Below are 69517 nucleotides of genomic sequence, written 5' to 3' on the forward strand. Positions count from 1 at the left end.
AGAGTGCAACTAGAATCCCTTACCCTAACCACTTTGCCATCTGTACACCCTGGCCAACGCCTGCATTTCCCTTCATGTATTAACCTTGCCCTAAGGTTTTCAATAGATTTTTAGTTGCTAAATTTGACACTCAGTTCCATTAACTTCTCCATCACTTTTTTGGCATTGGCAGTGAGTGAGGGACAGGTGGGGCTAGGTAGGTAGAGATAGACAGGGGTCTATGTGATCAGCTTCACAGAAATCCCAAAAATGCAGAGGTGTAAGGAAACCAGAGATAAGGGAACACACCAGACCACCCTGCCCTAGGTGTCCGAGGTGGGGGTTCTTATTTATGACAGTCTCCTGTGGTCAAGAGAAAACAACCAGACCCTAAAAAAGAAGTAAGCCATTAAAGATGTTAAATCACTAGTCCCTAATCAATGGTGGTGCTGCCAGTGGAGAAGTTAAAAAAGATTTGAGTTCCCTGGTTAGCTTTCAATAAAAGACCAACCCTACAAGCCCTCAGTGGCAACCCTGTCGAGACCCCTCACTCCTGAGAGCTTTTTCTGTATCCTTGCTTAATAAAACTGTCGCTTTACTCACTCCCTTTGGTCTGCGACGTTCATTCTTCGACTCCATGAGACAAGAACCTTGCTCTCCCGCTTCATTTTGGTGCCGAAACCTGGGATCACTCCCACAGAAAGGTGAGTAAAAGCAGCCTCTTTTCTTCTTTCTGGGGAGACATCTCTCCCTTAGATAAATTCTTCTTTCAATAAACAGCAAAACCGGGTACCTGCAGGCCATTTAAAGGTGAATAGCGGGGATGCTGGTCTTAAGTCTCAGGTGACGGGCTTCTGGACAAAGGTTTGATCAATCCCCCTTCCTCAAAAGAAGGGAATGTTGGCCTAACCCTACCCAATTCTGCTTTCTGTTCATTGGCTTTTCTTAAATGGCCTTCTCCCACCTCAGGGACTTTGCCTATGGTAGGGCCCTTCCAACCCCTGAGGATCGGTATGCCCTTTTAATCAGGGACTCATGTCAGGATTTAGAATCGCTTCTTATCCTCCACAGTTCCTTTTCAAAGCACCTGGGAATTTTATGGGTTCAACAGTTCTGAAAGTGGTCCTGCCGACTTTGTTATCTGGGGGAAAAATGTTGCCTATGTAGATAAGATTTTTTTCATTTAAAAGTGTCTTTGGTGAAAACTTAGTTCAGGAGGAAAATCTTTTCCTCATTTTTGTTGCCTGGTAAGGCATGTTTTTCTGTTAGGTATAATTTAGGTTTAATCACGGCCAGAAATTAAAATCCAAGTTATCAGCAAGCAGGATTAGAGCTATCTCTTTATATGATAAATTGGAGGGAGCCCAGTATTTCCTGGGCATTTACTTCCCTTGGAATACTTTGGGCAGTAAGGAGGAATTACAAACCCCTAGCCAATGCTTTGATTGGTTGCATTAGCAGCTGGTACTTTAATGGGTCATAGAGATGAGTCTTTCTTGTTCCAACCACAAAAATATGAAATTATGATGATGCTAAATCTCAGTGTCTGCACCCCTCAACAGGGCCATGCTTACAAATGGGAGCTCAGGTATATGGACAGGAAATGTACTCAAGGGGTAAGGCAAGGACATAATTGAAATTGGCTTATAATTGGCCTGACTGATGAGGCACCATGGGGCTAGGAATGCAAGCGAATTTACATGACCAAACAATGAGAGCTCAATCAAGAGAGCTCTTAAGAATAAGGTCATTAAAAGGATTCCCTGCTTTGTTTAAGGTTCATGGGGGAGCACCCAGAAAGACTGGCTATCCAGCGCTCTTGAACCTGCCCTTTGGTTACCATTGGTGGCCTTGGAGTCTAGGAGACACGTAAAAGGATAGAGACCGGCTGGGGGGGGGGGTCACACCCCGGGGAAGCCTCATCCATGAGCAGCACATGCCTCCCACTGAGAGACCCTAGCTGTTTTGTTTGCTTTCTTAGCCTTCTAAAGAGATATTAAAGTTTAAACTGTTCATCACACTAAGCCCCTTATGATTAGGCCAGATTTTTTTTGGGGGGGGGCGGGGGGAATCCAGAGGAGACAAGAAGGATCAGCTGTCTGATGGGTAAGAGTGGCTACTCCCGCCGGTCTGATCCCTCCTCAACGCAAGATGTTAGGCCATCCTTTCACCTTGGGTTGGCAAGCCAGGGGATGCCTTGGTTCACAGGGGAGAGCTAATATGTGGGGACACCTTCATAGTCACCTCTCTATAACAAGTAGTGGGTAACTGACTCCTACCGGGATCGCAAGATGAGAAACAAACCATTCTCCGCGGAGACGCCTCTAGATTGGGTACGGCAAAATTGGGTAATTTCCCCCTTGTAAAACTTTTCTAGTGTTTTTTATGAGTTAAACACGGTGGGTTCTTCAAGGCAAGGTAAAATAAGGTGTGGCCTTCGCGCGGCAGGGCATGGTCTCTTCTTCAGTTCCCAAGGACTCTCCCTTGGGGTGCCTTTCAACCCACTGGAAATAATTTGGACTGCCAACTTTAGGAAAGGACTGAGTTCCTATAATACTCACTGCACCGCCTCAGTGGGATCTATCAGTTTCCTGCAGGAAACAGTGTGAGTAGATGGAGATACCCTAGATCCATCCAGGCTTTCAGGGCTCCAAATCAGGACAGAGACCTAGGGGCCTCTTGCAGAACTTGTTTGGCCATAACCAGACCAGTAAGCTCCCTCCTGATAATATTGGATGATAATTATCTAAACAGGCCTTCTCTGAATAAACCCAGGTTGCTGGAGGAAACACAGGCCCTCCCTAGCAAAGGGGATGCTGACTCTCACTCTCACTGATCCTCCTAATAGGTGTGGGGGCTTCTCCCTCATTCATTTCCCAGGTTGATGGCTATAATTGGAGCCAACTGTGGTTAGGCTACTTCAGGATGGGGACTTTAAGGAATATTTCCAAGCAGTTGTCGAAACTCTCTTTGTTTCGGGGAAGTCCCCTGTCTTCTCTGGCCTGACATGGACTGCCTAATTCCACTTGTTGGTGAAAAAACATGGTGTTTGCTCATCTGTCCAACTGGATGAGCTTTAGAACAGGGAACCATTTTTCTCTGCCTTCTGGCTGCACTTTGCCTCTTCTGTCTCCCCCACCCCCTCCTGTTTCTGCACCACCTTGGATATTGCCTGCATACACCACTCACTTCAGATTTTCCCACCAGTGTTTCAGGTAAAAATTGACAATGGGGAACAAACTGATTTAAAAGTGGTATTCAGTATTTAAATTAAGTTTGTTGGTTTAATTATAATTAGGCATGTCTTTAAAGTTATCAGCATTAAATATGAAATTTTTATTCTATCGATGTTTGCGAAAGGTCAAATAAGCAATATCTGTTGCAATGTGTTAGCAAAAAGATGACTTAAAATGATGGTTAATTGTCTGTCTCAAAGTTTTCACGGGTAATTGTTAAGATAGTTTTAAAAGTCTTTAGTAACCTGAAACTTAAAAGTTTTGTTTGGATGATAAGTGGGATTAAATTCACTGGACATCTAGGTTTTTTCCAAAGAGGATAAAGTGCTAAAGCATTGATTACTGGATGTAGGTTTGTGCTTTTGACTTCTTTTTGCAGAGAAACTAAGGATATTTGAGTCTGTTGGTAAACATGCTTTCTGCTTAACTGAATAAATTTGCCATTTAAAGAATTCTGGTGTTAACAGTTCACAATTGGTTACTACTTAGTCTTCACTGGAGACTAAGGTTTTGAAGAGTGAAAATTCTGCTAAATGAAATTAAGACTGAAGGAAATAAGCAACGCTACATGTAAGGAAGATCTAAGGAATGGGAATGCCTTTTTGTTAAAGGTAAAAGAAAGTAATTTTGTCCTAAAGACTGGTTGTTTGGAAAAGAAATGGCTTGGGACAAAATCTTAATGTAAAGGAAAGTTGTAGAAGGTTTGTTGTAGGGAAATCAAGGAATTTTACATGCAGTCAGGACAAACTAAGATTAAAATGTAGGGATTTTAAAAGGATACGGGTATAAGATTGAACTTTCAGTCAAAAAGACAAAGTTTTCTTAAATTGTTGGTCTGTTTGGTCTGCTCTTGATAAGAAAATGTAAACACTTGTTTTCTCTTTGTCTGCCCAGAAAACCCAGTTTCTGTGTTTTGCCTTTATCAGGTCTTTAATGATCCCAATGCTATTTAGGCATGTACTTTAAAACTTTCTAAGGTTTTGAACAAACTTCCCAAGATTTAAATTGTAAATGAAGTCTCTTTGACTCATTAGGCCTTTTATTTGGTATGGTTATTTAAACAACTAGAAAAATGGGATTGATTCCCCAACAATTGTATAACTCAAGGAGCACCTTGACCAATTCTATGTGGCTGGAATGACAAAATCGTCCCTTTAAAGCCAGAGCATACCCCACTGCATGGGGTTGACTACAGACTTACGGAGATAATGGATGATCCCACTTCCTTTATGATTAGATTGGATGGTGCACTTGGGGATGCCCTTATCTCTTGAGACAAGTTTTCTCCCACTTGCCAGTGATTCCTTGTAATTAGGATATTGTTAAGGCTAGACCTCAAACAGAGAAGGCTTCTGGATGGTTTTATCCCTTAGTCATATTTATCCTAGAAGCCATTTCTACTGAGGTACAATTATAAACAAAGGCTTTAGCCAAGCATACAACAGCCCTCCTGGATAAAAAATAAAAAGGAGCCTCAAAACTCACTATGGGACTTCCAGGACCTACGATAGGACTGCAACATAAAATAAGCAAAACAGTATGCTTGCTCAGCAGGACTCTAAATGATACTTCCCAGGCACTAGATACACTCAGCCAAGAATTAAGTGAAGTCAAGGAACTTCTCAAGAACTGTGCCACTATTGACTATCTACTATTGCTACACCATTTGGGGTGTGAGGAGTTTCCTCACATGTGTTGTTTTAACATTACAGTTAACTCCTGCAAGGTGTCCCCATTAATATGGGACATTTGTGATTAATTACATAAGATCAAGATATCCACCAGTCTATTGGTAATTGGGGATGTTATCTGAGGGATATCATAATTTTGGGCCTAATACTTGTTTTATGTTTATCCCTTTGCATGTGCTGATGCATGCACCATTTGTTGTCCATCATGACCCCCTGAAGCCATACCACAGGCCCTTGGACTGACCCCTGGATAGATTCTAACTGCCACACAGCCCGCCACCCCATTTCAGCAGGAAGCAGCCAGAGCAGTCATCGTTCCATTCCCTAACAGCAGTTAGGGTTACTATTCCAGGGGGGAGGAATGAGTAAGGGACAGGTGGGGCTAGGTAGGGAGAGATGATAGGGCACTATGTGATCAGGCTCACAGAAATCCTTAAAATGCAGAAGTATAAGGAAACCAGAGACAAGGAAACACACCAGACCACCCTGCCCTAGGTGTCCGAGGTGGGGGGTCTTATTTATGACAGTATCCTGTGGTCAACAGAAAACAACCAGACCCTAAAAAAGAAGTAAGCCATTAAAAATGTTATCACTAGTCCTTAATCAATGGTGCTGCCAGTGGAGGAGTTAAAAAGATTTGGGTTCTCTGGTTAGCTTTCAATAAAAGACCAACCCTCAGTGGCAACCCTGTCAGGACCGCTCTCACTCCTGAGAGCTTTTTCTGTATCCTTGCTTAATAAAACTCTATTGCTTTACTCACTCCCTTTGGTCCGCGAGATTCATTCAACTCCATGGGACAAGAACCTAGCTCTCCCGCTTCAGCAGGGGCGAAGGTGGAGGAGGGATCCATATATGATAACTCAGTTTGCCATATATGACAACTATCCCTCAAGGTTGGTTTCATGGGCATGCAACTTATGCACTCATAAGCAGGCCCAGCTCTTAGAAGGGCCCTGTGCTTGGTTTAATGTTCTGCTGTCACCATCGTGAAATTCTTAGTAATTGTAAAAGTGGAAACCTGTATTTTCATTTTATATTAGGCCCCACACATTATATAGCTACTCTTGCTATTCCTAAATAATTTTCTATTTGAATTTCACCTCCTTCTGCTTTTTCTACCCTGAAGTTATAACCCACGTACAGCTACATTTTTTTGCCTGAGTTCTGGGACAGGGAGCAGCTAACCCACATATTACAGCTTGGTCTGAGGCTTTAAATACAGCCTGGCAATCCTATAGTAGGTATTATCAGTTTTCTTAGTCCTCCCAAGGGAAAGTTCTACATCACTTAGACCATAAATAGACAAGAAATATTTACAAAATGCCATAATGAATAAAATGTGTCTTCTTATACTAAAGAGAAGCCCTTATTTTATGGAACATTTCCATTGTCCATGATGCTGATCTCTAAGACAGATCTTGTCCTCATTTTCTAAACAACTGAAATTTACATCTATCCAGATTCTCTACCAATGTCTGGTTGGCCATGGCTTTGTTTTTGACCATTTGGTAATTCTTGGTTTATTTTTCTTTAAAGATTTTTATTTATTTGAGAGAGAGAGAGCACAGGTGGGGAGAAGAGGCAGAGGGAGAGGGAGAAGCAGACTCCTTGCTGAGCAGGGAGCCTGAAGTATGTGGGACTCAATCCCAGGACCCCAGGATCATGATCTTAGCCAAAGGCAGATGTTTAACTGACTGAGCCACCCAGGTGCCCTAGTCATTCTTGGTTTAAAGTCTCAATGTCTATGTAGTTGGGGAGAATGTTCATCACCTCTAGTTTTAAAGCAGTCACCCTAATCAGTTTAAGTTCAGGCTCTGTATCAGAGGTACTTCTTGTTTAGTGTATTTTTATTTGGAACAGATATAGTAATGGCTTGAGGGAAATGACTCTGACTGTTAAAGTTTGCATGTTTAGTGACCCATTCATGATCCACCAATTTATCTCTTGCAGGACTCGGTCAGCCATGTCAGACATGATTTGGTAGTGTATTAGGCACTGGTGTTGGGGACAGCTCTCTGAAAAACTTATTTCCTTCCCACTCTTGTGAGGGTCCCTTTGGCCTTTAATCTTTAATAATAACAACCCTCAATTGCTTCAACTTTTCATCTCTGGCCCAACATTTATTCTGCATCTCTAGTTGTTCAACTGCCACTCTAAACTCACATTCTTTCCCCTCACATTACCACTTAATGGTAATCTCTGTCAGTGTCCTCTGCAACTTAGTTTCTAATCTGTTAGAGAACCGATTGCAGATGTCCCTATGTATTGCTTTCAAAGTACTGCATCAGACTATGTTTATATCTGTAGATTGCCACTGCTTTTGCTAAAATTTCAATTTTATACTCTAAAGTATCTGTTTCCTTATGTAGTTGTTTTATTACTTATTTCTACCCAGAGAACTTTTTTGTTTGCTCTTTTTCATTTAGTTTTCCCTGAATGCAGCTCTTAAAATTTAGAGCAGCAGTATCAGATTCTTGGGGGATTAGCTTTGAAAGCAACCATTTGTTTACTAAACTCTGGTGATCATTTGTTGTACAGTTTGGCTTTTTTCTAAGAATTCAGTTTGCCTTGGCAGCACCCATTAATCATAGCAAAAGTGAAGAATACTACAAAATGTCTTTGTTTCCAATCCAATCATCCAATAGGTATTTTATTTGTTGAGCACCTACTGTGTGCCAGGCACTGTCCTAGGCACTTGGGATGTATCCCTGAACTGAACACATAAAACTCCCTCTGCCCTAGGAGAGCTTATATTCTGGCAGGAGAAGGCAAATAATAAACAATAAGCATAATATATAACTAAATTATATGGTATGTTCACAGGTGATAAATGCTATGGAATAAACAGAACAGGTTAAGTTGGGGATCAGTAGGGCAAGTTGAAACTTTCCCACACCTCCAGCCTTTACACTCAATGCTCCTTCTACTCCCTATCTTGAAAAAATTCTCCCCATCCTAAACTACCAATCAATAACCATACCACGGTTTCTCTGATTCCCTTCACAGCCAAACTTCTTCAATAAGCTGTCCACACTGCTTTCACTTTCTCACTTCCAAGTCACTCTGCAACTCAAGTTATCTAGTTTCTGCTCCCACCTCATCACTGAAACTGCTATTGCCAAAGTCACCAATGACTTCCATGTTTCCAAATCCAGTGGAAATGAATCAGAATTTTGATGCTGTTAATCATTCCCTCCTCTTTGAAACATGCCATCCTCTTGGATTTCATTATACACTCTGTAGGGGAGCAAAATTTGCCACCTCAAAATGTGTCTCTTTGGCATGTGGATTATTTTAGGTTGATTCTTTTTAAGAAACAGAAAGCTCAAGAAGATTTGTTTTGTTTTGTTTTGTTTTTGCCTTCCTGCTAACTGCATAAAGAATTTAGATAGAGGACCTACTCCAGGAAGGGAGCTATTAGCATAGATAACTACAGTATAATATGGACTAGGTGTGGCAGACAGGGAGGAACCTAGCAAAGTTTGTTTGTTAAAATTTCTGTCTGTATCCCATTGTTTCTGTATGGCCCAGCAAACATTTGTTTACCAAAAATTTACTTTTTCATCTACCTGTGAATTTTCATCCTTTGAAGTCCCAGACCCCTATCCCCTTTCTCCTTAGCTCTGAATGGCATATAAGCCTCAATTGCCTGACTGCCTATAGGCCTTAAATTCTTTACGGAGCCTCTGTATGTACATAATTAAATTTGATTTTCTCCTGTTAGTTTGTCTTATGTCAATTTAATTCTTAGACCAGCCAAAAGAATCTTGAAAGGTATAGAAAAAATTTTCCTCCCCAACAACTCTCTCCTGCTTATCCTTATGCTTCTCAGTCTCCACTAACAGCTACACCATTTCCGACCATCCCTTAAATGCTTGTGTTCTTCTGGATTCTATTCCAGTCTCTTCTTCTTTTCTTATTCTTCCTGGTTGATATCAATCATTCACTAGGACTTCAATTATCATCTATATATTGATGATTCCTAAACTTTTATACCCAGCCAGACCTTTCTCCTGAGCTCCAAACCCATATATCTAACTGCCTACTAGTCATTTCTCCCTGGATGTTCCACAGGCACTTCAAACAGCCTATCCAAAAATGACTCCTCTTCACCTGCCACACCTGTCCTCCTTCTCATTGCCCCATCTCATTGAATAGGAATAGGACCACTATCTTTCCAGTTGGTTCATCATTTAGAAACCTGAAATTTATACTCTCCTTTCAACCTCCTCATTCCTTCCCCACACAAACTAATAACCAAGCCCTATTAATGCTACATGTCAAACAGCTCTTAGATCTATTTACTTTTATTAACAGCGCCACTACCCTTGCCCAGGACACCATGTTTTCACATCTATATTAATACAACAACCACATAACTGATTCTCTTGATCCCAGTGCTGCTCACTTCCAATTCTCCACACAATAGTTAGAGTGACCTCTAAGGATATAGATCTAACCATACCATTCTTGTGTTTAAAACCCTTCATTGGTTCCCTTCTGTCTACAAGATAAAACCCATTTTTAAAATGTGGGTCATAACCAAAAAAGGAAACCAACCAAAAACCAGACTCTTAATTATAGAGAACAAACTAGTGGTTATCAGAAGGGATGGGTGAAACAGGTGAAGGGGATTAAGTGTACACTTACCTTGTGGAGCACAGAGTAATATATAGAAATGTTGAATCACTATATTGTACACCTGAAACTAATTTAACACTGTATATTAACTATACTGGAATTAAAAATTTTTTAATGGCCTAAAAAATAAACAAATGTGGGTAATAAAGTTCTAATCAGGGGCACCTGTGTGGCTCAGTTGGTTAAGCGTCCTACTCTTGATTTTGGCTCAGGTCATGATCTCTGGCTCTGCACTCAGCACAGAGTCTGCTTGTCCCTCTCCCTCTGTTCCTCCCCCCACTTGTGTGTGCTCTCTCTCTCTCAAATAAAATAAATCTTAAAACAATTAAGTTCTTTTAATCTAACATCTAAGTTGAAGTTGCTGCCATCCTGAACTATTTGCCGTATTCCAAATATTCCATGTATTGGGCCTTCATATCTGAAACACTCCTCCCACCACACAGTGACTGCATGGGAAACACCTGTTGGTCCTACTTACCTTCAATTTTATGCCTCCTCCTGAAATCTGGGCTAAGTGCCCCTGCTAAATGCTCCCATAGAACTTGGTACTCCTTCTATCATAGCCTTGTCATTACTTCTTTACCTGACTTCCTCTCCAGCTGGACTGTGAGCTCCATGAGGGAAAGGCCAACTACATCTTGCTTGTGACTACATCCCCAGCACACAGAAACTGCATTGCCCATAACAGGGGCTTAATCAATGCTTGTTGAATGAATGAGAAAGAAGCCCAGGTAAGCTTGAGCCCCATACATTTCAAAAGAGGAAAGTGAATAATAAAGAAAAGACAACTTTTTAAAAATCAATTAATGTATGTTACAGAACACAATTGTTTTAAAAAAAGACATAAGCTAACAACAGTGTTCAGCTCTTGGTAGTAGGATTATGGATGATTTTTTTCTTTCTTCTACAGAACTTTACCAAATTTTCTATACTGAGTGTGCTTTTTATGGTAGAAAAAATAATGTTACAAATTATAAAATAAAAAGAAGAACCCTACTACAAAATATTGTTACCTCTTTTCTTCAAAATAAACACAGTATCATATATAGTAAAATATGATCACTGGGTTTCCCCCAACCAACCCCTTTGCTGGAAGGTGAGTAACAACATGAAATCTCTGCCTTATTTAAACCCAACAGAAGTATATGTTGGTAACATAACCGCAGTTGCAAAAGTCACATTACTACCTAGGACCTGAAATGCCACCAGTGCTTTTCATGTTTTTTTTTTAATTCTGTAGAAACTATTTTTAATAAGAAGAATTCAGATCCTGGTTTGATGCACAGAAACAGAACTATCAACTTTATTTTATATTTGGAAGTAAACATGACAAAAATGACAACTAATTTTTGTCCTAAAATGCTCCATCAGGCTTAGATGACTGGGACAGTCACCTCTCCTCTGAATGGTTTGTGTTCTTCTCAGTGGGAAAATAATGCTATAGGAGAAAAGTAAAGTCGAATTAAACAACTTGAAAGGACTAGTATACATACATTACACTTTGTTAGAAAAGAAAATGACTGCAACGAAGTTCTCAAACTCTGTATGTTCAATGCCATGTTTAACTTTATTTTCAGTTTGCCAGTGTACCATCTTATGTTACTGTGAGGCATAAAGACAAAATACACTGTGGCAAATACAATGACAATTTCTGAATAACAAGGTGAACATCCATGCCCCAGTAAATGGCCCACAGAAACTGTACTGTTAGTCTATTTATAATGTCATATATGTGTGTCTGTGTGTGCATACATATGCACATGTATGTATTGCATTAAACTTATACAAAGCAATAATATATAGGTATGTATATACATGTATGATTATATATATATATATACTTATGTATTACCTTATATAGACAGTTATATACATACATATATATATAATACCTTATATAAAGATTTTGTTTCTTCTGAAATAAGTCACATTTCCTGTTCATCTAGTCCAAACTTCTCATTTTGCAGCTTGGTGAACTGAAGCCCAGGAAAGTTAAGGGAATTGCCCAAGCTCCCACTGTACATAATGGCAGAACTGAGACTAAGGCCAGAGTCTCCTGACACCAAGATCAGTGGTCTGTTATTCCACTCCTCTGCTTCTCTGTAACTGGGGCTAGAAATTAACAATTTAAATTTGAGTATTACATTGCAATTTTCAAAGCATTTTCATATACATATTGTTTAAGCTACACAAAAAATTTCAGCTGATGGTATCAAGTTGCTGAAAGATTAACTTAACTTGTCCATGAAAATGCCACAAGTTAATGGCCTGAGTCTCCTGACTGCCCCCCAGTCCAATACTCTATTCCCTGATACCTCTTTTCTCACCAACCATTTTATTCTTAGTTGGCTCTTTGTAATTATTATGGGAGGAGGAAACTCAGGCCAAGGCTAGGAGATCTGTAAGCCTGAGGGCCAGGTAGTCCCTGCTGTATGATTCTGGGATCCCTCAACCACTTATCATACTGAATTATTTAAGTTTGGGGAACAGGTAGCTGAAACTAACAGCTAGGATCCAGGATTTGATTGCAGGTCTGTCAGATTCCTGAAGCTACTCTCCTTCCCCTGGATATTTGGCATGGTCGATACATATGGGGAACTATAGCCATTATTATTTAGCAAGGGTGTCTTTCATGGAGCTGCAGAGTCAGAGCAGGCAGATTCCACTCATTTCTTCTAAAGGGCTGAACTATGTATACCAAACAATGTGGTATCCAAACAACTTGGCACACTTCTTGTCCACCTTCCTAGATTCCAAATATCCCTAGTGATAATACTGTTTCAGAAGCTGAACTCCTGTGGTCCAAGCATTTGTGGGGTTAAAAAAAAAAATGAATTGAACCAAGATGGTGGTAACAAGAATCAAATATTAAATACTTCAATTTTATATCCTACTGCTAATTACCTTTGGTCTCTTGCTCTTTTTCATCACCTAAACCTTCCTCCTCTTCTACTGCTGTCCTTAACATTTCAGCATCCCTCTTTATTTTCTTTCTTTGTTTCTTCAAACCCTTTAAAATTCTGTTGAGTCTCCTTCGTAAAGGATTGGCCCATTTACTGTAATATTAAAAGTTCAAAGTGAAACCTTATTTCTCAACAGTGATACAACAATAACAATTATGGATTATAAAAAATGATGGGTTATAAGGAAAAGGCTATTTACCTACGTAACTCTTTACACATTCCCACCTGATTGTTTAACTCACCATATTTAACAAATCTGATAGAAAATATTGCACTTGGCTCATTCATATTTATCATTGTAACCATTACTATTACTCTACATATTGTCATTTTGATCACTTGATCCTCTTCTATGATAGGAATGCTGTCGTACTCCCCTCTGCTGACATCAATGTTACTCACACTTCAAAACCCAGCTTATATATTATTTGCCTAGGAAACCTTCCCTTTTACTCCTAGCCTATAGAGATTCTTCTCTCCTATTAATTTCAAAACTAAATGGTAATAGTTCACATTACATTATCAACTATAATTTTACAAGCTTGCACTTTCACTGTCTATTGCTATCATTTGGTATTCAATCTTGTACTTCCTGGCATTCATGTGGATAGTCAGGGTTAGGGGTGCCTGAGAGCCCATCACAGGCTAAGAACTTAGCCAGGTGCTTTACATACTTTATCTCACTTAATCCTCACAACAACCCTATATGGTGGATATTGTGTTTCCTGTTCTGCAAATAATTAAGCTGGGGTTTAGAGAAGTTAACTCACCCAAGGTCATACATAGATAGTAAATGGAGATGCTAGCATTTGAACCAAGGTCTGTTTGACTCTAAAATACAGCATCTTTCCCTTAGACCACACTGCAGCATTAGCAAATAATGACTAATAACAAGTATGACAGACTTCCCATGTGCCAAGGCCTGTACATAAGCACTTCATGTGCATGATCTTATTTAATTTTCATGATGACTTGATGAGGCAGGTTCTTTTCCTATCATTTCCATTTTTCAGATGGGGAAACTGAGGCACCGAGGAGGAAAGTAATTTGTCTGATGTCACCACACTACTCAGTAATGGTGCCAGGTTTCAAATCCAGACCTGCCTAAATCTAAAGAGCAATGTCTCACTCACTATGCAAACTTGTCCCCTTTTCCTCTCAGAGCTTGGAAATAACTTCAGGCTAGAGCCTTACCTTGTAACTTCATATATCCCACAGAGCCTTGTACCCAATGAGGGTTCAGGAAATGTTAGTTGGTATTTATTTTTATAAGAGCTTTCGCTTTCTTTTTTTTAAAGATTTTATTTTTAAGTAATCTCTACACCCACTATGGGGCTCGAACTTACAATCCCAAGATCAAGAGTTGAATGCTCCAACACCTGAGCCAGCCAGGTGCCCCAAGATCTTTCACTTTCTAAAGATCTAAGCACAAGCCAAGGAGAAAAACTAGAAATGCTCAAAGCAAAGGTAAGGACGGAAACCCAAAAGAGAAAGGAAGATTTCCATATGATATTATGAAAGACATAATGACAGATAACATAGTCCTATCCTTAGCTCAAAGCTAGGTAGTATACAGAAGAGGACACCTGGCTCCTGACAGTGCTACTTAGCTATACCGAGCAACCAGGTTCTTAGCATGTGAGGCCCAGAGATTGATAAGCCTGCCTTTGAAATGATGACTTTGAAGGTAATACTCACTTTTCTCCCCTCTAACTGCATTACTGGGTTGTCACTGAGCTCCACTAGGTAAGACATATATGGAGCAAATAAATACTTTTTCCTCAATTAATCATAAAAAAAGTCTCCAGGCATAAATGAAATAGTGGGTGAAGGCCAAAAATATATTTATGATTTACCTATGGCCTCTTTATGTTTTAGTGTTATTAACTTCAGTCTCAAAAAAATAATAACTGAAATAACTACATAGTTCTCAGTCTCTTGGGGCCAGATGTGATTCAGAATGCAGAATGTTTTGGGTTTTAGAAAGGCAATATGACATGATATACTGAATATTACATGACACTCCCATAAGGTCTGGAGCAACATCTCATGATCAAATGCAATAATACTTCTACAACAAAATATATGATTATCCGTTCTAAGCATTAAATAATAACTAGAAAATGTCTCAGGTCAGGTCAGCTCAGGTTTTGCTGCCAAATGAGTTAGGAAAAAAGCTTTAGGTTTGTAGAACTTTTTGAACTTCAGAATTTTAGATAAGAAATTGGGGACTTATATTTTTTTCTGATGTTGTGACTTCAATATATTTTATTTCACATAACTAAAATAACTATGTTTTCTTTATCCATAGCTTCTACTCTAAATTTAATGGAGTACATTTCACCTTAATTGACAAAGAAGAATGTAACACGGCCTTATTTTGAAATGCACTGCACTAGTCTAGGTTGCAGAGAACTAGGTTTTAGGTTCAGACTTAACATTCATTACTGAGATCCAAAGTTAGATAATTCTACCCAATATCTAATGAGAATGCCCAAGAGGGAAAGTAGGGGTGAAATGATTTGTCCAGAGTCCCAGAGGTGATTTTCTTCTTTTTTCTTCTTTTTATGTAAAATCTCATATCGTGACCAGCATCCTCACACTTGAAATGTACAGATCAACATATCTCATATTCATTCACTCACTGACACATTTGCTCATTTATGAAATAAACACCATTCTAAATACTAGAGACATAAAGATGAATAATATACGTGTCCTATCCTCAAGAAGCTTAAAATTTAGAAGGGAAGACAGATCTATAAGCTGATAATTATATCACATTGAGATAATCCAAACAGAGGTAAGCAGAAATTGGTAGGAGACAAAAAGGAAGAAGCCTGACCCAGTCTGGGCCAGAGGTTTGGGGTAAGCTTCCTAGAGGAGGTAACATCTAAGCTGAGGCCTGCATCCAGAATGGGGTGAGCCAGATAAAGAAGAGTACATATGGGAGGATGTATAAGAGCATTTCAATCAGTGGGTGGTACATTGTGTGAAAAGATCAGAGTGGCAAAGAAGTATGTTGTTTGTAAACATCAAGTAGAGTGGTGTGGCTGGAAACACTAATTGGCTCACTAGGAATTTCTTGTGATACAGATCTATACAGTTGTGAGATTTTTTTTCTCTAAGAATTCCCAGGAACCTATAGATCTAGGAGCAGAGAAGTAGTGTGGATTCAATTTCAATGAAACAAAGGAGCTGGAAAGAATGGATTCATGTATCAGACAATAGGATCCAGGCTGGATAAAGAAATCAGATAATATTAAAAGACAGAAAACAGAAGATAGGGGAAAACAGAGTTAAAGAGCCTAGAGGTCCTAATAAGGACAGGTGCAGCAAGAGTAAAAGAAAGGAAAAACCTAGAGGACAAAGCACCTATGGTCAAAGAGTAGTCTGAGATTTGAAGTTTAAGATTTCAGAGATTCAGAGGTTCAATTTTTGATGAATGACAAGATTCAGGATATGGGCATGAAAGTGGGTGGCCAATACAGAATGCAGGAGAGATTCCTCAGAATTGAGTGCATCAGGGAACTCTGAAGCTATGGGCTTAGATGGCTCATAACACAGACAATGAGGCTGCCCAGGGAGATGACCAGATGGAGAAGAACACAACACCTAGCAAGTGCCCAGACCAAAGTAGGAGCTCAATAAATATTTGCAGAAAGAAGAAGAATGTATAAAGGATTGAACTGGAGAGTCTAGTCCAAATGTACTATGTACCAGATTCATTTGGGGTGCTTTAGAAAATACACATTTCAGGTCCAAATCCCAGACTTACTAAATCAGAATCTCTTGGGTACAGTCTGGGAATCTATATTATTAAATATTCCCAAGGTTACTTCCATAAAAGTCATCTACAGACTAGAGCATGATAATTACTGGTCTAGTAGGTTGATTTTTCCATGTTTCTTAACAAACTCTAATTCATTAATATAAATATAAATCCTTTATGATAGCTAAAGAATATAACATCAGTCTTAAAGATAAAAAACTTATTAATTCAACTTACCATTTGCAACATCAAAAAGATAGAGAATCCACCAAAATGACTGACTAGATTATTTCAATCATTATTTACTGAGTTGCCTACCACATGGTCTAGAGACCTGTGGTTCTCAAACCTGAGTATACATGAGAATGACTTCTTTGTGGAGTGTGACTTTTTACTTTGAGTATTTGTGTGTGTGTGTGTGTATAAATATATATCCCTTATTAGACTATTTATTTTGGGTATTTGTGTATATATATATATATATGTATATATCCCTTATTAGACTATGGTGTCCCTTGAGAGCAGAGCATGATCTGAATCATGTTTTTGTCCTTCACACTACCTAACACACAGTCTGGAATTCAGATATTCTTGAATGCATTAGAAGTTCTTGAATAATATAATGAAATGAAATAATACTAACTTTGGAAGATTAATCTGGCAGGACACTACAGGAAGGATTATTAGGAGCATAGATTAGGAATCCAGGTATATGTCCAAACTGGCTCGGTAATGCATCCTTACTACTTCTTAAGGGCACAGGCATATATTCCTATCAAAGTGCCAGGAACCTTTTCCAGGACTCAACTCCTAGCCATCTTCCAAACCCCACTTGCCATCCCAACCTAGTTACAGTCTCTCTTGTATAAACTCTTTGGATTAAACACCTCATTCCAATGCCCTCTACAGTTCTCAATTCTTTCTTTGCCTTTGGATGCCAGCTAGCCTTGTGTTGTTACAGGACTGAATGCTTGTGACCTTAAAACTCATATATTTAAGCCCTAACTTCCAGTGTATTTATTTGCAGATTGGGGGCTCTAAGGAAATAGTTAGGTTTAAATGAGGTCATAAGGGTCGGGCCCCAATCAGTAAAATGAATGTCATTATAAAAACTAATTTTTCAGTTTTTTTTTAAGATTTTATTTTATTTATTTGAGAGAGTGAGAGAGAGAGAGAGAGAGCACAAGAGGGGGTAGGGTCAGAGGGAGAAGCAGACTCCCCACTGAGCAGGGAGCCTGATGCAGGACTCAATCCCAGGACTCTGGGATCATGACCTGAGCCAAAGGTAGTCGCTTAACCAACTGAGCCACCCAGGCGCCCTAATTTTTCAGTTATTTACTTATTTATTTATTTATTTTTAAAGAATTTTATTTATTTGAGAGAGAGAAAGAGAGAGCATACAAGCAGGGGGAGGGGCGGACAGTGAGGGAGAAGCAGGCTGCCCCCTGAGCAGGGAGCCTGACCAGGGCTTGATCCCAGGACCCTGAGATCATGACCTGAGCCACAGGCAGACGCTTAACCGACTGAGCCACCCAGGTGCCCCAATTTTTCAGTTTTTTAACTAAAACCCAGAGATTTTGCTCTTTCTCTCTCCCCCTTCTCTCATGCATCAAGGAAAGGCCAAGTGAATATGCAGTGAGAAGACGGCCATCTGCAGGAAGAGAGCCCTCACCAGAAACCAAATTAGCTGGCATCATCACAATGGACTACTAGCCTGCAGAAGTGAGAGAAAATAATGTCTGTTGTTTAAATCCCCTGGTCTCTGGTGTTTTGTTATGGCAGCCCTAGAAGACTAATACACCTTGGCTCCTTTTTGCTCCTCTCCTGAAATCACTTACCCAGGACAGAAATTGACAGCATACAAGACTTGGACCAAGCGGTAACAATAAATAAATTGGAGAAGAGGCAAACCTCAGACTCATTCCAAAGGAAAGCAAAAAATGACAGTGGACTAAGAGAATAGATTACATACTGAAAATAAAGGAAAATAAATAGTCACAGATGACTCCAAGGTTTCTAGTCCGGGAGACTAAAGAAATCACTGATAGAAATGGACAAGTGTCAAGGGGAGATGATTTGAGAGAAAAAAAGTTAAGTTCCGTTCTTCCACATGTTGCATTTAAGGTGCTAACAGAACGTCTAATTCATGAGGGCAATTGGTAATATGGAAGAGGTAGAGATAAGGATTTCAGGGTTCAGATTTAAAAAAAAAAGATTTATTTATTTATTTATTTATTTATTTGAGAGAGAGAGAGAGAGAGAGAGAGCACACAAGCAGGGGGAGGGGTAGAGGGAGAGGGGGAAGCAGACTCCCTGCTGAGCAGGGAGCCGGATGCAGGGGGTGGGGCTATATCCCAGGACCCTGGGTTTAGGACCTGAGCCAAAGGTAGATGCTTAATTGACTGAACCACTCAGGCGCCCCCCAGGATTCAAATTTAAAAGAGAAACCCAGAATATTATGATCAGAAAGGACCTTAGAAATTATCTAACTCAATTCTCCACTCTAATTTTAAGAGAAAACCAGTACCAAAAGAAGTTAAGCTCACTATAAAACTGGTAGAAAGGCAGAACTAGAACACAGATCTTTTCAAATGTTCTTTCTGATACATACTTGTAATATTCTCTGGTAGATGAGAATAAGACTTTGGGAAACAACCACAGTTGGGAGAACAAAGAAAAGCAAACAGATGGATCAGAATGGTAAGGGGAACAATGAAATCCAAGGAAGGAAAGTTTTAAGAAAGGAGCAGTCAACAGTGTACTACTATGGAACTAAAAGGTCAAGTTGAATGGGAATTGAGAAAAGGCCACTGCATTTTGCAATGAGGTAATTAGTTACTTGGCAACAAAATGTTCTTTTTAATAGTACCTACTATTCCAGAATTCTCTAAAATGCTGCCCTTGGAGTCCTTGCAATGGGAACACCTCAGACATATAATCTGCATATAATGAGATTCTCTTATTATTTCAGTAACTAAATTACCTTGAACAGGGTCCAAGAAGAACTGGTTTTATGTGAGTTTCAAATCTACAGTGACTCATGTTAGAGCAGGGTTCCAGTTTGCTCATATTCTCATCTGATCATATTTTATCAAAGTTCTTAGAGACTAGCCACACTTTTAAAATTTATAGATTTTATTTCCTTTCTCTGAATTCGTATGTATATAATCCAGGAACTTCAAACCTTTCAGCAGTTGGCTAATTGCAGCATAAAGCTTTTCAAAATAACATTACTAATTATATTGTACAGTATAATGGAAACACAAACATGGGGATTTGAAAATGTAAATGCCTATTTTTAAAATTCAATGGGTGGTGATTTTTAGGCAATTTTTGACACATTTATTCCCAATTCTTTACCTCCCATTCTAAGAAACTAAGTGGTATTAAGACTATCTGCATAATGAAAACCACATTATAATACAGAGAATCACGCAGCAGGATTTGTCTAAATGTAGGAATTTTCAGTAACAGCCATCTGGCAAGTAGCTACATTGAAATTGTATGGGGGATGTGCTATTTACATCATCTGTGTATCAGATGATCTACAATCTTAAAAAAAATGGCTTTTTATTAGTTGAAAGAAAACATAGTTTTGTCATTTGCAGACTGAGTTCTGAATTTTTTCTTAATTCAAAGTTGCAAATTCAATCTGATAGGAGGAAAAAAAAAACAAGAAAATGCACTCCATCTGAGTTTAATAGGCATGGCATTATAATGTTTGAATTTTCCGCCTTACCAAAGCTATGTACATACTCAAGTATCTTATCACTATATAATACACAGATGTTTAACTGGCCTATGCATAGAGATTAAACTTTATCTAAAAACAGATAAAGATTAGAAACTCAATTTGGCACTTGAGACTACTGTTATTGGCACTCTATTACTGTAACGGGAACAATTCAGCCACCACTCTTCTCCTCTCTTCACTAGAGCCCCCCCACCGCCCTGCTTCCTTTGTCTTCATCCACCTGATCTTTTCCTTCCTTCATCTCTCTATAAGTCTTAAGCCTGTCAGTGACACTTAAACCTAATGAGGCTCTGATCCCTATTAATGAGAATAAAAATAGATCTTATATAACCTTGAAGATGTAATGAATTTCAAAACTCATCTTATATGCAAGTTTAATAAGGCTATTAGTAGCAAATTCTTAGAAAGCTTTTCACTAATGCTCTCTGCTCCCTTTTGTATATGTGCAACCAGCTCAAGCTGTCTTGAGTTCTCTGTGTAACTGGTTCATACCACACATGAACTCAAGTCAAGTAGAAGTAAACTAGAGATTCCATTATAGATTACTTCAGGAGCAAAGTTCAGACACCTCTGCTTACAAATGATGAGCAGTTCAAGGGTTTATCGTGAGGAGACTCCATCTGGATGTAATGAATTCTGTGGGAGCCCCCACCAACCTAAATCTTGTCCTCCCTTTAAAACTCAGCTCAAACAGCACCTCCACTGTAGAGCCCACTCTGCTCTCTCCCACTCATCCTGATCCCTGCTGCCTCAGAACTTTGACAAGTTACTGCCACCACTCTTTTAGTCCTTAATTGTACCCCATCTTTATACTGTTATCTAACATGTCATGCTTGGGACTTATTTTAAGGTAGATTTAAGCTCCTTGAAAATAGGGCCTATGTCTTGGACATTTCTGTGTCCTCCCTAGCACAAGCAGTGACTAAATATGGTCAACTATGGAAAGCATGAATTAGGCACCAAAAGAATGAAATACATTTGGCTCTGGAAAGTGATTATCCTCTTCCTCTAAACTGCTTTCATTTCTCCCACCTGCTCATATTACTTCTCATTTTTACTCCCTCCAGTTCTTGCCAGTCGTTAGCTCCTGAGGCAATCTGTAAATAAAACTCACTGTCCAAATTGCAGGAGCTGGGGAATGTCAAACATCACTTGTTTTGGCTTACAACAAAAGGCCAAGAGGGGAGAGGTACAACATCTGAAGGTATGTATATTTAATGTATAGGACAGGATCCAGCAGGAGGAGGAGCTTAAGAGTATCTTCCAATGCCTCAAGAGTTCTTCCAACAAATAGATCCAGATCATGTTACCGCAGATCTGCTTTTGGCTTTTAGCCCCTCTGATTTAGACAAACACCTGTGTTTAGCTACTTTCTTTTCTTTTAAAAACCACTACATATTGATTTTACTGCTGCATCTATTTCCCTTTTATGTGGTCATTTATTTTACCTACTGTAATATTTTATCTATCTCGTTATTCTTTGAAATGAAGAACAGGAAGTGAGTTAAGGAGATAGTTCTAAAGAGATATTTTGACCCCCAAAATGCAGAGGGGTGGTTAGCAGGCTTTGGCTTCCATTTAAGCTCCTTGTTTGGTATCAAGGATAGGCTCTTTATTCTAACACAATTATTCCCCTTGCCTCTAAAATCAGCTTACCAGGAAAAGCCTGACAGTGCCACAACCACCCTCAGACATCCATTGTTCCTGGAAATTAAGCTAAGCAGCCAGCTGCCAATAAGCACATACTCTGAGGTTGCAACAAACAACCCAGGATGTCTGAAGAAACATACCACTCTTACACAAAATCGTAAAATAAATTTAAAAAATAAACAAATAAATAAATAAATCATAGTAAACCAAAAGTTTTGGTGTTCAATAAGTATACTATTCACATTGTTCAAGTCTCTCAAGCAGTTTATACTATGTAGAAAGAAGAAAACATATTCTTATCAAGGAATAATTCTTTGAAATTCATTTTTTTTAATTTCATTTTAAAGAAAAATCCAGTGTACCTGAATAGCCCATTAAACTCCTTGGCAGAGACATAACAGAGGGGCCGTAATGAAATTATTATACCAGGCCTATTATACCAGACATTCTAAATTGCATGGCATAATCCTAGCCACCTTTTTCTAGCAAATAGTATTTCATTTTTATTCATGGGTTATTTTTTATCTGAAATCAAACTTTGAAGAAGGAAGGGTCAAAAATTCCACTCCTATTCCCAATCATCTGTGGAAAGAAAGAAAATGATAGAGGCCTAGGGATTACACACTCTGTATAGGAAACTAAATGAAAACTGAGAGAACTGACCAGCAGAAAACTGGAGGAGTTGAAAGGCTGTGACTCCACTGTGTCTTCAAAATAGTCTGAGAAAATGATGTAATGATGAGAAAGTCTAAATTACTGTAAGACTGCCTTCCAGGCTAGCCAATGCCATCTACTATATTTCTTTATTCATTCAACCATTCATCTGTTCAACAAAAATATATTAAGCACCTTAAAAATATATTAAACACCCTGCTATGGACTGAAAATACAGTGATGAATATGACACATTCATCAAACTCAAGGAAAAGATACAAAAAAGAAGAAAAAAGACTTAATGATCTTCATGGAAAATAAGGTAACTCGTGTATAGTGTCAATCTTTCAGTGAAATCTAAACCATTTTTTGGTACCTCAAATACCGCCTTCTCATTAACTCAAATAAAAACATCAAAGATGCTTAATTTTCAACAGGTGTCTTTTTTTTTAAGATTTATCCATTCATTTGAGAGAGAGCGTGCGTGAGCGTGCACGAGCAGGGGTGGGATGAGGCGGTGGTGAGGGACAGAGGGAGAGAAGCAGACGCCCCACTGAGCATGGAGCCCGACACGGGACTCTATCTCAGGACCCTGAGATCATGACCTGAGCCGAAATCAAGAGTTGGACAACCGGCTGAGCCACCCAGGCACCCCAGGTACCTTTTCTTTCCCAGAGAACTGAAGTGCCGACCCTGCACTTGCACAAATCTGAGAGTGAGTGCTTCCTTAAATTTTGTGCTCCAACTGCCTCACTCCCCCTGGCCCTGCTCTCTATCTCCACATCCACTGTTCCAGTAGGTAGGGAGCCATTTTCTTTAAAACCTTAGAAGCATTGTGCCAATAGGCCACTGGAATTTTTTATAAGATGCTAAGAAGAAATCTGATACAAATTGGCTTGAAGACAGACCAAGGCTTTTAAGACCCAATAGTAGATGACTGGCTACTAGATGGAGACAACACTTCTGGGAACTCTTCTGACTTGCAGTTAATAACCACTTCCACTCATACACTCCCAGTTCACTGATGTATTTTTCCTTCCAATTCTCTGATGAGGGAATATACAGACTATGCAAGAGAATGTCTAAATTTATGGAAAAATAAAATAACATGCATTTAAGAATATTATGGTAACTCTATTTTAGGTTTTTCCTAAGCTACCTTCTTTTAAACAAAAGGGACCCAAACACAATCCCTGTGTTTCTAGTGCATATGAATAAATGTGTCTACACAGAAATATCCAAATACACTCAGCAATCAGCAAATAAAAGTTTATGTTTCCCTACCTCCTCCGGCAAAAAGAGCAGCAATAAATGGGCAGACATCCCAGGATGATCATGCTGATCACACCAAGCCCAAACATCCGGAACATCTGTGCAGGCTCTGTTGGTTTAATTATATCCTGTTACTTTTATGACAAGCAAGAGAAGCAAATCTGAGCTCTTTCATAAAGTTTTTATTAAAAAACTACCAGTGAATAAAGCAAAATAAGGAGGTATTCTTATATGTCAGGTAAATATCTTTGCTACTCTATCAGGAGCAGGAGTTTAAGAAATGTTCTTGAAATACAACTAAACACTACACTTGAATACATGCCTCCCAAAGGAAGCCTTAACAAAATGATTCTACTGTTTTTGTTAACAGACTATTATGACTCATACTATATATTTCTTCCTGTGGCCTAAGTGTTTTTTTTTCCCTTGGCCATATGTTATACATCCTCGAGCACTCAAGGAGTGAATTAATCTATGAATAGTTAACTTGTTAAAGGAATGGCTTCTTAAATGTTTACTTCCAAATTACAAAACATTAAACAAGAAATCAAGAATTTGCAGGTGAATAAGCATATTATTTATTTATTTATTTTAGAGAGAGAGAGAGAGAGAGTAGGGGGAGGGGCAGAGGGAGCGGGACAAGCAGACTCCACACTGAGTGCAGAGTTTGCAGCTGGGCTCAATCTCACAACCCTGAGATCAGGACCTGAGCCGAAACCAAGAGTTGGATGCTCAACCAACTGAGCCACCTAGGTGCCCCAAGCATATTTTATTCTTATATTCATTTGGAAATGCATTCTAATATGATTGGGAATTTTAAGTCACGGTTCAAGTTTTCCCTCTACAAAGACCAAATGTCTCTTCACACATAATAAAAAGACTAAACTGATGAATGAATTATAAACACCATGTGACAGTATTGAAATTGTAATACTATATTCATGATCAGGTTTCAGTTTCCATTATTAATACTAGATGTTCAACAAAGAGCTGTAAATTGAATAGGGACTATATTAACCTAAGACATTGTTTTGCATGCACGTATCCTTTTTGTAGTATTTGTTAGTGTTTAATCATAACTAATATGTCCATCATGGGACCAACTGGTAATATGTCTCCACTATCCAAATGCAGGAGCAAAAACAGATGTTCTAGTTCTTAAAACTTTGTAAAGAAAAAAAAAATCTTAAGAACCTGATTCAAAAAAAATAGAACAAAGAGAAACTAATAAACAAACCTTAACAAGGAACATTTGAGTCTACTGTTACGTACTGAGATGTTGAAGACAAGATAAATGGGAAGAATTCTACTCAAGTAGGAAGAGAAAGTGAGAAGAGAAAAATAAGCTAAGGCATGCCTGATTCGTATTTTCTCCCAGGCACTGAAGGTTACATATCATAGAGTCTGGAATCTTTGGAAGAAGACAGAGAGTGACTAAAGCAAAAGAAAAGATGAGACTAATTTTGAACTGCCAAAGTCACATCTAAGGGCTAAGCAGAAACTGTTCATGAATAGAGGCCTGACCACCTCAGGACTTTTACAGACAGTCTTGCTTTAGGGCTGGGAGCCCCCTTTAAGTGTTAAGCTGGAAGATCCAAATTTAAATTTATGCCATTGTGACCTATTTATTTGATTTTTAAAAATAGAAATATAATAAATGTAAGAGGATGAACTTACTATCTTTTAATGGGGCAAAGCAGCTGAAGTTATTGGTCCTGAATGATGAATAACAGCATTTGTATTCCAAACATTCAATCTTGTTATAATCTTGCAGCTTATTGCAAGCCTTCACAACCTGATTCTCCTTTGGAATGCATGCTTTTAGAAACAAAATCCAAGAAAAAGAATTCACTATGGTTAATAAGCACTTTCCCTAATTAAATAATGACTGCAAAACAAAATAAAATGCAAACTGGTACATTTAAATACTGAATGACATCTACAAATAGTGATGAATGCTAAAAAAATAAGAGTTAAGCTAAAAATTACCACAAAGTTACTAACATCACATTTTCAATTCTAGATGAACTGCAAAAAAATATAAATTATTAACAGGTCATTGGTAAGGTAGTTTTTTTTTAATTGTTATGTTAATCACCATACATTACATCATTAGTTTTTGATGTAGGGTTCCATGATTCATTGTTTGTGCATAACACCCAGTGCTCCACGCAGAATGTGCCCTCTTTAATACCCATCACCAGGCTAACCCATCCACCCACCCTCTCCCCTCTAGAACCCTCAGTTTCTTTTTCAGAGTCCATCATCTCTCATGGTTCGTCTCCCCCTCTGATGTACTCCCCTTCATTCTTCCCCTCCTGCTATCTTCTTCTTCTTTTTTCTTAACATATGTTGCATTATTTGTTTCAGAAGTACAGATCTGTGATTCAACAGTCTTGCACAATTCACAGAGCTCACCATAGCACATACCCTACCCACTGTCTATCACCCAGCCACCCCATCCCTCCCACTGCCCACCACTCCAGCAACACTCAGTTTGTTTCCTCAGATTAAGAATTCCTCATGTCAGTGAGGTCATATGATACATGTCTTTCTCTGATTGACTCATTTCACTCAGCATAACACCCTCCAGTTCCACCCACGTCGTTGCAAATGGCAAGATCTCATTCCTTTTGATGGCTGCATAATATTCCATGGTGTATATATACCACCTCTTCTTTATCCATTCATCTGTCGATGGACATCTTGGCTCTTTCCACAGTTTGGCTATTGTGGACATTGCTGCTATAAACATTGGGGAGCACATACTCCTTCGGATCCCTACATTTGTATCTTTGGGGTAAATACACAGTAGTGCAGTTGCTGGATCGTAGGGTAGCTCTACTTTCAACTGTTTGAGGAACCTCCATACTGTTTTCCAGAGGGGTTGCACCAGCTAGCATTCCCTCCAACAGTGTAGGAGGGTTCCCCTTTCTCCGCATCCCCGCCAACATCTGTCGTTTCCTGACTTGTTAATTTTAGCCATTCTGACTGGTGTCAGGTGGTATCTCATTGAGGTTTTGATTTGGATTTCCCTGATGCCGAGCGATGTTGAGCACTTTTTCATATATCTGTTGGCCATTTGGATGTCTTCTTTGGAAAAATGTCTGTTCATGTCTTCTGCCCATTTCTTGATTGGATTATTTGTTCTTTGGGTGTTGAGTTTGATAAGTTCTTTATAGATTTTGGATACTAGCCCTTTATCATTTGCAAATATTTTCTCCCATTCTGTCAGTTGTCTTTTCGTTTTGTGGACTGTTTCTTTTGCTGTGCAAAAGCTTTTTATCTTGATGAAATCCCAATAGTTCATTTTTGCCCTTGCTTCCCTTGCCTTTGGTGATGTTTCTAGAAGGAGTTGCTGCGGCTGAGGTCGAAGATGTTGCTACCTGTGTTCTCCTTTAGGATTTTGATGGACTCCTGTCTCACGTTTAGGTTTTTCAACCATTTGGAGTCTATTTTTGTGTGTGGTGTAAGGAAATGGTCCAGTTTCGTTCTTCTGCATGTGGCTGTCCAATTTTCCCAACACCATTTGTTGAAGAGACTGTCTTTTTTCCACTGGACATTCTTTCCTGCTTTGTCAAAGATTAGTTGACCATAGAGTTGAGGATCCATTTCTGGGCTCTCTATTCTGTTCCATTGATCGATGTGTCTGTTTTTGTGCCAGTAGATACTATCTTGATGATGACAGCTTTGTAATAGAGCTGGAAGTAGGGAATTGTGATGCCGCCAGCTTTGCTCTTCTTTTTCAACATTCCTTTGGCTATTTGGGGTCTCTTCTGTTTCCATACAAATTTTAGGATTATTTGTTCCATTTCTTTGAAAAAAGTGGATGGTATTTTGATGGGGATTGCATTGAATGTGTACATTACTCTAGGTAGCATTGACATCTTCACAATGTTTGTTCTTCCAATCCATGACCATGGAACGTTTTTCCATTTATTTGTGTCTTCTTCAATTTCTTTCATGAGTATTTTATAGTTTTCTGAGTACAGATCCTTTGCCTCTTCGGTTAGATTTATTCCTAGGTATCTTATGGTTTTGGGTGCAGTTGTAAATGGGAATGACTCCTTGATTTGTCTCTCTTCTGTCTTGTTGGTGTATAGGAATGCCACTGATTTCTGTGCATTGATTTTATATCCTGCTACTTTACTGAATTCCTGTATGAGTTCTAGCAGTTTTGGGGTGGAGTCTTTTGGGTTTTCCACATACAGTATCATGTCATCTGCAAAGAGTGAGAGTTTGACTTCTTCTTTGCCGATTTGGATGCCTTTGATTTCTTTTTCATGTCTGATTGCTGTGGCTAGGACTTCTAATACTATGTTGAATAGCAGTGGTGACAGTGGTCATCCCTGCCGCGTTCCTGACCTTAGGGGAAAAGCTCTCAGCTTTTCCCCATTGAGAATGATATTCGCTGTAGGTTTTTCATAGAAGGCTTTTATGATATTGAGGTAGGTACCCTCTATCGCTATATTCTGAATAGTTTTGATCAAGAAAGGATGCTGTACTTTGTCAAATGCTTTTTCTGCATCTATTGAGAGGATCATATGATTCTTGTTCTTTCTTTTGTTAATGTATTGTATCACGCTGATTGATTTGCGGATGTTGAACCAACCTTGCAGCCCAGGGATAAATCCCACTTGGTCATGGTGAATAATCCTTTTAATGTACTGTTGGATCCTATTGGCTAGTATTTTGGTGAGAATTTTGCATCCATGTTCATCAAGGATATTGGTCCATAATTCTTTTTGATGGGGTCTTTCTCTGGTTTTGGGATCAAGGTAATGGTGGCCTCATAAAATGAGTTTGGAAGTTTTCCTTCCATTTCTATTTTTTGGAACAGTTTCAGGAGAATAGGTATCAATTCTTCTTTAAATGTCTGATAGAATTCCCCTGGGAAGCCATCTGGCCCTGGGCTTTTGTTTCTTGGGAGATTTTTGATGACTGCTTCAATTTCCTTAGTGGTTATAGGTCTGTTCAGGTTTTCTATTTCTTCCTGGTTCAATTTTGGTAGTTGATACATCTCTAGGAATGCACCCATTTCTTCCAGGTTATCTAATTTGCAGGCATAGAGTTGCTCATAATATGTTCTTATAATTGTTTGTATTTCTTTGGTGTTGGTTGTGATCGCTCCTCTTTCATTCATGATTTTGTTGAGTTGGGTCATTTCTCTTTTCTTTTTGATCAGTCTGGCCAGGGGTTTATCAGTCTTGTTAATTCTTTCAAAGAACCAGCTCCTAGTTTCTTTGATCTATTCTACTGTTCTTTTCGTTTCTATTTCATTGACTTATGCTCTGATCTTTATGATTTCTCTTCTCCTGCTGGGTTTAGGCTTTATTGCCTGTTCTTTCTCCAGCTCCTTTAGGTGTAGGGTTAGGTTGTGTATTTGAGACCTTTCTTGTTTCTTGAGAAAGGCTTGTATTGCTATATACTTTCCTCTCAGGACTGCCTTTGCTGTATCCCAAAGATTTTGAACAGTTGTGTTTTCATTTTCATTGGTTTCCATGAATTTTTTTAATTCTTCTTTAATTTCCTGGTTGACCCATTCATTCTTTAGTAGGATGCTCTTTAGCCTCCATGTATTTGAGTTCTTTCTAACTTTCCTCTTGTGATTGAGTTCTAGCTTGAAAGCATTGTGGTCTGAAAATATGCAGGGAATAATCCCAATCTTTTGGTACCGGTTGAGACCTGATTTGTGACCTAGGATGTGATCAATTCTGGAGAATGTTCCATGGGCACTAGAGAAGAATGTGTATGCTGTTGCTTTGGGATGGAATGTTCTGAATATGTCTGTGAAGTCCATTTGGTCCAGTGTGTCATTTAAAGTCTTTATTTCCTTGTTGATCTTTTGCTTAGATGATCTGTCCATTTCAGTCAGGGGGCTGTTAAAGTCCCCCACTATTATTGTATTGTTGGCAATGTGTTTCTTTGCTTTTGTTATCAATTGCCTTATAAAATTGGCTGCTCCCATGTTAGGGGCATAGATATTTACAATTGTTAGATCTTCTTGTTGGATAGACCCTTTAAGTAGGATATGGTGTCCTTCTTCATCTCTTATTACAGTCTTTGTTTTAAAATCTAATTTGTGTGATATAAGGATTGCCACCCCAGCTTTCTTTTGGTGTCCATTAGCATGGTAAAGTGTTTTCTACCCCCTCACTTTCAGTCTGGGGGTGTCTTTGGGTCTAAAATGAGTCTCTTGCAGAGAGCATATCAATGGGTCTTGTTTTTTAATCCAATCTGATAGCCTGTGTCTTTTGATTGGGGCATTTAGCCCATTTACATTCAGGGTAACTATTGAAAGGTATGAATTTAGTGCCATTGTATTGCCTGTAGGTGACTGTTACTGTATTTTGTCTGTGTTCCTTTCTGATCTATGTTGCTTTTAGGCTCTCTCTTTGCTTAGAGGACCCCTTTCAATATTTCTTGGAGGGCTGGTTTTGTGTTTGCAATTTCCTTTAGTTTTTGTTTGTTCTGGAAGCTTTTGATCTCTCCTTCAATTTTCAATGAGAGCCTAGCTGGATAGGGTATTCTTGGCTGCATATTTTTCTCGTTTAGTGCTCTGAAGATCTCATGCCAGTCCTTTCTGGCCTGCCAGGTCTCTGTGGATAGGTCTGTTGCCAATCTAATGTTTCTACCATTGCAGGTTACATATCTCTTCTCCCAAGCTGATTTCAGGATTTTCTCTTTGTCTCTGAGACTCGTAAGTTTTACTATTAGATGTCGGGGTGTTGACCTATTTTTATTGATTTTGAGAGGGGTTCTCTGTGCCTCCTGGATTTTGATGCCTGTTTCCTTCCTCACAGTAGGGAAGTTCTCTGCTATTATTTGCTCCAATATACCTTCTGCCCCTCTCTCTCTTTCTTCTTCTTCTGGGATCCCAATTATTCTAATGTTGTTTCATCTTATCGTATCGCTTTTCTCTCGAATTCTGCCCTCATGATCCTGTACTTGTTTCTCTTTTTCTCAGCCTCTTTATTTTCCATCATTTGGTCTTCTATATCGCTGATTCTCTCTTCTGCCTCATTTATCCTAGCAGTTAGTGCCCCCATTTTTGATTGCACCTCATTAATAGCTTTTTTGATTTCGACTTGGTTAGATTTTAGTTCTTTTATTTCTCCAGAAAGGGTTTCTCTAATAACTTCCACGCTTTTTTCAAGCCTAGCTAGTATCTTTAAAGTCATGATTCTGAACTCTAGGTCCAACATCGTACTAATGTCCGTATTGAGTAGGTCCTTGGCTGACGGTACTACCTCTTGTTCTTTTTGGTAAGGTGATTTTTTTTCGTCTTGTCATTTTGTCCAGAGGAGAACAGATGAATGAGAGAACAAAATGCTAACAGGTTAACAACGTCCCCAGCAAATATACTCTATACAAATCAGAAAAGACCTGAAACCAGGGGAAAAGAAAGGAAAAGAAAGAAAAAAGAAAGAGAAAAAAAAAACACAAAAAGAAAAAGATAAAAACAAATACAGAACAATACAAAAAAAACAGAATATGATCAAATATGATCAGGCTAGTGCATAGATCAGTGCCACACACTAGATTTTGGGCGTATTTTGGTCTGTTAGAAAAAAGTGCCTCCTAAAATTTTAAAGGAAGAAAGACATATATGTACAAAATAAGGGTTGATACAATGAAGGGATGGAAGATGACTGTAAAGATAAAAATTATAAAAGATTTTATAAAAGGAATTGATAAGTTAAGAAGTTGTTTGAATAAAGAAAGAAGATTTAAAAAAGAAAAAAGAAAAAAAAGGGAGAGAATGTGATCAGGCAGGAGACTAGAACAAAGCCATACACTAGTGATTTAGGGTATATTTTGATCTGTTAGAAGAAACTGTATCTTAAAATTTTAAAGAGAGAACAACTTATATATATATGCCAAAAATAAGGGTAACTACTATGAAGGGATAAAACATGACTCTAAAAATGAAAAATAAAAAATGTTTTTTTAAAAAAGGGATTGATAAGATGTTGTTTGAAAAAGGGAAAAAGAAAAAAAAAAAAAAACAGTTCAAAAATTAACTTTGAAAAACTAATGAATCATAGTAAAAAAAGCCATGAATTCTATGTGCAATATTCCCCTAGCGCTGGAGTTCTCCCGTTCTCTTTGATCGGTAAACTTGGTCTTGACTCGCTGGCTGTTCTTGCTGATCTTCTGGGGGAGGGGCCTGTTGCCGTGGTTCCCAAATGTCTTTGCCGGAGGCGGAATTGCCCCACCCTTGTGAGTCCGGGCTAAGCAAGCTGCTCGGGTTTGCTCTCAGGAGCTTTTGTTCCCTGCAAGCTCTTGGTACAGCTTTGGAGGACCAGGGTGAAAATGGTGGCCTCCCAATCTCCACCCGGAGGAGCTGAGAACTCGGGGCCCCGCTCCTCAGTGCGCCCCCAGAGAAAAGCAGTCACTCCCGTCTCCCTGGTCTCCGGCCGCATTCTGTGCTCACCCGGCCTGTGACCTAGTGTTTCTATCTCTGGCACCCGACCCCGTGTGGAGTCTCCAAACCCAGCAGATCCCTGCGGTGCGCTCTGGCGCCGTTCCTCCCCGGGGAGGAAGGGGAGTCTCCCCAGCTCTGCCGCTTGTTGGGTCCCTGCTGGAGGAGCAGTGGCCCGATTGGGCCGCGGATCACAGTTTGTGGCCACCCCGAGCTGAGAGCCCACACCTCGGCTCCGTCTCTGCAGCCGGCTTCCCCGCTCCAATACCTGGGAGCTCTGCTGCACTCAGGCACCCCCGGTCTTTCTGTGACCCCGAGGGTCCTGAGACCCCACTGTCCCCGAGGGTTCCACCCCCCGCTTAGCCACTGGAGCGACGTCCCTAAGCGGAGCCTGCTTCTAAAAGTTCCGATTTTGTGCTCCGCGGCTCTAGCACTTGCCAGAAGCGGCTGACGGAGGCCCCCTCCCCCGCCGTCTATCCTCCTGAATATCGCCTCGGATTCACTTCTCCGCACGTCCTACCTTCCAGAAAGTGGTCGCTTCTCTGTTCAGAGAGTTGTTGCTACTCTCTTCTTTGGTCTCCTGTTGAGTTCGTAGGTGTTCAGAATGGTTTGATCCCTATCCAGCTGAATTCCTGAGACCAGACGAAGTCCAGGTCTCCCACTCCTCCGCCATCTTGCTCCGCCCCCCGGTAAGGTAGTTTTAAAAGGACTATAGATCATAAGCTGAGTAGTAGTGATACAAATATAACACAGAAGGAGCTAAATAACAAGAAATATCAAATATCCTTAAAACTAACACCTTGTTAAAATAACACCATAGATATCCTCTCACTCAATTTTTCTAACCTACAGAAACTCACTGAATATGTCAATGAAAATGAATGTAAGTAAAAGTCACAGTTTATTGCTAGACTGTAAGATAAGTGGATACTATTGATATTGATCTACTTTCTGTGAACACTTACCATATTGGCACTACAGTATGTTTTAAGATCCTTCCTTTTGGCCTTAAGTTATGACTCTATAACTTTGAATAGGCAATGATTTATAGCATCAACACCAAGGTTCATGCAACTGCAATAAATCCATACATATCTGAATCTGTAAGACTTGCAAGCTCACAAATAAATAAATAAATAAATAGAGACATGCAAGCTCAAATAGTTGATTTTTTAAAAAAAAAACATTCTGCTTTACAACAGAAACAAATGACAACCAAAAAGGCAGATATATTTTTATTCAAAAAGAAAACTTCCACAGTATGGCTTAAGGCCACCATAGATTCAGTTCAACTTCCAATACTACCAACAACTCCAGACTTAGAAAAGTAATAACTGATGTTTCATGATCACTCCAAAGAACTTTAACGTCAGCAAAAAACAATATCATGGTTACAGGCATATTTTTTATCTCTTGGTATATTTTATTATATTCTCCTTTTTAAAGATTGGCAATTCCTAGGGGTGCCTGGGTGGCTCAGTCGTTGGGCATCTGCCTTCGGGTCAGGTCATGATCCCAGGGTTCTGGGATCGAGCCCCACATCAGGCTCCCTGCTCAGCGGGAAGCCTGCTTCTCCTTCTCCCACTCCCCCTGCTTGTGTTCCCTCTCTTGCTGTGTCTCTCTCTGTCAAATAAATAATTAAAATCTTTAAAAGATTGGCAATTCCTAAAACTAAGGTAAAAGTAATAATAGCTACCATTCACGAGGCACCTATTTGGACCAGGTTCCTTGCTTTACACACATTATTCCTAATTTTCACAACAAACTCTCAAAATGAGTTTTAAAACTCCCATTCTAGAAATAAAGAAATGAAGGATCAAACGCCTGTGCAAGGCCACAAATTTAATGCATTTCCAGCTGGCCTGGAGATTCGTTTCCCAAACATTTCAGGCATGTGAGAGTTTGGTCTACTTTGTTGTTATATACACTGGGCAATCTATTCTCCATTTCTGCCAGGCTCACAGTGACTTTCCTCCCCAGGCTGGACTGCACTGGGAATACCATGTTCAGTCCTAGGCATCACACACTCAAAAAAGGGTGACTATAGTCAGGGCCTGGTCAGAGATGGTACGGACTTACTGCATGTTGAATTCTTCACTATTGGCATTGTTCAAAATCGTTCCAGGAATGGAAATCAAAGAAGAGATTATAAATCACAGAAAATACTGGACTGGATGATCTCTAAGATCCCATCTAATGCTGAGCTTCTGTTATTTTATACTGAAATTGCATCTGATGGACTTTATGCCAGATACTAAAATTAACTTTCAGACTTAAATTACTGAGACACCTGTATTTTGAAGAATAAAAAGGGTAGAATAATTTTTATCAGGTTTAAGTATATAATTTTGTCCAAAGAGAGAAGGATCGTGTGACCTCTCAAGCTTCCCTGCCAGTCTGTCTCAAGGTTACCACTTTAATGCGCAAGAGATAAATCTCTTATGAACAACAGCCTGATGACAAAACGGCGGGCTTTTTTTTAGTCCCTAAGTGGGAAGAGTGTTCCTTTTCAATTATACAGGGGAGGAAATAAATTGGTTAAAAGTATTTCACATTTTATGAACTTGTAGTTATTCTTTTCAAAGAGATAGCATATACATTTTGTAAATATTTAATCACTGTTTTTGAAAGATGTGAATCAACCTGGGTCCAATGTTTCTCTTAAAATGGAACAGTCTGATTTTGTTGGGCATCTCATACAATTGATTTTGACTCAACGTACTGTGCCAGGTTGAAGGAATATTTTGGAAATGCAGATATTCTTATTTAGACTATTTTTAAAGGTGACTTCAGTGTTTGTATAATGCTATTAGAGGTAATTATGGGACAGTTTATGTCTGTTATCTTCATAAGCTCTAAAGTTTAAATCATCATTTGTTGTTGTTTATGACCAACTTTGGCACTCACTAAACCCATTCTTTTAGTTTCACAACATACCACCTTCTCAAATTTCTTTCTTTTTTCTTAAAGATTTTATTATTTTTATTTTTATTATTTTTTTAAAGATTTATTTGTTTGTTTTAGAGAGTGTGTGTGTGTGTGTGTGTGTGTGTGTGAGCAAGGGTGGGGGGCAGAGGGAGAGGGAGAGAAACAAACTCCCCGCTGAGTGTAGAGCCCCATGCAAGGCTCGATCTCACAACCCTGAGATCATGACCTGAGCCAAAATGAAGAGTTGGACGCTTAACCGACTGAGCCACCCAGGCACCCCCATTTTTATTTTTATTTTTATTTTTTACAGTAAACTCTATGCCCAACATGGGGCTTGAACCTGCAACCCCAAGATCAAGAGTCATATGATCTACCAACTGAGCCAGCCAGGCAACCCCTCAAATTTCTCTTTCTTCACTCAACTTGACCATGACAGTTTTTAAAATTTATTTAAGGGCCTCATTTATTTTGCTCTTCTCATTAGTAGTAGGTGTTATAATGCCTGTTTCGTACTTGATGAAACCAATATAGAGAAATGTGGAGATTTATGCAAGATCACAGAAAAATTAAGTGGTAGAATCTGAAATTAAACAATGGATATAATTTTGTGCTTATATACGTACATCAAATTTTGTTAGAATAAATTCTCATGATTTTTAATAAAAGCTTCATCTTTGTAATTCACATGTCAATTTACTTGAAGATTCTCCTTGAAACGGTACCACATGCTATAGAAAATGAAACATTTATTTGTGGCTAATAATTCTCAGGGGTCCTCATGTGCTTGATAAACACATTATATACAGAATCACAAAAAGATGATGTGACTTGAAACCTGAACTTTTTATCATTAAAACAGGTGGGAAAACATCTGGTATATTCCATAACATCAGAGCCACATAGTTCCCTGATTAATGCTAAAGACATTGATTTCACAATACTGGGTCAGTGACTAAATTTCAGGCAATGCCATTAAGATAAATTGTGAAAGGTTTAGATATTTGTGAAGGAAAAGTATTTCCATAAAGAGTAACAAACGTTTATGAAGGTCTTAAAAGTACAGTCTCAGGTCATCCTCACAATTCTTCGTGGTAAATATTTTCATTTTAAAGATGAGGACACTGAGGTTCAGAGATATTACCTTGCCTAAGGCAAAGGGCAGAGTCAGGATTAAAACTCAGGTCCGTCTCACCCCAATGCCAATAGACGACACTGCCTCCTAAACATTTAACTAATCTTTTCAAAATGAGGACATTGGGAGGAAAAAAATCAAATAACTTACTTGTTGGAAAGAAAAAATTTAACAGAGCTTCCCTAAGGGACTTTTTTCCCAGAGATTGTCCATTAGCATTTTCACTGCTCCACAGAATACGTTCACTTGGAGATGCAGAATTCGAGAACCCTTAAGAGAAACTGAAATTATTAATCCCAACATATAAAGCATTGATCACTTTTTATGACCCTTTAATAGCAATTACCCTTTGCTTAATTTAATTAATTATGGAATGTCTAAGAGCTAACAGATATTATACTTACATCTCATAACAGCTTAGGTACTATTAATAATCAGAATGTGATTCTGCTGTGAAACTGAAAAACTAAGTATTAAATTTTTAAAAATTTTTAATTAAAAAAATTTTTTTTAAATGCTTAAGCCATAATAGGCTAACACATCTCATCGTTGTGCTGTAAACTGAATTACAATACTGAACTTGCCTCTGACAAACAGCATTAACATTCACAGGCCCAATCAATTAACAACTTGGAAACAGTATGTATCCCAACAAAATTGGACCCCATCACAGAAACTCTTGGCATATACTGATGGCTTATTTATTTACTGATAAAAATCAAGACCTTAGACATTGTAAAACTCTCCTTATCCTTCTTCCTCAATACTTCAAACAAACTGCTTTTAGTTTTATTTGCATCATTCCCTCTTATACAAGAGGAAATTATATCCATCTTTGTTCCTGTAGCATGATTTGTCCATATCATTCAATATTTTTCAACACTATCTTTAATAATTTCACAGTATTCCATTATAAGGCTCTTTTACAACTGAGTTAACCATTCACCCATAGAAAGACATTTAAGTTATTGACAAGATATTGGTATTATAAAGAACACTGCATAGAACTCACAGATACAAAAACCAAAACAAAACAAAACTCATAGACAAAGAAGAGATTGGTGGTTGCCAGAGGCAGGCAGTAGGGGTAGGTGAAATGGGTTAAAGGAATCAAAAGGTACAAACTTCCAGGTATAAAATAAATAAGTTCTGGGGATGTAATGTACAGCATGCGACTATAGTTAATAATACTGTATTGCATATTTAAAGTTGCTAAGAGAGTAAATCTTAAAAGTTTCCATCACAAGAAAAAACATTTTGTAACTATCTATGATGACAGATGTTAACTACAGTTACTGTGATCATTTTGCAATATATACAAAAATCTAGTCATTATGTTGTACACCTGCAACTAATATAATGTTATATGTCAATTATACCTCAATAAAAAAAGATATAAAGAAATAAAGAACACTGTAATGATTACCACTGGGACTATATATTTGCAAATAGCTATGAAAAATACCTTGGGATAAATTATTAAGGAATGGCTCTTGATTTTGGCCACATTACCCTCCAGCAAGGCTGCCCGAAAGTACACTTCTACCAGTAGTGCAGACAAATAGCAGTTTTCTTGCACCCTAGACTTTTTGTTGTTGTTTGCCAGTTTGATGACCAAAATAATGGTATTTCTTTTGTTTTAATTGCACCTTTAATCATCAGTGAGCTTACATATTTCATACATTTGTTGTATAGTAGAGAACTTAAGCTTTAGTCTGTCACATATGTTACAAATATTTTTCAAGGTAGTCAGCTAACTATATTTTTTATGATGTTTTGGGAAGTTCAAAAGTTTTAAGTGTTTTATGTAATCAAACGCTATCAATCTCTTCCTTTACTATTTCTGCCTTTTGGGTCATGTTTAGAAAGACATTCTAAATTCCAATATTTCCTTCTAACACTTTTTTTAAAGATTTTATTTATTTATTTGAAAGAGAGTGAGTGAGAGAGAGCACAAGCTGGGGGAGGGGCAGAGGGAGAGGGAGGAGCAGACTCCCCACTGAGCAGGGAGCCAGATGTGGGACTCCATCCCAGGACCCTGGGATCATGACCTGAGTTGAAGGCAGACACTTAACCAGCTGAGCCACCCAGGCATCCTCCTTCTAACACTTTTATAATTTCACTTTTGGAATTTAAATCTTTAATTCACCTGGAGTATATTATGAAGTAGGGATGCTTTTTTTCTAGTTGTCCAAATACATTAAATCCATCCTTTCCTACTTATGATACCACCATCATATTCTAGGTCATTAAACAGTTATAAATCTGATTCTTGACTTTTCTACTCTGTTCCACAAATCTATGTGTTCATGCACCAATACCACCACTATCATAATTTATCTTACATTGTTATATGTTTTAATAACTGAGCTGGCAATCCTTTCATTAGTCTTCATTATAAAAATTTTATTCTTAACTCTGAAGAATTTTTTTAGATGAAGCTTAGAATCATTTTATCAAGTCAAAAAATCTAATAATATTTTTATTGTAATTATGTTCACTTATTTGACATTCGTTAAAAAACATTCATTGTGTGTCTCATGTGCTAGGCATGACTCCAGTTATATGTCAACTCATTTGGAGAGAAGTGATAACTGTACAAAATTTTCTCACCCAATAATAGGTTTGTTTTCTCCACTCATTCAACTCTCTTCTTCTTTCCCTGAGTAAGGTTTATAGTTTTAGTCATACAGGTCCCATACCTTTCTTACTACGGTTACTCCCTTATATCATATATATTTTGCTATGCAGATGTAATCTATTTCATCACATTTTCTAGCTGATTTACTGTTGGTATGTAAGAGAGCTACTGATTTTGGTTCATGTATATTCAGATTTACTACCTTATTTGACTCTCATTAGCTCTCCACTGTTCTTCAGTTTTCATTCCAGATCTATACAATCATATTATCACTAAATATAGGTGGTTTTGCCTCCTTTCTTTCTCATACTAAGAGCTCATTTCTTTTTCTTCTCTCACTGCATTGCTAGAACTTCTGAAGCTATGGTGAAAAACAGCTATGATAATGGGCATACTACAGTCGATCCTGACTTTAATGGGAATGCACTAGTGTTCCATCATTAAGTATAACTTTGGCTGCTAGCTTAGGATAGATACTTTTTATTTTAAATTAAGGATGCATTCCTCTAGTCCTGGTTTACTACAAATTTTCTGTTATTATTTTGTTTCATTTTTTTTTTGTGGTTAAAGGTCAAATTTATTAGATTAAGAGATGTATTATACATGGATTATAAATGCTGCACAGCTGACTTTATTCACCATCAAGCACAGAGATATATTTAGTGCCAAGGTATTTTGTGGATACTCCTGCTCTTTTGTTCCAAGAGAAATTTGCACCATAAGACTTGGACTTGGGTTTTGGAACCTTCCTCTCTTCAATGTCATAGCTCCACCCATTTTTTTTCTGCAAAGGCAGCTGCATCTTCTTTAGTACTGAAGGTTAGAACCATGTTGGACAAGGGATCAGCCGTTGATGCCCAACCCATCAAAGGATTTTCCCATCGCTCCCTGGTATCAAACTTCATCTTCCATTTCCTTGTGTTATTTACTCCAGACTGCACGTTATTGCGAGCAGGAACAAAGATCCTGACTTTTCTAGTTTTGATATGCTCTTCTGGAACACCAGTTAAAGTAGTGATATCCAATTTTTCATCAACTGTTATGAGTTGCGTGTCCCGAGCTTGGTCCTGTGCCAGCCTCCATGTGGAAGTGCTTAACGACCTGATAGGAACCCTGGAAACGGAAATGGCAGCTACAGCCACTGCTCTTTTCCCCCACAACATTTGCCTCAGCACCCTATTTTGTTTCATTTTTAGTCAAGAATGGAAGCGGGATTTTATCAAGTGCTTTTAATATTTACTGACACAAGCATACTTCCCTCTGCCTATTAACTGTTGAATATTAATATATTTTCTAATATTAAAATATTCCTGCAGTCCTGAAGCCCACAAGGGCTAACACTTTATGTAGGATTTGTGGATCAACATTCCTAAGTAAAGTGTGCCTGCATTTCCTTTTCTGCCATCTCTGTAGGGTTTGGTGTGGGGTTTATATTTGCTTCAAAAAATAATCTGGAAGCTTTCCATCTTTTTTTTTATACTGAAACAATTTAAACAGCATAGGAAATATTTGATCCATTAAAAGTTTGGGAAAATTCATAAATAGTCTGACTCTGTATTTTGTAGAGAGAATAATTCCTTAACAACATTTCACTTCTTCATGTTCATGAGCCAATTTTAATTTTAATTTTCCTAGAAAATCATCCACTTACAAAATAATTATTAGGATGGAGTCATAATAATATTCGCTTATAATTTTTAAATCTCCTTTATATCAATGAAAATATTGTTTCTTATTTTAATGAGACCAATTTCCATACACATACACTTGAATGTGTGTTGTCAGCCTGCAGGGTACTTTCTTATGATACGAAATTTATTATATGAATATTAACTTTATTATACATGTTAAATCAAGCTAAAGTATGTTATTCAAATGCTCAATATCTTTATATTATCTATCAAGGACTTAAAGATAGGTATTAGAGTCTTCCACAATGACTATGGTTTTGTCCATTTCTACTTGAATTTCTAAACCATCTGTTTTATGTATTTTAACACTATGCATGAACATTCATTCATTACAGTTTTCCCTTCACTGTATATTACATATCTTGACAATATTTAAAATAACCCATTTTGTTCTGTTTGTTTTTCCTAACTCCTATTCATTCAATAGATATGTATTTAATGCCTAGTATATTTTAGATTTGGGGGGATACATCACTGAACAAATCAGATAAGAACCCTGCCCTCATGGGGCTTAAAATATTGTGGATAAAACAGACAAAAATAAGTAAACTAACAAATTAAATAATTACAAATTGTAATGAGTGCTGTGAAGAAAGTGGATACCAATACAGTTTAAGGTTAGGGACCTACTTCAACTAGAAGATGGCCTATCTGAGATGATATTTAAGCCTAAAAAAAGGATTAGAAGAAGTTGGGCACACAAAGGGCTTGGAAGAGTGCTTCCAGGACAGGGTTCAAAAAATGAGATTATATTGCCAGGCACACTTCATTAGAGTAGAGGGCTCACTGCTCTACACCATACAGGAAAGGAACTACAATTAGAAGTGGCTTTGACAGCACCAGAAACTGCCATTTGTTCACTTGGTGCCCCCCTTCCCAATTGACTGTCCTTGTCAGTGCACCATATGATGGAAGTATTGGCTGGCAGTAGCATACTGTGGCCTAAGTCTCCACTCTAGGTTATCTTCTACGGTGGTGTGCTTCCTGGAGTCCCTCCAGGACAGAGATTGATCCCCAACTCAAAGTACCCTAGCCTCCAGCCCCTGCCAGATAGGCTTGGCCTAAGCCTGAGGTAAAACACATGTTGCTGTAACTTTTCTCAGTAGTGTCTGGCCTGGCCTCCTCTCTATCTTTCAGAAATCCCTCCAAATTTCTGGCATGTTGATGGCAGATGGAACTCTTCCTGGTTCTCTTGGTTTTCAACCATTATAGATCTTTTAGTCATTTCAATGGGCATTTGAAATAGAGGAGGCAATTAAACATTTTACTCAGATAGGCACCATGAGTGGCAGCCTCAATCAAAATTCTCCAGTATATTTAACCCGCACTCTACCACTGGTTTCTTCCCTACAATGAAAGACAATTCTTTACAAATTACCTTGAGCAGTATTTCCCAAAGTGTGATATGAGTACCAACAGCATTACATGAGTTGATTTTAGGAGGAACACAGTTGAATATTTATGGATTTATTTAGTTTTTGCTATTTATGTATTTACTTTAAAATTGTAGAAAGAAATATTTTTGATTGTTTATCTCTCTTTTCCTCTCTCTCTCCATATATATATATGTATATGTATATGTGTGTGTGTGTGTGTGTGTGTGTGTATATATATATATATATATATATATATATATATATATATATATGACTAGGTTATCAAAACTACCATGACACCAAACAAGGTTGACATAACTCACCATACGGCAAACCTTTATAAAATCCCCTTAACATCTCTGTTCTTTCATCACTGGGTGTAATTCAACTGTCCTTTCCTCTCTCCAAAATCTCCCATCAGCCCTCACCCAAGTCTTCTCAGTCTTCTTCACTCTATTAGGTTCCAGACTCTTTCCCCTCCCACATTGCCCTTTTCATAGGCAGAATAACTCCATTCTCTGCCTCTAATTTGCATCTGTACATTCATTAACATGCTCAGCAAACAAAAGATTAGGAGCCAGCTTCCTTAAAAGGCAGCAAGAAATGGTAAAGAACCAATTATGTTTCCCTGTCACAAAGAATTTTATTTTTTAATTTCCCTGTTACAAAAAAAGACTGAAAATCTAACTACATTTCAGGAAAAAAACAACAAGACTCAAAGCTACAGGCTCTATCGGTATGAGACCTGTGCAATCTACAGAGTCTGGCTCTTAGAAGGACCCTACTCTTGCTATCATCTTGAAATGTGTAATAAATTTTGAACAAGGGACCTTGCATTTTCATTATGTGAATTATGTTGCCAGCCCTGCTCTGCAGGGAGGTCTCTCAGATGAGGAACTGGATTAAAGGGTGAGGAGACAGAATGGGAGCAGTGGCTAATGGTAACATGTTGGAGAAGATTCTGCTGGGACTTTCATAGTTGAGGGTCAGTCCTTCTGGGCTTTGGCCTCAAATAGACCTGAATTTGCATTCTGGCTCTGCTACATAGTAGTTGGTGAACTTCAAGTCAGTAAACTTCTCTTTGCCTCAGTTTATTCAGCTGCAAAATGGGCATAATATTTATTTTGAAGGACTGTAAGGATTAAATGAAGCCATAAATTAAGTGCTTAGTACAATGTAAAATGAGTATTTTGTCATACGTCCTTCATTGTTTATTTTTATTGCTTATAACTTTAAATTTAATAACATTACTTTGTTTTCAGGATATTTATTTTTATAAATAATTCTCTTAATAGCAATTATGATGAGTTTTCAATTTATAATTGTGCTACAGTTCCCTTTTAAAATAAACACATTTATGTAAAAAAAGTGGGGCAGTTTAACAGAATATGAAGAACATTAAGATAATCAAGAACTGTGCAGGTGTTACAAATGACTGAGGCAGGCAAAACACTCATCTAGTGAAATCTCAATTTTTAGACAAGGTAACTGAAACCTAGAGGTAAAGTGACTTATCAGAGGTCACACAGCATGTCAGTGGCAGAATCAAGACAACTTGGGTCTCCTAACTCCTAATTCAGAGCTCTTCCAACCACCACATGCACAAATGGTTAAGGCAAGAGCAAGCCTGGTGCTTAATGAGGTACATGGCAGGTAGCCAGACCTTCTTTCAATACGCACTGCCTCATTCATTCCCCAAGGATAGCAGATAAGTGAAGTATTCTAATATAATAATACAGAAAATAGTCACATGGTTTTGTCCATGGAGCTAAAGTATTTTGAAAATATTACTGGTTAGTCAATCTTTATCTCTTGTTTTATTTTTTAAATCTCCCCTAAGAAAGATGTGCAATGAGGGCTGATTCAATAGGTTACAGAGAATTGGTGGAATAAGTGGGATCAAACTCCCAGTCCTCAATCTGCTAGCCTCCTCATCCTGTACACCGCTAGTCTTTATGTCTTCTACATAAATACAACCTGAAAAGTGGCTTGGGAGCCCAAATGAAAATACAAAACTAGAGATATCCCAGAGCTACCTCAAGTCCTTCTACTTCAAATGCCATGGGTGACATTAAGTCTAAGAGAACTCAGAAGGGTCTCTCTAGGAAGGAGAAGGGGAACTTTAGCTCTGGGACCATGTAACTTGCTTTCACCATAATACTTCAGGCCATGGCCACATTATTTTACTTTTCAGTGTGTATTAGTTTGCTAGGGTTGTTGAAACAAAGCACCATAAACTGGCTGACTTAAACAACAGAAACTTATTGTCTAACAGTTCTGGAGGCTAGAAGTCCAAAATCAGGATGTCAATAGGATTGGTTCCTTCTGAGGGCTGGGAGAAAAACTTCTCTCCTTGGCTTGTAGACAGCTGTCTTCTCGCTGTGTTTATTCATTTGGTCTTTCCTCTACGAATGTCTAACTCTGTAGACATTTTCCCCTTTTTATAAGGACACCAGTAATATGGGATTAGTGTTCACTTCATTTTAACTCGATTACCTCTATAAAGACCTTTCCTCCCAATAAGGTCACATTCTGAGGTACTTTGATTTAAAATTCCAATTTTTTTTTCTGGAAGGGACACAATTCAACCCATAACACACTGCATTTAGTTAAATTAATTAAGTTAAATCATTTAAAATGCAAAATGATACTTAATCCATCCAGTCACATATCCCTCCTGGGAATCTGGGAAATCTGACAATATAAAGAATGAATCATGGATTATTTTAGGAGAAAACATGTTAAACCTATATTGGAAAAAGTCCCCATGAAAATAAAGAAATCACACTGAATAACAGTATTCTTTTTTTGTGAGAGTTCTACTCAAAATAGAAATAGAAAATGAAGAAATCATGGACTAAGAAAAAATGATGTACAATTTATAGTTTTTTTTTAACTTACTTTTTCAGACAATGAAAAAGCTCTCAGTTTGTAAGGCTCTCAAATGTATTTGTAACTAACATTTACAAATACAGTAAAAGTAATTCAGAAATACTTTGGTATTTTAAATGAATAGAAGGAAAAATAAATATGAATAATGTGAAGTAATATGATTTGCAAGCAATCATTTAAAAAGTAAGATATTTGTGAAAGAGCAAAAATTGTATTTTCCCAACTTATGTAAAAGAGCTGATAAAAGAATGCATAAGCATATACTTTATTTAACTTTGAATTTCATCCCTCACCAAAAGTTACAAACCCACAAAGTTATGACATAGTGTATAGAGGTCTCTGCTCCATTTACTTACAATGCCTCTGACCAATTTTTGCCTCCTTCTTTGACTGTGGGAGGACCTTGGTTGGGGGGATGGAAGGCCCTGGAGCAGGCAGGGAAAGAGAAGTCACTGAGATTAGAGGTGGGGATGGTGGAAGGGCTTTGGGAGGCCCTGGAGCAGGCAAGAAAAGAGAAGTCATTGAGATCAGAGGTGGAGATGGTGGAAGGGCTTTGGGCTTGAGGCTGGAGCTTGAGGGAAGGAGAAAGACTGTGGGAAAGCCAAGGCCTTTGTGCAGATGAGGAGACAGAATACCACTGAGAGGGAGTTGGGAGGGAGGGCAGGCCAAGGGGGTAAGGTAGAGAAGGTGCTTTTGAGAAGGTCAAATTGAAGCTAAGGAGAGAAGGCTGTGGGAAAAGGAAAAGGATCTGAGTGAGGGACAGGAATTATTTGGAGAAGGAGGTGGGAAAGGCTTTGAGGGAGGAAAGTGAGGCAGCAAGACCATTGAGTAGGAGGAAAAGAAGACTCTAGGGCAGAAGGAGAGAGAATACCTTTGAGTGGTGAAGGAGGAGAAACCTGTGAATGGAGAGAAGGAGGGCCTTCGGAGGGCTGAAAGAGGCCTCTAAAAGGAGGGTGAGTGAAGAAGGCCTGGAGGAGGGTAAATAAGGGGGTAAGAGAAGGGTTTGGACCGAGGGAAGGAAGGGCTTTGTGAAAGTAAGTTAGAGAGAGGACAGTGTGAAGTTAGTGAATGAAGGCATTTTCAAAGGGAGGTGGAGGGAAGACCTCCAGTGAGGGGAATAAAGGGCTTTGTGAGATAAAGAAGAAAGGCTTTTGAGTGAGGGGAGAGGAGGCCTGTAAGGTGAGCAAAGGAAAGTCATTGTGGGGAGGTGAAGAATGAAAAGACCTTGACTGAAAGTTAAGAAGAACTTTTGAGTGGTGAGGGAGGGAATGCATCTGTGAAGTGAGGTGACAGAGAGAAGGCCTTTATGAGTACAAGTAAAGAAGAGCACATCTTTAAGAAAAGAGGTGAAAGTTTAGTATTATGTGAGGAGAGGGAAATTCCTACTTTGTGAGAGGGCTTGAGGGAAGGAGGCCTTTGAGGGAGGAGGTGAATGAGGGAAGTCAGTTGTGGGAGTAGAGGAGTCAGGGAAGGCAACCATAAAAGAAGGGAAGGCCTTGGTGTAGAGAAGTGAGCAAGGAAAGGTCTCTGTGAAGGGAGGTGATGGAGAAAGGGATTTGAGAGGTGAGGTAAAGGGGGATTAGTAAGATGAGGTTAGAGGTAGAAGAGCTTTAAGGGAGGGGGAGATGGAGACTAGTACTTTGATTTTTGCATGTTGATCTTGTACCCTGCAACTTTGCTGAATTTGCAATATTAACATGCAAAAATCAAATGTGCTTCTATACACCAGCAATGAAGAATCCAGAAAGGAAATTAAGAAAACATTTCCATTTACAATAGCATTCAAAAGAACAAAATGCCAGGAATAAAATTTAACCAAGGAGGTTAAAGGTTTGTATCCTGAAAACTACAACACATTGCTGAAATAAATTAAAGGAGACATAAATAAATGGAAAGACATCTCATATTCATGGATTGAAAGACTTAATATTGTTAAGATGGCAAGACGGCCCAAAGTGATCTACAGATTCATTGCAATCCCTATCAAAACTGCATTGGCTTTTTTGCATAAATGGAAAAGCTGATTCTCAAATTTATATGGAATTACAAGGGGGCCTTGAATGCTCAAAATGTTATGAATAAAGAACAGAACTGGAGAACTCAAACGTTCCAATTTCTCAACTTTCCACAAAACTACAGTAATCAAAAGAGAGATGGTAGTGGCATAGGGGCATAGATACACAGACCAGCAGAATAGAACTTAGGAGTCCAGAAATAAACCCATAAATCTATGGTCGACTACTTTTCAACAAGGGTGGCAAGACCATTCAATGGGGAATGAATAGTCTCTTCAACAAATGGTGCTGAGACAACTGGATATCCACATGTAGAAAGAATGAAGTTGGATCCCTAACACACACCATATACAAAAATTAATTCAAAATGCATCAACAACCTAAACAGAAGGGCTAAAACCATAAAATACTTTAGAGAAGTCATAGAAATAAATCTCTCTGACTTTAGATTTGGCAATGGATTCTTAGATATGACATCAAAAGCACAAGTGACAAAATAAAAAAATTAAAAAACCAGATAAATTGGACTTCCTCAAAATTAAAAACTTCTGTGCCTCAAAAAAAAAAAAAAACATTATCAAGAAAGTAAAAAGACAACCTACAGAATGGGAGAAAATATGTACAAATCACATATCCAGGATATATAAAGAACTCTTACAACTCAATAACAAAACCACAAACAATCCAGTTAAACATGGTCAAAGAACTTGAACAGACATTTCTCTAAAAATATACAAATGTCCAAAAGCACATGAAAAGATGCTCAATATCATTAGTCTTTACAGAAATACTAATGAAATCCACAATAAGATACCACTTATACCCACTAGGATGATGATAATCAAAAAGGGGGTGTAGGTAACAAATGTTGGTGAAATTGGGGGACCCTCGCACACTGTTAGTGGGAATGTAAAATGATTCGATCACTTTGTAAAATAGTTTGGGACTTCCTCAAAAAATTCAACATGGAATTCCCATATGACCCAGCAATTCTACTCTGAGGTATATGCCCAAGAGAACTGAAATCATGTGGACACAAAAACTTGTACATGAATATTCACAGCAATATTATTCATAGTAGCTAACAACTGGAAATAACCCAAATGCCCATCAAATGATAAATGGATTAAAAAAATGCAGCATATTCATGCAAGGGAATATTATTCAGCCCTTAAGATGAAATGAAGTACTGATGCGTGCAACAATAAGCATAAATCTCAAAAACGTCATGCTAAGTAAAATAAGCCGGCTACAAAAACACAGATACTCTATGTTGCCTCTATATGAAATGTCCACCAAAGGTAAATCCACAGGGACAAAAAGCAGGTTGGTGATTGTCGGGGGCTGGGAGATGAGGAGTAACTGTTTTACGAATGAGTGTGGGTTTTAACTTGGGCTGATGAAAACATTTTGGAACTAGGCAGAGGTGGTGGCTTTGCAACGTTGAAATATACTAAGTGCCACCGCCTTGCTCACTATAAAGCAGTCCATTTTGCATGAGGCGAAATTCACCTCCAGTTTTCGAAAAAAGGCAGGGCGGGTGAGGGGGGTTGGAATTTTGTGTGCGGGAAGTCGGGGAGGGCAGCTGGTGATGAAGGGGCCGGGGAGGCAGGGGCTCTCTGAGGGGCTCCGAGGGGCGCGTGAGGGGCCATGAGGCGGGCAGAAGTGAGACGCCAGGGGAAGCGCGCAGCGGCGGGCTGGCACGCGACCTCATGGCTCGGCAGAGGCCGGCCACGGCCACTCACCGGTGTTCAAGATCCAGATGGTGAGCAAGAGCAGCCTGAAGCGCCTGTGGACCCACATCTTCACCAGAGAATGGCGCGTTTCTGCCCTGAGGCCGTGCAGAGATGCCTGCCAGCCGGGCTGAGGCGTTGGCCTCCATGACAGCCCGGCGCCCAGGGAGGCTGCCCCCTGGGTGCGACCCGATCGCCGGGTTATCCGCACTGTACCCCTCCTCACAATCTAGGAGCCTGGAGCGGACCCCACGCAGGATCCTGGACTTCGACGGAGTCCTCCCCCGCATCAACCTCCTCTCAGAAGGTAGGGCTCTGGGTCGCCGCCTCGCTGTAGTGACGCCCCAGTGCCGCCGACCCGTGGCCCACAAGCCCCCGGGGCGGGGACGCTGACGTGGCCCCCCTCAGCCGCACGTGCCAGCCCTCATGCCCAGGCCCCGCCCCTTTCTAACGGCTGTCAGGGTGTCTCGTGCCCCCTGCCCCAGTCAAGGCCTGGCACTTCCACTGCTTGCGAAACGCCCTTGCATGAATGAGTGCGGCCTGAGGCCTGCACCTGTGGCGTGACTGCTTGTCACAGATCCACCAAATAGCTCGTGGGCATTCAGACTCCAGCCTCGGCTACTCATCCTTCCTCAGATTCAGCCCTGTGACGCGCACCGTACTCTACGGTCACTACCGTTAGTCCCTGCAGTAGCCACTAGCTAAATGTGGCTGTTTAAATGTAAATTCTAATTAATTACAATTAGGAATTAAGGAACCGGTTCCTCGGTCACTGTAGCCCTGTATCAAGTGCTCAGCAGGCAGACATCGCTCGTAGTGGCCGTATTGCACAGGGCCAGTACGGAGCGTTTCCATCAGGGCAGAAAGCTGGATTGAGCAGCACTGGATGTGCATAGCGACTAGTGAATACGGTAGATAATTCAGTAGGTTGTTACCCTGTAGTAGATTTTAAGTGGAATGAAATTATATTTGCCTTCAGAGATTTTAAGGTTTAGCTACAAATAAATGAAACAGGACCACGTGAAGACGAAGAATGTGTGAGGAACACTAAAGAGTGTCTCAGAGCACTCAGATTTTACTCCCATCATTTGCCACCAACGAATCGGGCAGCCCTAAGTGCCTTCCTACTGGGCCCCAGTGCTGCAATGTGTAAATAGAGAGTTAGCATCGTCTCTAAGCCCCCTTTTGACTCTAAAATCTGACCCTTGGGCAAAATCTCAGTAGCTTGCATGGTTTGGACACATCTGCAAAAGGACCATGTAGTTGATGCGGGCTTACCTGTAGCCTACCTCATTCCAGTTTTCAAAGGATGTGAAAACTGCCCCCTCAACTGCATTTCCATCCTTATTCTTACAATATTTTACTCTGGCTTTCCAAATGGTTTTCTCCTGATTTTATTCTATTGTTCTTATTGTTCTTTCCAATGTTAATAGGCATTCCATTGGGAGAAGGAGGGAGGAAGGTTTCTATGCAAATAATTCTTGACACTTAGCCCACAGGACCCTACCCCCACATGCAGGAGCAATTCACCTCACTCTTTTTTTTTTTTTAAGATTTTATTTATTTATTTGACAGAGAGAGAGAGAGAGAGACAGCAGAGCAGGAACACAAGCAGGGGAGAGGGTCAGAGGGAGAAGCAGGCTTCCCACCGAGCAGGGAGCCCGATGTGGGACTCGATCCCAGGACCCTGGGATCATGACCTGAGCCGAAGGCAGATGCTTAACGACTGAGCCACCCAGGCGCCCCAATGCAGGAGCAATTCATAATGCTCTTTAGTTTCTTGAAGGATCTGACAAGAAAAGAACCTGCTTTTCTTTCTTTGTATTTTTTTTTATGTTCTAACCATCTGTTTATTTATCTCCTCCCCCACACTGAGGAGTTTACTTGGTGTGGGTCACAACCTGGGGCCTAGAATCTGAAATCTGAGGTTCCCTCCTCCTCTCATTTTGTGGCTTAAATGAGATGTGGGTACATAGTCCAGGCACAACAGGTGTCTCCTTTTGGGTACTGCAGAAGGAAGGGAGACAGAGGCACACCCATAAAGATGGCCACACCCAGGAGGGACTGACAGGTGGGAAGACAGATCCTCCCAATCAAAAGGCACTTGTACTTCAATAAGAGGCTGGGAGTTGGCTGGGAGAGTTGTTAAGAGCAGGGAGGAGTTATTCCGAAGGAAGTGTTATTTGCAGGCTTCGGAGAGAAATGAAGGGAGTTCACCTACATCCGGGCGATCTGCAGGGTCAGTAGGGGTTGCTGTATGTCTTTGCTGCCTCGAGGGGAAGGTGATGTAGGCATCATAGCGCAAAGAGGCTTGTAGCAAGTAGGCCCAGTAACCCTGCGATGATTTTGGAGTGGTTTCCTCCCTCAACAAGGACAACAGTGGAGGTGATCAGGTAGAGGATGGCCACCATGAGGGTACGGAAGAAATCACTCCGAGGCCAGTTGATGATCTGTATGTTGGTGTGACAAAGAAGATAGCAGCAGGGATCATCTCGACCACCGACAGGGAGGCGTATCCTGGTGTGGAGGCACTGAAGCAGATCAGAATCACCAGGCACAATATAATCTCAGCAAACAGGAGAATTCCTTTTCGGGTGCGCGAAAAGTTGGTGCAGGCGGCCCAGCAGCCGAGGGCCAAGAGGCGCTCAGAATCCGCCATGGGGTGGGCCGGAGTCCCTAGGGGCGCGGAGTATCTACTCACTTGCTCGTGGATTCCGGGACGCTGCACACCCTGCCGTCTGCCTCGGCTTTTCCCAAACTAATTTAACCAGAGGACACTTGCCCCACAAAACACTATTAACAGCTTCTGAAACTACTGCTGGCAACTCTGAGAAACTCAAGTACCTGAGATTTTACCCTACTTGCAAGTAACAAGGTAGGCTGCTGCAGTTTCATAGATGCTGGCAGAAGATGCAAGACAACTGGGTCAGAGACAGAAGACGAAAGCTCCCCTGAGACATGCAGAAACTTGAGACACCCATGAACAATTGCCTCCCAACAGCACCTTTGTTCATGTCATAGCACATGTGGAAAATGATCATGTGACCAAGCACCGCGCAACCACCCTGAGGGCTCAGGGGATTAAGCTAGAGCATACGGGTCAGGCACTCAGCTCTTGATCACTTCACAGGTTATGCTCTCTGAGACTTAGTTTCCCCTTCTGCAAATTATGGGCTACGGGCAGCCTGATTATGAAGATTCCTTCCAGCTCTGGCTTGCTGTGACTTGTCCTGGACGGTAGCATTTGGGGTTGCTGTAAACAGGCAAGGCATGGCAGTTCTGAAACAATGTAGTACTCCTAAGCAAGCCACATTATGCCATTAGAAACCCAAATTACTAACTGGAACTCAGAGGGACAAAATCCCTAAGACTATGCCTGAGCAATCCTTGGATTACATAACAGTAATTCAAGATTGGGGACACAAAAAGCCATGTGAAGCGTCCATTTTGAAGATTATCAGATGGAGATTTAAAATTCTGCACTGGCTTTCCTCTTTCATTCTATATTCTCGAGGGAGCTAAATTTGATACTAGTCAACCCAGACCTAATTAGGGAGGAAAATCTGTTGTATGGGCATGAATACAAGAACTGCTTCATGAGGTGGTACATACCACTGCTCAGAATGTGACTACTGTTCTTGTGGAAAATTCAGAATTGACACTATTTTTTTTAAATATTGCTATAGACAGACACGAAAAGATGCTCAACATCAGGTAATCAGGGAATGCAAATTAATCAACAATGAGATATCATTTTATGCTCATCAGATTGGCAAAAATTAATAAATATTCATAAGAATATGCAGAAATAGAAATTCAGTCATTGCTGGTGGAGATGTAAGTGGGTACAACCACGTTGGAGTGCAATTTGACAACACTTTGTAAAGTTAAATATCCACATAGTCTGTGATGCAGAAATTCCACTTTTCGGGATCTATCCTCTCATCCATGTGTAAAAGGAGACATGTACAATGACGTTCATTGTTTTAGTGAAAACAATGTAAAGGATGTCTCAGTAGGGAAATGGAAACACAGTGTGGTTCAATCCTATAATGTAGTATACTATTAGTATATAGTACTTAATGGTGATCGGGATCAATCACCCTAGCCAACATAGTAATTCTCTTTTTTTTGCTAGTTTGCCTAGCGGCATGAAGTGGCAGTACCAGCTTCTAGTTCAGTGGAACCATTGTTGTGTTCTCTGAAAGAAATAGTCCTCTCTTAGACAATAAGCTTCCAAAATAGCAGAAACCAGAGTTGTGGGAATGAGAAGCAAAGTGCAAAATTTTTGCAAGTGGGTCATTAGGTATTTCTCACCACCACCCATTAGTTCTCAGCCTCGTGTGTCTGGTTATGGAAGAAACCACGCTGTATGTTGATTGGCCCTAGTTCAGAGTGCATGACACACCCTGCAAGACAGCACCTCAAACTCACGGGGTGCTTTCTCCTACATGGTGTCATACTAGGTTTTCAAGAGGTGATTTCATTGTTCTAGTAGGGCAACCTCTTTTTTTTTTTTCAACTTTATTAAGGTATAATTGCTAAAAAAAAAAGTAAGATATTTGCACTGTACACATAGTGATTTGATACATATATACACTGTGAAAGGGTTCCCTCTAGTTAATTAAGACATCCATTACCTCGCATATTTAGCTCTATCTTTTGTTCTCTTTTCTTTTTTTTTTTGATAAGATTTAAGTTCTTTTAAGTTTAAGTTTTTTTTAAGTTCTACTCTCTTAGCAAATTTCAATGATATATCATTGACTCGACCATATCAACTATGGTTGCCATGTGTCACATTAGATCCTCAGACTTATAGCTGAAAGTTTATACCCTTTTTACTAAACTCTCCCTATTTCCCCCACCTCCCAGCTCCTGGCAATCCCTTTTCTAATCTCTGTTTCTATTTCTATTAGTTTGACTTCTTTAAAAAGTTAAGATTCCACATATAAGTGATACCACAAAGTATTTGCGTTCTCCGCCTCGCTTATTTTCTGGAGAAAAAAATCATTTATTGGACTATGTTCTAAACAAATTGCTGTGACTACTGTTGACTTGTAATAATAGATGTGTAAGCTTCAATTCAGCACATTTGAATTACATATCCTTTAATCAACACTGTATTTAGGGACGCCTGGGTGGCTCAGTTGTTAGGCGTCTGCCTTCAGCTCAGGTCAAGATCCCAGGGTCCTGGGATCCAGCCCCTCATCGGGCTCCCTGCTCAGTGGGGAGCCTGCTTCACCCTCTGCCTGCCACTCCCCCTGCTCGTGATCTCTCTCTCTCTCTCTGTCAAATAAATAAAATCTTTATGAAAAGCATTGTATTTACATAGAAGTTAAGTTGGAGAACTTCCAGTTTTAGAGATATCTGTTCATTTTTGAGAATAAACAAAAACAAGAGGAGCGCCTGGGTGACTCAGTCAGTTAAGCAACTGCCTTCGGCTCAGGTCATGATCCTGGGGTCCTGGGATCGAGTCTCGCTTCTCCCTCTGCCTCTCTCTCTTTCTCTCTCTCTGTCTCTCATGAATAAATAAATAAAATCTTAAAAAAAAATCCACTCCAGTGTATCTGGTGTGAGATATGCTTGCCATCCAGTGAAAGGAACTGCTGCTACCTTTGCTCTAGTTGAGAGACTGGGGCTCAGGAAGTCTTTTCTAGAACTGGTGGTTCTAGGAAAAGGCAACTTTAGCAGGGATCAGGGGATTGGGAACTTGCTGCCAGAACTCTTGACTCCAGACCCTCGCCAGCAAAATGAGTGCCCTGCACGTGACACTTCGCTCCCCATTTGGCTCAGTTTGGAATTCAAGCAAAGTATAATTTTGTCTAATTGGTCATACCGAAATTACATCCCAAACACTGTCTGCAAGGTAATCTGGGAAACGTAGTTTTTTTTAGCTTTCTAGTTTCTGTAGTATAGAAGGCAAACCCCCAAAGGTTGGATGTTGAGCAAGCCACTATCACGTTCAATAGCCTCACACCCAAGATCAGGGCTACTACCACCCAGGCACATTCTACTTCTGACTCACTCTACCAGCTCCTTCCCCTATGCCTCCTGTCATAGAGAATCCTACATATCCACCCTTTTTAAAAAAATATTTTATTTATTTATTATTTATTTATTTATTTGTCAGAGAGAGAGAGACAGAGAGAGAGCACAAGCAGGGGGAGTGGGAGAGGGAGAAGCAGGCTCCCCACTGAGCAGGGACCCCGACGTGGGGCTCCATCCCAGGACCCTGGGATCATGAACTGAGCTGAAGGCAGACGCTTAACCGACTGAGCCACCCAGGCGTCCCTACATCTCCATTCTAAAGTAGAGAAACTATTCTAAATCCTTACACTTTTCCTTTTCCCTGCTTTCCTTCCCCTTGAATGAGCTGAAGTTTAGCTTCCTACTGATTAACGCTTCCTGGGTTCATCACTGTCCTGAAAAGCCTCTGTGATGGATGCTGCTCCACCTTCCTCTTCCAGGTGAAGAGGAGGGGTCAGTAATCGCCTTAGATCCCTTTGCTACCCCAGATCATGGTTTCAATGCTTGTGGTCAATCTCCTCTGTTTTGGAGCTCATGTTTGCTGATTATACCATCTGTTTCATTTTCTGCATCTCAAGGGCCTACCTACTACATTCCAGAAAATTCTATTCTCTACTTCTCTGACTTCCTTTCCATCACAACTTTCGGCCATTTTCCTTGCAATGAAACTGACCACATGGCTCCTTCACCTTCCAATTTTCAAATCAGAAGGCCACTGAAGTATTTATCCTCCTCAGACATTTTGCAGCATTTGAAACTGTTAACTTTCCTCCTTTGCTGAGGTAAGCTATGTGTCCCTACAGTGCTGTAAGCTCTATGGGAGAAGAGATCTTGCTTATCTTATTTATTGATGTATTTTTAGTGCCTACACAGTGAGTGGCACATAGTAGCCACTGGATAAATATATTTTAATGGCAATTGCTAGGACAGAGCACAAATCTCACATCCTTCTAATCCCTAGCCCATTGGCTAAATGTGTAGGTATTCCCTGAGATTTAGCCACGGCTTCCTATTTGTGCTGTTTTTTTTTTCCTGAGTGATATACTTATTTTCATTTCTTCGGTGGCCACTCCATGTCAGCAACGCTTTTATCTTTATATATCTAGCCTTACCCCTGTCCTCCACTCACTGTTGGAATTTTTTGCAAGACAGGATGACTTTTCTTTGTTTACGCTGAGTTTGAATTCCTCTGTGAAACACATGCTTCTAAGTCTTCCATCCATTTGTTATCACCCCATCAAGAAGGTGGGAGAGTGACGAATGCCTATTTTCCCCTAGCTGGAATTGGCATGGGACACTGAAGGGTCTAGAAGAGTCTCTGATTCTTCAGGGCTTATAAGGGTGGCTAAAGATAATAAAATGCCAAAGTCTTAGTACCTTAAAACAACAAAGGTTTATCACTTGCTCACACTACATGCCTGACACAGGTGGGCAGGGACACTCTGCTCATCGTTGTCCCCGTTACCTGGACTGACAGAGGTGCCACTGTCTTAGGATGCCACCATCTCAACTTGAGCTTCCAAGTTGCCGTGTCAAGGGAAGAGAGTGTGGACAATCACAGCGTCCTGGCTCGTCGATGCGTCGGCCCAGAAAGGACATGCATCCTTTCTGCTTTCACCTCATCAGCCAGAGGAAGTTACAGGGCCAAGCTTCCCTCAAGGGAGGCATGTGCCTGGAAGGAAAGAAGAATCAGGAAACATGGTGAACCCTAGAAATGTCTAACACTAGCATTAAAACAAACAGCAGTCCTTTATGGGGGATGAGCCATGCACTGGGCGCTGTGCTAAGCACATTATATTAATCCTCCTAACAGGCCTGAGGGAAGTGTTAATATCTCCATATTTGGGGGAAACTGAGGTTCAGGGAGATTGTGTGATTTGTTTGAGGCTGTAGGTGATATTTAAGCCGGGATCTGAACCTGCGTCAGTTGACTGGCGGGCAATCCTGGCTCTCCCAACAACCGCTGCTCATTGCCGACGCTGTACTCTCGTACTTAATGCCCTTTCCAGAACTCTGTGCTTTTGCACCCATGATGCCCTGGGCCGGACCAAAGTGGGAAAAGTGACATTCTTGGCAAACTCCTGTTCACCCCTACTGATCCATTTCCAACCAGAAGCCCTCTGTGAAACTTCTCCTGACTTCCTCCTGCAGAACTCATTGCCTCAGGCTCAGCGGCACTCGGCTCAAATCCCTAGCAGAACACTCATCACATGGTTTTGTTATTATCTGTTAACCTTCTTATTTTTTCCACTAGACTGTGGCTCCTTGAACAAGGGAGCCAGGTCCCATTTCTCTCTGTATTTCCAGGGCAGAGGCAGAAAAGCTGAAATCCAGCCAGCCCCAATTACAAAAACATGCCAGACACGCGTCTAAGCGCTTGACACATGGCAATGTCACTCTCACGCCATCTCGATGAGTTAGGTGCTATTATTACCATCACCCATTTTACCAGTGAGGAAACTTAAACTGGAGAATGTTTAAATAACTTGCCCAAAGCCTCATAGGTAGTAAATAACTGTGGGGGGATTAGAACTCCCGCAGTGTAACCCCAGAGCCTAAGCGTGCTTAGCCACTATGCTACTGCTCGAAACTTCTTCTAGCTCATATCTTAGCCCTTTGCTCCTAAAAACTTCATGTATTTCCTAAAATCAGGAATATTCTCTTATATAATCACAGTACAGTTATCAAAAATGGGAAATTATCATTGTCCTATTATGTAATCTACAGACCTTATTCATACCCAAGTTTCCCAATAATGTCTGCTGTAACAGAAGACAACAATATTTTCTGGTTCAGGATCCAGTGCAGGACCATATGTTGCGTTTAACTGTCATGTCTTTTTAGTATGCTTCGACTGGCAACAATTCCTCGGTGTTTCTTTGTCTTTTATGACTGCAGTAATTGTGATGAGTACAAGCCTTTTATTTTGTAAAATGTCCATCGAATTGAACTTGTCTGATGTTTCCACATTATTAGATTAAGCTTATTAATTTTTTTAACAGGAACACTGCTGAGTGAGTTGTGCCCTTCTCAGTGCATCTTACAAAGAGGCACGATTATCTCTTTGTCCCTGTAATTATCTATTGTCTTATGCTAATTTTTCTGTTTCCAAGTGTCATTTTCTTCTGCGTTTCCACATCAAATACACTGCTTAAGTCATGGTGTATGGATTTTTTTTTAAAGATTTTATTTATTTATTTGACAAGAGAGAGACACAGCGAGAGAGGGAACACAGGCAGGGGGAGCGGCAGAGGGAGAAGCAGACTCCCCGCTGAGCCTGGGGCCCGATGTGGGACTAGATCCCAAGACCCTGGGATCATGACCTGAGCTTAATGACTGAGCTACCCAGGCGCCCCATGGTGTATGCTTAATAAACATTAGTTGTATGACTAAATCTTCGTTCCTCTAAAAGAAAACTATTAATTAAGCCAAACTATGTGAATCATAACCCTAAGTTTCTTTCCTTTCTCTTTCCCCACACATAATAATCACCAAGTCCCACTGATTCTCTCTCCTAAATATCATAGCGATCCTACCATCTCCATTCTCGATGTCATTGCGCTGACTCGTTATTCCAACAACCTGGCTTCCCTGCGTCTAGTCTTGCTCCCTTTAATCTATCTTTGGAAGGTGAGCGAAAGAAAACGCCAGTCCTGTACAGTGGGCACAAGAATAGGTTTAATTGTTAAGTGTTAGTAAGATGAGGCACGTGGTCTCATGTTCACAGTGAGACCTGCCTTCCCACGGGGCCCAGAAATTAACTGCATTTGCCAGTGGGGTTTCTGGAAGTGGTGACAATGGCAAAGAAGACATTGTAAAATGAAAAGGGTCCTAAATAAGAATACAAAGTTAATCATGAAAACCGTAGGGCTTAGGTGAGGGGTGTTGAGAGCCGTGTGGCTAGCTCCTATAGTTGATGTTAGATAGCTTCACTTGCAATGAGGTATTCAGTCAGAAACAGCAGAAGCTGTTGGCCACAGTGTGTACTGCCTAGTCAGTAAATGACCCAAAGCTATGCAGGTATCCAACAAAAGCAGAGGTAGGGAATCAAGAATATCTTCGGTAGTGAGACTCCAGATAGGTAATCTCCTTGACTGAGCCTTAGAAACACCTCCAGGTGGAAGGAAAACCTATATAAAATGGTGATGAACTGTGTCCCTCATGCCCCCAGGTAGATCCTGCTAATGGCACCAGAATCTCATTGGGTCTTTGGTTACCGAAGAGTTGTATGGCTATTCTCAAGAAGTGGGTAACCCTGTCTCCAAGCATGAGGCAGGGGAGGCAAGGGAGGCTGTCTTACTACACAGAAAAAGTAGCCCTGGAAGTGGGTGAGAAGAACACAAATGCTGCTTTGAGTGGGATCCGAGGTGAATCTCCATACCCATTTAGCATGGACATCGCAGGCTATGGACACATGAGTGTAGAAAATCAAGGCAAAGAATGGCTGAGTCCCCTGCCTGGTAGAAGCAATATCAGAGGCGTTGTATGATGGTGCGGTGCCGATAAGATCCCCTGTAGCCAAATCAAATTAGGGGTGACATATATAGCTTTGTGATAGTTGGCAGTATGGTCACTGCCCCAGACGGATACAGTCTGTCCATATCTGGACTAGGAAAAGAGAGGGTATTTGCCCCTTGATCCTCTACGTGCTTCCCAGAGTTGGATCTGTCTATGTGCAACCAGATAGGGTCCACGAGCTCCCCTCAGGAATGAACCAGGCCTTCTTTTATACGCTGGAGTGAAAAGCTCCACAGACACCCAGGGCTAACCATTCCATTACCAAAGGGAGTCAGTCTCTTGACATCAAGGAAGATGGCTACAGTGTGAAGGTGACTTACTGCATGAGCATAAGAACCACAGGAGTGTCCTCCACTTGCAGAGGAGGGGTATGACAAACCCAGGGTCAGAGCTATCTGCCCGGTGGGGAAGGACACCAGACGCCATTTTACATTTGTGTTCAGGGGCGCCTGGGTGGCTCAGTCGTTGGGCGTCTGCCTTTGGCTCAGGTCATGATCCCAGGGTCCTGGGATTGAGCCCCGCATCGGGCTCCCTGCTCTGCGGGAAGCCTGCTTCTCCCTCTCCCACTCCCCCTGCTGGTGTTCCCTCTCTCGCTGTGTCTCTCTCTGTCAAATAAACAAAATCTTTAAAAAAAATAATAATAAATAAATAAATAAATAAATAAATAAATTTGTGTTCATCCACATTTCCATGATCTATGTAGTAAAAATTTTCCAGCTACTCACTATGGTCAATGCAGGTCCGGAGAAAGGGGGAAGTATGATAACGTAGTGTGGTGCCCATGCAACTGTGCCACTTCAATGTGTTGTGGCGAGCATAATCGCCTGACAGCCCCACCTGCTACCCTTCTGCAGCCAGGACTGTGTTTGTGCCAAGGTCATGTTTCCTGGAGACCACTTCCAGCCAATGATTGAGCAACAGTGGGGGTACGAGGGCAGATCCATTCTTAGGAGGAGGAGAACCCCTGTAACAGGTGGCTTTGGCTGAAGAACTCCCCATCAGCCTGGTTGAAAATTGCTTGGAACTGTACTATAGCCTCAGATCCTTCGTACCCTATCCTCCTTCCTTTTCTGGAGGCCTGTGAAGTATATTTGCCAGTATGAGTCAGTCCCGTCTTCCATAGTATGACCAAGTTCACCCTGAATTACAGGTTCATGAAGCTGCCTGTGAGTGCAGGCTCTGGGGGGCTTCGGTAGCTTCTTTGTATGTCAAATGACAGCCCTTCATGGTGTTTGTTACTGTGCTGGGTCTGGACAGAGATCTAGTAGGCCACACATGGATATGCATATGACTGATGTCTCACGGGCTCAGTTGACTTACTTCTTGCAGATGCTTTGCTTTTCTCAGGATGCCTGTATTCCTTCCGTGGCTTTAACGCAGGGGGCTCCAATCATATTTGGCCACCAGGCTGATGACTTAGGACAGGTTCTTAAATAACATTCCTAGGTGCAGGATGTGCTGCCTCTGATACCCAAAGAGGCCAAACAGATGAGAAGGGCTCCTTTTGTGTAGCTAATGTTTGCAAGGCCAATGGTTTTTCCTCATTAGGCTGTGGAATAGCTATTTGGGCAGCTGCTCATATAGCCCTGAAGCCAGGCACTCAAGAGGCCTGGTCCTGGTCTGTATCCTGATTCAAGGTCTTGGCACCTGTGCACAGCTGTGCTTAGAGAGCATGTATAGAGAGCTGTGAGGGCCACCAGAAAAATATCATCAAGAGAGGGGCACCTGGGTAGCTCAGTCAGTTAAGTATCCGACTCTTGATTTTGGCTCGGGTCTGGATCTCAGGGTCTTGAGTTCAAGCTCTGCATTGGGCTCCACGCTGGGCATGGAGCCTACTTAAAAACAAAATATCATCAATATAACATAATGGACTTGCCCAACTCATTACTGATATGTTGCAGTTATTAAGTATTGCTGGGGAAGTTCAAAATACCCGAGGCAGGACAATAAAGGTAAACTTCATGCTTTGCCAGGTGAAAACAAAATAATTTTTTTTCTTCCTTGAGAAATCTGGAGAAGACATTAGCAATGTCTAGGGCAATTCTGTCCAAGAATAATATAACGTGAGTCACATATGTAATTTGAAATTTTCTAGTAGACCTATTTAAAAAAAAAAAAAAAAACCAGTAGGGGCGCCTGGGTGGCTCAGTCGTTAAGCGTCTGCCTTCGGCTTGGGTCACCCAGGGTCCTGGGATCGAGCCCCATGTCGGGCTTTTCCCTCTGCTCCTTCCTCCAACTCATGTGCTCTCTCTTTCTCTCAAAAACAAATAAATAAAATCTTTAGAAAAAAGAATTGGTGAAAATCCTAGTATGCTTTACTCTAACTATGCCTCCTCCACCTTCTTCTTCCACTTATATAAGGACCCTGTGGTTACACTTGGGCAATCGGGATAATCCTTCCATCTCAAGGTCAGCTGAGTAACAACTTTTAATTCCATATGTATCCTTAATTCCCCTTTGCCATATTCCAGGTTCCAGTGATTAGAACATAGATATCTTGGGGCTCCTGGGTGGTTCAGTTGGTTAAGCGTCTGCCTTCAGCTCGGGTCATGATCTCCAGGTCCTGGGATCAAGCCCCAAATCGGGCTCCCTGCTCCACGAGAAGCCTGCTTCTCCCTCCCCCGCTCCCCCTGCTTGTGTTCCCTCTCTCGCTGTGTCTCTCTCTGTCAAATAAATAAATAAAATCTTAAAAAAAAAAAACAGTAAAAAAGAGGCAGGTATAACTAATGGTAATGACACAGTTTATTTAACCCAACAGATCCAAAATATTAAAAATTCAGCATTTAAATATAAAAAATAATTAGTAAGATAATCTTCAAACTAAGTCTTCCAAATCCATTGTATACTCTGCACTTAACAGAATATCTCCGTTCTGACCAGCCACGTTTCAAGCGCTCAACAGCTGCCACATGTGACTAGGGGCAGAAGAACTGGACAGTGCCACTCTAAGGCCACATACCAGGTGCCAGGAATGGCTGCAATCAGTTCAGTTACCTGTTGATGTATCAGATGCTTTGAGTATCATGGTGGCCACTATTGAAACCACAATGATCTGCAATCAGGGGCCACAGACACTGGATTTACTCACTGGCTAAAGAGGGCTGGGAATTGGAAGATACTGTGGCCTACCACTCCCTCCCAGCAATGGGATAAGCCTTGTATGTATTATTTCTCACTTACTGATATGTGCTTGTTTCAACTGCACAATCCTGGCAGGCTTTGGAAATACAAGAGGCTCTGCATTCACAGGGTTGAGGGAGCCCAGCATGTCCATACCTATCATGAAGTCTGACAAAGGGACCAATGGCATTTGCAGTAATTGTGCTGAGTCTCTTGGCTGTAAGTGAAACCAGTCTGAAACCCTGCCAGGGAAATTCATTTACCATGCACTTACTGGTCCAAGAACAACAATGTCTTGGGCTCTAGGGTCTGGGAGGTCCAGGTCTGCTGAATCCTCCCCACACCCGTTCTAGGCTACAGGGACCAGGACAGAAAGTGAGCAATCCCCTTGACAAGGGCAGAGGACTGGGCCCTGGGCCAAGTTTGCTTCTGAATGAACTCAAATCTGAATTGAAGGGCCCGCTAGCCGTTGGGCTAGAAAATCAGTCTCCTGGGTGGCACAGAGGCCTGTTGGAGATGGGGAGTCTCTGAGAGTCTCTTTCAGCAGCATTAGGATGTGGCTAACCACTTGGCTTCCTCCTCTAGAGCCTTCTCCAAGGACACGGGAGGCTTTGCAGATTTGCTGGCCAGGCAGTAGGGAAAACGAGTGGCCTCCATCTCCAAAGGGAATCCCCCCACCCAGGACCTCCTGGCATCAACTCTTTATAGGGGTCTCCTTGATGTAAAATCAGTTATTGATGGGGTGCTTGGGTGGCACAGTCGGTCAAGCGTCCGACTCTTGATTTTGGCTCAGGTCACGATCTCAGGGTCGTGGGATCGAGCCCTATGTTGGGCTGTGTTCAGTGGGAAGTCTGCTTAGGATTCTCTCTCCCTCCCCCTCTGCCTCCCACCCTCTGCTGGCTCGCTCACCTTCTCTTTCTCTAAAATAAATAATCTTAAAAGAACAAGTTCTTGTTGTTTCCTGCACACCTCCCTATGTTCTCTCTGCAACCTCCTTAGAGTGATTTGGGTTACTGAGCCCACGGGCCTCTCTACTTTTCCCGTCTGTCTCCTTACTCAGGCATCCCTTCATTCAAGACCCAGAGCCATAACATGCTGCCTGATGGAGCCTCAGAAGAGGTCGGGAGTGGTGCTTTGATGCCTTTCCACTTTTGCGGAGACCTGGGGCACCTTACAGGGCCCCGTATCTCATCTTCCCCCTTTGGATGGGGCCTAAGTGAGCCCCCAGAGGATTATCTCATCCCTTACTCCCTGACAGGAGTAAAATTAGGGGTGTCTTCCTCATGTAAGACGCCATCAGCTTCACCAGCACTCTCTGAATTCAAGTCATTTGCTCACAAGTTATCCCCGACGCCCAGGGTTTTCCTACAAGCATGCTAATAGAGTCAGAGTGCCTCAAGGCTGCTGGGACCTCAGCAGGGATGTCTCACTCTGCATTCAGTGTCTCGGGAAAGTCTCCTCTTTGTGGCTGTGTGAATCTGACTTCCATGAGCATCCAGTTCAAGCCCAGGGCGGGCACATTTGCTCTCTCCCCATTGGTCAGACTAGGCAATTCATTGGGCAAAAGGGAATCCTGCCGTAAAACCCAAATGCTGGTCACTCAGTGTTACCCACCTCATGGGTGCAGCTTCTTCATCATGCAAGCGGTTCAAGCCTCAGGGGATTCCTGTGACTGTTAGTGTACCTCAACCCCACCCCTGACAAGCCCCGGGGTGGTACACTGCCCCATGAACAGCGTTCAAATCCAGGCACTTGGGACCAAGGGCTCTTTTCTCCTGATTTCTTTCATCTTAGGGCTCACAGGGCTGGCTGACTTGAGGGTGCTGAGGGATCAAATTGTTTCAATTGGTCTTCCATGGAGGCCTTTCCAGGGCCTTTGTGGCACCTGGACCGGCCATAAGCACCGCACTAACACGTTCACCAGTGATTTCAGCTCAGCCACGTTTCCCACTGCCCTCGGAGGGTTGCTGTCCATCCTGGTATGGCTTAGTTGATCCCTTTTGCAGTTTCCAAAGGGCCAGGGCTGGAATAAGTGGCATTTGCCTCACACTGGGCACCATCTGTGAAATAGTGGGTGAAGGCAAACAGCACACCACCATACAAGAAGACGTTTTAAGAAGGGAAAAGTACCAGCAAGAAGAGGCACATGGAGACCCATCTTCTCTTGCAGAGATGCAAAGGTCACCGCACGACGGGCTGCACCTTGGGGCTGTACTCCGGGGGAAGGTTATTCCTTCTCTGGGGGTCTACCCTTCCACAGGGCAAGCCTGACGGCAGCCTTGTACACAGATGATCACATCAGGGCTTACAACTCCCAGCTGTCGGGGAGCTGCCTGGGAACCCAGACCGCAGGCACCTGTGACCTTGTGGGAAGCTGGATTTGGACTGTGGGGCAGAAGAGCCTCCTGAGAGTTGGATCTGGGCCCAGTCCCTCCTGCTAGCTGGTTACAAGGTAACTTGACCGGGGCTCCCAGAGTCATGGGACCATCCCGTCTGTCCCACCACACTTCAAGTGGAAACCTGATCATTTCAGACCCTTCTGAGGCTCCCTGAGGTCCAACCTCTAATGTGGCACCATAGGCCTCCCTGACAGTACCTCGTCTCATCTCTCTCTCCCTCAAATTCTGTGCCCTAGCCACACAGAACTCTTGGAAGCTTCCCAAACACGGATTTCCTCATGCCTAGATTATTGCCCGCAGCACCCTTACACCTGGCTAACTCCTCCAATCTTTTTAAGATTCACTTCACCTGAACAGCCCTGTACTGACTCCACACCACCTCGCCCTGTGCATTCTAGCACTTACCGTACCGGATGCTGCAACTGCCCATTGACTCAAGCTCTCCCACTCGACAGTGAACTTCTTGAAGGTCTGAGATATCCCTGTATCCCCAAGAAGCTTGTGAAGTGCCTACTATATAGTAAATATTAACTAATGAGAGTCAAAGGAAGTCAGAGGGATGGTTCATTACCACTGACTCTCTGTAGCTTTCTCCATATAAAACATGAATCCTTATTAATGCATATACAACTTTGGAGTTGGGATACCTTAGCAACTATTTCTTTAACCCAAGAAAAAAACCAAAACATGGAGATGAAATGACTTACTCAGTTACCACAGAGCTAGTCTATGCCCTGGACAAGTGTGGAATCTACCCCATAATTCCCTTTTCCACAGCATAACTCCCTATGTCCCTTCCTGTCATGTAGTAGCTACACTGCATTTTCAACTTTTAATGATACATATTCCCTAAGCACCAGTACTGTTTTTTGATGCAGTATCTTACAGGGTTTGATTTCTAGGGAAATCTGACAAAGATGCCCTAGTATTTACCAAAAGGAACTTTATACCTGAAGAGATAACACAAATTTTTTTCCTCCCCGCATAAGCTATCTGAATTTTGAATGATGCCGAATCATCATCATATACCCCAATTCCCAGGATTCTGTGTAACCGTCTCTTGTTGACAGTCTTACTTCCAATTTTCGACCTACCCCTGTAATCAAGTCTATGGTATACACAAATTGGTGGGAAAACCTTTAAGCACTCAATTTTGAAGTTTAATCATTTAGCAAGTGCAACTTGCAGAGTTTTAATGCCTCTCCCACTAACATAATATTCCTTAGCGTTAAAAAAAAAAAAAATTGTTTCTTCATGGCAAGTTCTCAGAAAGAAATGGAAAGAAAATTTCTTTTTTAACAATGTTTATTCTTCCGATCCATGAGCATGGAATGATTTTCCATCTTTTTGTGTCTTCTTCAATTTCTTTCATGAGTGTTCTGTAGTTCCTAGAGTATAGATCCTTTACCCCTTTGGTTTATTCCGAGGTGTCTTATGGTTTTTGGTGCTATTGTAAATGGAATCGTTTCTCTAATTTCTCTTTCTACAGTTGCGTTGTTAGTGTATAAGAAAGCCACTGATTTCTGTGATTTTGTATCCTGCCACATTACTCAATTGCTGTATGAGTTCTAGTAATTTGGGGGTGGAGTCTTTTGGGTTTTCCACATAAAGTATCATGTCATCTGCTAAAAGAGAGAGTTCGACTGCTCCTTTGCCAATTTGAGTACCTTTTATTTTTCTTGTCTGACTGCTGTTGCTAGGACTTCTAGTACTATGTTGAAAAATAGTGGCGAGAGTGGGCATCCTTGATGTGTTCCTGATCTTAATGGAAAGGCTCTCAGCTTTTCCCCATTGAGGATGATATTCACTGTGGGTTTTTCATAGATGGATTTTATGAACTTGAGGGATGTTCCCTCTATCCCTATACTCTGAAGAGTTTTAATCAGGAAAGGATGCTGTATTTTGCCAAATGCTTTTTCTGCATCAATTGTTAAAATGTCTATGCTACCCAGAGCAATCTATACCTTCAATGCCATCCCGATCAAAATTCCAATGACATTTTTCAATGTCATTGAACAAACAATCCTAAAATTTGTATGGAATCAGAAAAGACCCTGAATCATCAAGGAAATGTTGAAAAAGAAAAACAAAGCTGGGGGCTTCATGTTGCCCGATTTCAGGCCATATTACAAAGCTGTGATCACCAAGACAGCATGATACTGGCACAAAAACAGACATATAGACCAATGGAACAGAACAGAGAGCCCAGATATGGACCCTCAACTCTATGGTCAAATAATCTTAGACAAAGCAGGAAAAAATATGCAATGGAAAAAAGACAGTCTCTTCAATAAATGGTGCTGGGAAAACTGGACAGCCACATGCAGAAGAATGAAACTCGACCATTCTCTAACACCCTACACAAAGATAAACTCAAAATGGATGAAAGACCTCAATGTGAGACAGGAATCCATCAAAATCCTAGAGAAGAACATAGGCAGTAACCTCTTCGACATCGGCCACAGCAACTTCTTTCAAGATACATCTCCAAACGCTAGTGAAACAAAAGTAAAAGTGAACTTCTGGTACTTAATCAAGATAAAAAGCTTCTGCACAGCAAAGCAAACAGTCAACAAAACAAAGAGGCAACCCACAGAATGGGAGAAGATATTTGCAAATGACACTACAGATAAAGGACTGGTATCCAAGATCTATAAAGAACTTCTCAAACTCAACACCCAAAAAAACCAAATAATCAAGTCAAAAAATGGACAGAAGACATGAACAGACAATTCTCCAAAGAAGACATACAAATGGCTAACAGACACATGAAAAAATGTTCATCATCATTAGCCATCAGGGAAATTCAAATGAAAACCACATTGAGATACCACCTTACACCAGTCAGAATGGCAAAAATTGACAAGGCAAGAAACAACGAATGTTGGAGAGGTTGTGGAGAAAGGGGAACCCTCTTACACTGTTGGTGGGAATGCAAGGTGGTACAGCCACTTTGGAAAACATGTGGAGGTGCCTCAAAAAATTAAAAATAGAGCTACTCTATGACCCAGCAATTGCACTCCTGGGTATTGACCCCAAAGACACAGATGTAGTGAAAAGAAGGGCCATATGCACCCCAATGTTCATAGCAGCAATGTCCGCAATAGCCGAACTGGAAAGAGCCGAGATGCCCTTCAACAGATGAATGGGTAAAGAAGACGTGGTCCATATCTACAATGGAATATGACTCAGCCATCAGAAAGGATGAATACCCAACTTGTACATCCACATGGATGGGACTGGAGGAGATGATGCTCAGTGAAGTAAGTCAAGCAGAGAAAGTCAATTATCATATGGTTTCACTTATTTGTGGAACATGAGGAACGGCACGGAGTACATTAGGAGAAGGAAGGGAAAAATAACGGGGGGAAATCAGAGGGGGGGAGACGAACCATGAGAGACTCTGGACTCTGAGAAACAATCTGAGGTTTTAGAGGGGCATGGGGTGGGGGGGTGGATTAGCCCGGTGGTGGGTATTAAGGAGGGCACGTACTACCTGGAGCACTGGGTGTCATACGAAAACAATGGATCGTGGATCACTACAACAAAAACTAATGATGTATTGTGTGGTGACTAACATTATATTAAAAGAAAATTTCTTTTTCAAAACAGATTTATTGAGAGAGAGAATGAGAGAAAGAGAATGAGCGGGAGGGGTGGAGAAAGAGAATCTCAAGCAGACTCTCACGCTGAGCATGGAGCCCGACACGGGGCTCAATCTCACAACCCTGAGATCACCACCTGAGCCAAAACCAAGAGTTAAGATGCTTAACCGACTGTGCCCAGGCGCTCCAGAAAGAAAACTTCTAAATAGCCCCAAATAAAGTTTTTAAACAGTCCTAAATATACAGTGGAAAAGATGCTCAAGATTTAAATACTGGTACCCGTGGGGCACCTGGGTGGCTCAGTCGGTTAAGCGTATGCCTTCGGCTCAGGTCATGATCCTAGGGTCCTGGGATCGAGCCCCGTGTTGGGCTCCCTATTCAATGGGAAGCCTGCTTCTCCCTCTCCTTCCCACACTTGTGGTACCTCTGTCTCTCTCAAATAAAATCTTTAAATAAATAAATACTGGTACCTGTTAAGCCTTCTGAGCAATCAAGACTAGCATCTGCTAATGGCTATTTCAGAATAACTGGTTATCAGAGGCTTCAGAAGGTCATGAAGGAAAGATGCTATTTATGGCCATGAGACAAATGGACTCAACAGGGATCAAATCAGTATATTGACTCTAAAAAGGAATTATAGTCCTAAGCACCAGGAGCTCTAAGATCATGCTCAGATGGGAGAAAGGCCTCTGAGTAAGCCAAGTTGAGTCTCAAGGTTGATATTGCCAACAGGTTATTTATTTGTAGGATTGAAGACCACTGTGAAACCAGGAAAGCCCAAACAAATTACTCGTAGATTGGTTTTACCTACCACATCTAATGGACCGTGCACTGCTCTTTTAGCCCTGGAAGAGTCCAGAACCAGGCAGAACAGATAGCAGAGAACCAGCTAAGTAGGAGGATGAAAACCCAGAAAGGCAGAAAACGAAGATGGAGTATTCAGAGGGGGAGCAGGGGAGGGGAGGGGCAGGCCATCAATGTGGAGGAGACTGTCCTGCACCCGTAAATCATTTGGACGCTAACATGAAGAACTTTGACTCAATCACCCCTCTACTTTTACCCTTTTTTTCTTGGCTGTGCCCGAGTTTCTTCAAGTGACCACAACAGCCATTTCAGGCACCTTCCACCTACAAACCCGTCATTTATTTTATTATGGAGATACTGACATCAAAAGTTTTTTTTTAAAAAAAGATTTTATTTATTTGAGAGGGAGCACAAGCAGGGGAAGCAGCAGGCAGAAGGAAAGGGAGAAGCAGGCTTCCCGCCGAGCAGAGAGCCTGACATGGGGCTCGAACCCAGGACCCTGGGATCATGACCTGAGCCGCAGACGCTTAACTGACTGAGCCACCCAGGCACCCTTGTTTTCTTTTTTAAACTACATAGACACATTTAGTATTTTCCAA

The 69517-nt window shown here is 40.7% G+C and overlaps 1 protein-coding gene and 2 pseudogenes across 1 annotated transcript; all 3 read right to left on the reverse strand.

Annotated features, from left to right (window-relative positions):
- Positions 1–12443: 12443 nt before the first annotated feature.
- Positions 12444–36329, reverse strand: FMR1NB (FMR1 neighbor). Its single transcript, XM_088028900.1, has 4 exons — positions 36248–36329; positions 25290–25430; positions 23625–23721; positions 12444–12603 (listed from the first exon to the last, which is right to left on the reverse strand). Exons 3-4 carry the CDS (start codon positions 23708–23710, stop codon positions 12444–12446), a joined length of 246 nt encoding a protein of 81 aa, XP_087885026.1. The 5' UTR covers positions 23711–23721; positions 25290–25430; positions 36248–36329.
- A 3040-nt stretch (positions 36330–39369) lies between these two features.
- Positions 39370–39928, reverse strand: LOC114199022 (NADH dehydrogenase [ubiquinone] iron-sulfur protein 4, mitochondrial pseudogene; annotated as a pseudogene).
- A 10696-nt stretch (positions 39929–50624) lies between these two features.
- Positions 50625–51137, reverse strand: LOC114199016 (proteolipid protein 2 pseudogene; annotated as a pseudogene).
- Positions 51138–69517: the final 18380 nt, after the last annotated feature.

Source organism: Eumetopias jubatus, unplaced genomic scaffold, assembly GCF_037043125.1.
Source record: "Eumetopias jubatus isolate StellerSeaLion01/CBP00866 unplaced genomic scaffold, mEumJub1_p1.0 scaffold_11, whole genome shotgun sequence".
NCBI lineage: Eukaryota > Metazoa > Chordata > Mammalia > Carnivora > Otariidae > Eumetopias > Eumetopias jubatus.

Excerpts from the sequence above, each read along its gene's own strand:
- FMR1NB (XM_088028900.1), bottom strand. The coding sequence starts at position 23,710 with ATGTTCCGGATGTTTGGGCTTGGTGTGATCAGCATGATCATCCTGGGA. Across the intron at positions 12,604-23,624 it reads TGCTCTTTTTGCCGGAGGAG|TAAATGGGCCAATCCTTTAC; the intron begins GTAGGGAAACAT and ends TTAATATTACAG.